This window comes from Sorghum bicolor, chromosome 7, assembly GCF_000003195.3.
Source record: "Sorghum bicolor cultivar BTx623 chromosome 7, Sorghum_bicolor_NCBIv3, whole genome shotgun sequence".
Classification (NCBI taxonomy): Eukaryota; Viridiplantae; Streptophyta; class Magnoliopsida; order Poales; family Poaceae; genus Sorghum; species Sorghum bicolor.
In genome coordinates this window covers 51,467,299-51,539,387 of record NC_012876.2, presented here as the reverse complement: position 1 = coordinate 51,539,387, position 72,089 = coordinate 51,467,299, and the positions used below count along the sequence as shown (strand labels likewise).

The 72,089-nt window shown below is 45.6% G+C and overlaps 1 protein-coding gene across 1 annotated transcript; it reads left to right on the top strand.

The window, feature by feature from the left end:
• LOC8070023 (ABC transporter A family member 2) lies at positions 38,497 to 45,129 on the top strand. The gene is made up of 16 exons (XM_002445410.2): positions 38,497 to 38,986; positions 40,744 to 40,975; positions 41,298 to 41,467; positions 41,544 to 41,729; positions 41,910 to 42,005; positions 42,091 to 42,291; positions 42,377 to 42,533; positions 42,614 to 42,840; positions 42,927 to 43,044; positions 43,131 to 43,207; positions 43,297 to 43,386; positions 43,482 to 43,625; positions 43,710 to 44,024; positions 44,116 to 44,196; positions 44,271 to 44,447; positions 44,645 to 45,129. The coding sequence occupies exons 1-16, from the start codon at positions 38,618 to 38,620 to the stop codon at positions 44,888 to 44,890; spliced, it is 2,886 nt and encodes a 961-aa protein (XP_002445455.1). The 5' UTR covers positions 38,497 to 38,617; the 3' UTR covers positions 44,891 to 45,129.

Sequence of the window (72,089 nt, the reverse complement as noted above, 5' to 3'; positions counted from 1 at the left end):
GAAAACCGTGCGATCAATGTCGTTTTGATCTAACGGCCCAAATTCACTTTAAAGGACTATATAATTAAGTCCTCTCCACCCCTGGGGGAGAGAAGAGAAGAGAAGAAATCATTATTCAGAGGTAGCCATCAAAGTTAGGGTTTAGACTTCTCTCCCATAGAGAATTAGAATTAGCTACTCCCTAATCCTTCAAGTTTAAAGGATTGATTAGATAGGAATTAGAGAAGTAGAGCGCTACGCTCTGGATTCGGATCTTCGGTAATAAAGATTGGTATTATTTCATATCTTTCTCTAATACTTTGTTCTAATTGCATTATGTCTCTATTTATTATGCTCTTAGTTTGCTCTAGTTCTATATTTGATATAGTTATGATTGATAATGAGTTTATGTATAAGTTTGCAAAGCGCTTAGCTCTTGACACGTGGGAGTTAAGTGGTAGATCACATGTGGGCGTGGTGCTTAGATGTTATTTACCTGCAAATGTATCCTATTGGCCGGGTTGTGCGGTAGTTCGCGATAGTGACAGCTTTGTTGATTCTTATATAGTACACCCTCCGTTGATAGGACTGGCAAAATTTGTATTGCGGAGTAAGTCTTGTGATGCTCTGATTTACTTTAGCAATGTTCCTTATACATGAATGAAGAGTCTTTTATGCTATATATGATCTTGTAGATAACTAGAGTAGATTGTGACTTAGTAGATAGTAGATAACTTAGAATCCATTCTCTAGCTAATCCGACGTCACCTTACATATATGAGGAGTAGTCTATTTTCTAATCGCTGTGTTATTTACCCATGAACTTATAATTCATTATCATTATCTTTATGGTTTACCCCCTGCCAAAGTAAGTGACTGTGTGACGAGTTTCTCATTAGTAATCATGTTCTTGTAAGTTTATCTCTAGTCTATGCCTTGATAGGTTTATCCTTATCTTCATTTAATCCTTTTTCTCCTAAGCAAAATTATAAATACCTGGAATACTTACCTGGTGAAATGCTACAATGAGGTGTTTTATCTTTGCCCTTGCGGATAGAATAGATTATTTTCTAGAGAGCCTCCATATTTATAAATACCTTTGTACACTCTGGCACTATGCTGGGGATGACAACCTAGTATACAAGTGGTGTTAGTCAGTGTCAACAACGCCCTTGTCCGGGAGGCCCAAGAGCGGAGTACCGTCACCGACCGATACTAGTGGGAGTTGGTCCGGGTCGAGACCCTGCTGACTTAGTGGGATCTTGCGTTGGACGACATGAGGAGAGACCTCACCGAGGCCTGGGAACATACCTCCTAGTGGCACAGCTAGGCGGAGACCCACGCGAAAGAAAAAAAAGGTAATGGTTGTGGCCTTACCTTTGTTGCCCGTATGTGGGTTAGAGCTTTGCTTCTTACGCTTCTCTTTTTCGCAGATTTGGAGGGGAAAATGTCTGAGGCAGCTTCGACGACCGAGGCCCTGCGAAAGGCCCTGGATGCCGAGGCCACCGAGCATTTTGCACTACGAGCTGTCGTGGCCTCGGTTTGTGATGGGCTCGGGGTCCAGGTGGGTCAGCCAGGGAGCTCCCTCTGTGAGCGCATCAGGGCTCCGTACTCCTGGGTGGGTGAGAGGCTAAGGGATGCTCTCCACACCAGGGTGAAGAGGGCCTTAGCGGTGGTGAGCTCTCACTACCTCAGCATCGACCTGCCGGTGGTTAGCGAAGGCCACATCATCGGCGATGATGAGGACGAGGCCCGAGAGGAGGTCTAGAAGCTTGCCGATGTCGTGGAGGTCCCTAGAGATGCCTTGGCTAGATTCTTCGATGCAGAAGTCGCGCTCCCCCTTAATCTGTTAGAGCCTAAAAGGATTGGGCCGTTGAGCTCCTGTAATAGCTTAGTTTATTTTCATACACTTTGGTTGCCAGTGAGGCCTTCTTGATACGTATGCGTGTATTTATAAGTGTTTTTTCTAAGTCTTGCATTTTCTTTTCTCCTTAGAATCGTTCTAGCCTTGGCAACACGAGGCAAGTTCTGATCTTTGGTCGGAGCATTCCAAGCCCAAGTCCTTTCCCTTTTCCTTAGTGTTTTAGACCCTCTGTGGGACTTGCCTAAAAACCAAACAAGATCATCCCCCTGGTGCTAAGGGGGTGAGTAGAAAAGGTTTTAGCCCATGAGCGTGGACAATTTCTAGCTCGTCCGACCTTAAGTTCAGTGGGACGACTTGCAATTTTTAGTTTTTTAGGAACAGGTAGGATAGCTTGGGTCGGAAGGCTCTAACTTAAGAAAAATTTTGCGATGGAATGGGGAGGGGGTTCCCCTCATGTAGCCCCCGAGGGAGGCTCGGGCTCTGCTCAAGCTGAGCTGAGGCTCACTCTTGAGGCAAAAAAAGAAATCTCATTTTGTATAGAGTTTATTCCTTTATTGCTTTCTTAAGGCAAGGAACAAGTGCAAAGCTCTTTTTACAAAACTAAGGGTAGAAGCGACGTAGCTGCTCTATGTTCCAGGCATTGGCATAGACTTCTCCCTCTTCATTGGCGAGCTTGTAAGTGCTAGGTCGGAGCACTTCGGTGATGACGAAGGGTCCTTCCTAGGGAGGAGTGAGCTTGTGCTGGCCCCTGTTGCTTTGTTAGAGCCTCAGCACCAAGTCGCCGACCCTGAAGCATAGGCTTCGGACTCGTCGAGCGTGGTAGCATTAGAGAGCTTGTTGGTACTTAGCCGAGTGCAGAAGGGCCACGTCTTTAGCCTCATCCAACTGGTCTAGGGCATCTTCCTAGAAGGTTTTGTAGCTATTCTCATCGTATGCTTGTATCCTTGGAGATCCATACTCTAGGTCTCTTGGGAGGATGGCCTCGGAGCCATAGACCATGAAGAACGGAGTGTACCCCGTGGCTCGGCTCCGGGAGGTCCTCAGACTCCACACAACGACAGGGAGCTCCTTGAGCCACTTCTTTTCGAACTTATTCAACCGGTTGAAGATCCTAGGCTTCAGCCCTTGGAGGATCATGCCATTGTGTTGAGTCACTGCTGCCCCGTCCACCCATATGTGGTGTCTGTCATAGAAGTCTAGAAACTTTCTCCCACTGAATTGCGTGCCGTTATCCGTGATAATGGAGTTAGGCACCCCAAATCGATGGATAATATCTGTGAAGAACAGCACGGCTTATTCAGACTTTATTGTGGTGATGGGGTGGACTTTGATCCACTTAGACAATTTGTAGATAGCAACTAGTAAGTGGGTGAAGCCCCTCGGCGCCTTCTGCAGAGGACCGACGAGGTCGAGGCCCCAGACAGCGAAGGGCTAGGTGATGGGGATTATCTGTAGAGCCTGAGCCAGGAGATGGGTCTGCCATGCGTTGAACTGGCAACCCTCACACGTCCGGACAATTTCTGTGGTGTCTGCCATGACGGTTGGCCAGTAGAAACCCTATCGAAAGACATTTCCTTCCAGCGTCCGAGGCGCTGTGTGATAGCCACAAGCCCCCAAGTGAATCTTCCAAAGGAGATCCGTGCCCTCCTTGTGGGTGATGCACCACATGAGGACGCCCGAGGCGCTGCGTTTGTACATCTCACCGTTGATAAGGACAAAAGTCTTGGCGCGGCAAGCCAGCCGCCGTGCCTTGGCTAGATCCGAGGGGAGGGTCCCATAGACAAGGTGTTGTAGGTACGAGAAGCGCTGGTTCGGTAAGTCATCGGGCACAGTCCCTCCTCCTCAATGTCCATAGCCTCAGGCTCGGGAGTCATAGAGGCTTTAGAGCCAGAGGCGGAGTCAGTAAGGGAGTGACCCGTACCAATGTTTTCTTTGTAGTCGACAGAGGGCTTGTAGAGGTCACTAGCAAAGATGTCTGAGGGGACAAGGCCCACTTGGATTCCATCTTTGCAAGTGCGTTGGTGGCCTCATTGTATTTTCTCTTCACATGGTTGAGCTCGAGTCGTCGAACTTTTCTTCCAGGCGTTGGACTGCCTTGCAGTATGCCTCCATCTTGGGGTCGTGGCAACTCGACTCTTTCATAACCTGGTTAATGACGAGTCTTGAGTCACCACGAACGTCGAGTCGTTTGATTAGAGCTCGACCGTGAGGCCATTGACAAGAGCTACGTATTCCGCCACGTTGCTCAAGGCTAGGAAGTGGAGTCGGATGGCGTATCGCATCCTTACCCCGAGGGGCAAGATGAAGATAAGGCCTGCGCTAGCGCCAGTCTTCATCAGATACCCGTCAAAGTAAAAGTTCCAGCACTCTAACTAGATCTAGGGTGGAGGGGGCTGAGTTCCTATCCACTTAGCCATGAAATTGGCCAAGATTTGAGACTTTATGTCCTTCCAAGGCTCATAGGTGATCCCATCACCCATGAGCTCCACAGCCTATTTTGCAATTCTTCCATTGGCCTCTCGGTTTTGGATCACCTCTCCCAAAGGGAAAGATGAGACCATAGAGACCGGGTGAGACTCGGAGTAATGGTGAAGCTTGTGTCAGGCTAGGACTACTGCATAGAGCAGCTTTTGGATTTGCGGGTACTGGGTCTTAGTGTCGGAGAGTACCTCGCTAACAAAGTACACTAGCCTCTAGACCGGTAGGGCATGCCCTTCTTCCTTTCTCTCGACCATGATAGCCGCGCTGGCCACCTGGTCGGTGGTTGCAACGTAAAGAAGCAATGGCTCCTCCTCGGCAGGGGATACTAGGATGGGGGGGTTGGTGAGCAAAGCCTTGAGCTTGTCAAGCGCCTCTTGGGCCTGAGGGGTACAGGAGAAGTGCTTAGATTTTTTAAGTAGCCTGTACAGAGGTAGACCCTTCTCTCTGAGGCGAGAGATTAATCGGCTGAGGGACGCAAGGCACCCCATGACCCTCTGTACCCACTTTAGGTTGCGGATTGGGCCCATGTTTGTGATGGCCGAGACCTTTTCAGGGTTGGCCTCAATCCCTCGCTCGGAGATGATGAAACTGAGGAGCATGCCTTTGGGAACTCTGAAAACACATTTCTCAGGGTTCAGCTTGATTCCCTTGGCCTTAAGGCATTGGAATGCTCCGTCTAGGTTGGCTACAAGGTTGCTAGCTTTCCTAGACTTGACTACGATGTTATTTATGTATGCCTATATGGTTCTACCTATGAGGTCCCTAAAGACCTAGAGCATACATCGCTGGTATGTAGCCCCCACGTTTTTAAGTCCGAACAGCATGGTTACGTAGCAAAACATTCCGAAGGGAGTTATGAAAGAGGTCGCGAGATTCTTTTATCTTAATTTGGTGATAGCCGGAGTATGCATCAAGAAATGACAAGGTCTCACATCCCGCAGTAGAGTCAACTATTTGATCAATACGAGGTAATGGAAAAGGGTTCTTAGGACATGCTTTATTCAAACTAGTATAGTCTACACACATCCTCCATTTTCCTTTTTTTTTCTTGACTAGTACAGGGTTAGCTAACCACTCAGGATGGAATACCTCCTTGATAAACCCAGCCACCAGCAGCTTCTGGATCGCCTGCTCGATGGCCCAGTGCTTCTCCTCATCGAATCGGTGCAGGCGTTGCTTCACGGGCTTGGAGCCAGCTCGGATGACCGAGTGCTCGGCGACTTCCCTCAGTATGCCCAGCATGTCCGAGGGACTCCAAGCAATGACGCTCAGCCGATACACATAGGGACAGGGGCTCGCACTATCCCAAAACGGTTCAGCCCCTCTAGCGCCCTTTCGGGTAACCGCTAACAAGCTAAAAAAGGTCTTCATACTGAGCTAAAGTCAGAGCCATTATAGCCCTTATGGTTGCACTGTTATCCCGGTTATCACTTACAGACAAATCATCAAGTTGCTAAAAGTCATTTTTATCATTTATTACTCAATACTAATCTAGTCACAGGATCATGGTCACATAATATAAAATCCAAATGCTATACTTGCCTTGATCCAATTGCTTCTGCTAATCCTATTGATCCTGCTGGTCCTGTTGGTCGTCAAGGAACTGATCATGATCACTAAAGTACTACTCTTGACTAAACTCGATCATCGATCATCAACACACAATAATTGGAGACAACATACACGAAGCAAACAAGGCTACAATTAGAACAGTACATCAATCAATAAAAAATAAAAAGGTTTGAAAACTAATCTACACATCACTAAGAGGAGTGGCAAAACTGTAAATAACTGCATCTTCTTCCTGTAGAGTTCTTCCGGAACATGGCCTTGCACCCATGGAGCAGCTGCTGCTACATCCTGTAGGAGGGAAGAGGTTCGTGTAACAAAATTCACCAGACTATTTTTTTTAAACCCACGCAGCAGTAAACCAATTTTATCTGAGCACCTCGATTCATGTGCCTAACAAAGGAAAATTCATCACGGCAGCTGCAGCAGGTTCCGCTTCGTTCCACACGCGCAGCGACAATTCCAGTTGACGAGCACTGAAGATTGATTTCCTGACACCAGCAGCTGGCGCCTAGGAAGTCGGCGCCTAGGAAGAGACTTCTCGGCTTGACGCACGGCAGCAGGCTACGCAGCCACACCAGCCCGCTGCATAGAGATTAGATGGGAAACATCTGCATTCGATGACAATTTGGAAAGCGATTCCGTCTTCAACTCTGCGCTCTGCCTTGGACTCGATTGAATTGAGAGTCGCGGATTGGACATCACGGATCAAATCGCCGAGCGCAGAAAATTGACTTCGGCGGCTGCGCATGAAGAGAGATAAAACCCTATAAGAATTATTTCTATGCACGTTGGCCATTAAAAAGAGTTACTTTATTATTTTCAAAATTAAGTAATTTTATAGATAAAATAATTTCAGAAAAATTCAGAATTATTATTTAATCCACGAAAAATATTTCGAAAGCTCCGAAAATTCGAGAAAAATTCTCAGAGACATTATGGAACATGAGAAACCTAAATAAAGTATTTGGAGCTCATGATAAGATTGTTTGGAGCATCTAAAAATTAGATTGTGCTCACATAAAAAAATTATCGGGAAGTTTATAGAGATTGCTTGATGGACGAGAAACTGAAAGGAATGACTTAGGATTGAATGAAAAGATTCTAAGAGACTCTGAACGAAATCTTGAGCTGAGAGACAGAATTTGATGGTAGAAAAAGATAAATGTGTGCCGAAGAAGGAAGATCGACCTAATAAACGCATTTTTAAATTCTTTTCTCACTATCAACACACAACGAGAAACAAGCAAACATTGCATCAAATCTTATGCACCAGCATGTATACATAACAATGTTGCTAAACCCTATGATAAATTTTAATTTGATAAAAATTATTATTTTTTTTTATATTTTCATGAGCACAAAAATTCATAGTTAAATCATTTTAGCTCTAATTCCCAAAAATCAATTTTCAGGGTGTTACATTGCCACATTGCTATACTATCTTGGTTGTCCCTACTTTTAAGATATGCTCAGTTTGCTGAACAATAATTATGCTCTTTCATCACTGTTTGAGTAAATCTCTATAATGCTTTCATGTTACCTTTGTTTGCTATAGTAGCCTTAAGGTTTGGAGTATTTTCATACACCTTTTGAATTAGGCATGGTGCTTAGTTTAAACTGTTTTCTTGAGTCATAATTAGACGAGGTGTTTAGTTTGATTCTTGAACTAAGAGGTGTGTTGATTTTTACTTTCAAAGGCTTTTTGAACTAATCATGGTGCTTAGGTTAAAATATCTTCCTAAATCAAATTAGACGTGGTGTCTAGGTTGATTTTTGAACTAATAATATATTATGGTAGACATTGGATATTTTGTAGACTAACCCTCTAAGAAATTTTCAAAATTAATTTGGGTGAGTCATGAGATAAATTTGAATTAGAGATGAGACAAGGACATGCTGAACTTTGATAACTTTATAGAAGAAGACACAACTCATTCATCATGAATAAAAGAACTGTGAGTATTAATGATTCATTCACTTTACCTTCTACTATAAGTTACTTTACCTCAAGCCATGCCTGTATAAAACATGATCTATGCTAAAACAATATTAATATTATCTTTTTATTAGAGAAAAATAAAATACTAGACAAGCAACCTATGTTAAAAACTTGTATACTCCTTCGGGTATGTGTTATCCACTAATATGTTGCAGGCATAATAATGACTGGAGTGAAAAGAGTCAACAGATTAAAGAAGCAAAAGATGACAAAAGAATGAGTACAACAGAGGAGAAAAGATGTCTATGAACAACTCAAGATGCAAGAGGAAGGACCACCAGTCATTTACCCTTCATCAGTTAGTGCCATCATGCTCTAATAATAAAGGTAATATTTTAAGGTAAGTGGTCACTCTCTTCTCTTGATCTTGGTGTGCACATAAGTGAAGACACAAACATATTAGACTTACAACTTAAATTGATTAACTCAATATGCTTTGCTCTTTAAAATTATTCATGGCAGCATTCTCTTAATCTCAGTCTAAACCAAACAAGTTAAAACATTATATTCAATCTTGGGAAGATGATAGTCATACTTATTTTGAAAATTTATATAGAGATAGACAATCCTTCCATTGGTTAAGCAATTTCATTCTTTTCTGTCATATGAACTTAAATGCAACATTAAATGCTTAATCTTTTGATCTTACCATTCATAAATAAATAAATCATGTAACACAACTTTGTCTTGTTTAATGTGCCTAAGGATGAAGAAATATAAATAAAGAAATAGATTTGGTTTTGTTGGAGTTTTTCCACCAGCAGAACCCATGCACTTGATCTCTACCTTAGTTTTTCAAACAGGACAACACATCAAGTAAAGTTTATTAATTCTACAAGTGAAAGTTCTGCACACTGAGCAAGATGCTGCCAGCTATTATTAAAGCTCTACTTCAACCTGCTGACCAAATCAAAGAACAAAAGTGACATTACCATCACCAGAGGTATGCAATCATCAAGACCTCCATCTCTCAAGATGAAGAGATACACAAGAGTGGAAGAAGAAGACCTGTCGGTAAACTTTAAATTTTACATCATTGCCATAAGATTAGAATGGTAGTTATCTCTTTAAATGCATTTGTAATTTATTTAGTAGCATAATTTTGTTTACACACTGAAAGATATAAAAACAACAAAAATATTTACTGCATTACTCATGGCATCACAAGCCCCATGTGGATAACCTATGGTATTTTATAAAGGAGCATCCAATGTGGTGGCATAAAATAAAAATGAAAAATATAGCATTTAAATTTCTGCATCATAAATAGAAAATTCAAAAAATAAGAGAAAATTGAAATCCTGTTTAAATTAGACAACATTAAAGCTAGCTCTTATAGGTAATCAATCACTTACTGGCTGACCGCTAACCCATTATTAAATTCAAGCCTTGAGTTTTGGTTTTCTTTTTGGAGTGTAATTATACAGGAACAATATTATGACAAGGAGAGAGTCTATTAGTGGCACCCACCTCGAGCGCTACCGGTTAGCTCACTCTGAAGATCATCAACACCAACTATTGCAAACATCTAGCTTGGGAGAGGAGCATTCCCTAGTTATTAGGTAACTATACCTAAGCGATTACCGAGTCTATTTTATATAGTCATAAAATACCAAAAATATGTTAGCACATGAAGGTTCACAATAGTATCATAGGAAAATATAAAAAAATACCAAAAATATATGGGCACATGAAGGTCCATGTCTTTAGAGTCTCCTAAGTCCAATAGAAATGAATAAAAAACCAAACAAAATACGTATCTATATATTAAGGTGTGATCATAGAGTGTGTCTACACTCAGTCTAGTTTAGAGTCAAATAAAAATTAGAGAATATTAAAATTTTGTCTTGGAGATGATGAATAGTTTCTCTGCAGTAATTCCTTTCAAGTGCCTAGTTTTCAACCATGAATTCTCCTGAGTTTTAGACATGATCACTTTAAGAGTTTACTCTGAACCTAAAATTTATGGAGGCATATGTTTAAGCTGAGTCTAAGTAATTGATATTATACATGAAAGTCTAAGCTGTTATTTATCTTATTCCTAGCATTACTAAGTTCTGGAGATTAATTTTCAAAAAACCCAAAATCTTACATGATGGGCTCTTGTATGATAAAGTTTAAATTTCTACCAAAGCCATACATGATATATTTAGAGTTAGGAAAACCTTTGCGCATTCATGCTGCTTGCTTTACATTGAGTTTAGTCAACCTTTGGAGTATACCTTATGAGAGTCTTGTTATGCTTTTGAAATTAAGGTCACTTACGCACTCCACCCACATATGCATTACTCCTACTCTAGGATTGTGGGGGTATAAACCCCTATACCCTTACGACTGGACTTGGGCCAGGAGGCTTGGCCCATTACGAGACGAGTTCAAAGCTTGATCCGACAACCTGGAGTTCCGCGCAAGGAAACAAGATGTGGAGATCAAGCAGGATTTCTGGTCGGTTAGAATAGGAATTGATATCGAATTATCCATGGCAATTGTAACCAACTAGGATTAGTTTCTAGATCTGTAACCCTGCCCTCCAGACTATATAAGGAGGGGCAAGGGACCCCCTAGGACAGATTATCTCTCAACACAATCCAATACAACCAGACGCAGGACGTAGGTATTACGCCAACTCGGCGGCCGAACCTGGATAAAAAGCTTGTCCGTGTCTTGCGTCACCATCGAGTTCGTAGTTTGCGCACCGTCTACCGATAAACTACTACCGTGGGTATACCCCAAGGTAGACTGCCGACTAGCTTTCGTCGACAGTGGCGCGCCAGGTAGGGGGTGTGCGTACAACTTTTCCGGCGAACAAGATGGTCACGATCCCAGCTTCCGCGACCGTGCCCGAAGGCCTCACGTTCACCGTCGGCCAGATCACGTGGACGACGTGCAGCGGCGGCTTCGCGGCCACGATTCCGAAAGAGATCCAGATCCGATCTGAGATCACGCCGTCTCCGACCACACGCACGACGGCACCAAGCGCCCGACCACCGTTCCCACTCTACAAGGGAAAGGAGATCGACTGCTCGGACCTCCTCCAAGCGCTCGATCGCGCTGACTCCAAGCTACTCGAAGTCTCCCAACTAATAGATGGAGTTCTGTGCCGGCCCGACCAAGCTGCTCGAGCGGATTTTTCGAAATCCCGCCGGCCAACTCGTGTCGCCACACACGAACGGCTGGGAACGTCCCTGACGATAACCTCAACCCCCTCAGGACGATCCGTCGAGCTCAAGAAGGAAGACTATCCTTGCGGCCTGAACAACTCGGCCTCTGTTTACTCACAGCATGCCCAATCCGTTTTCAGCAAGGCGGGTTGGTCGCCGACAAGGAACAATTGTCACCATGTCAACATGGTGACAATCCGAGAGCTACGGGACGGCCAGGTTTCCAGCACCAACTCAAGCACCGGCTCCATCCCCACCGAGGTTATAAACACCGAAGACGAGGGCTACGACCTGGATTTTCCTTCACACCCTCCGGGTTTCGACCGATTCCCGATATTTCCCCCCCGGCAAGGGGATATTGTGTTCAATGTCAGCGCCGACGAACCGGCCGTTGACGGAGAAACAGATGACCAGAGGCAACTCCGCGAACAGCGTAACGCCGATCGCGCCCGACGACGTGCGGACGAGCAACAACAGATGCCACCAAATAACCTCAACGATGCCTTTGACATGGTCGGGGACCAGCCAGTCTACAAAACGCCAAGCGCCAACGTGGCTGTCGCCATGGCTAACCTGGATCGGCTTCCTGACACCCCCGAATGCCAGGGAGTCCGGACCAGCATCCGAGCACACCTGATCGCCGCAATGGGACGACAGCCACTCTGCTCAAGAGAGTCCAGGACATCTCTTATACGGAAGCCGCCTCCGACCAGACCAATCGTAGCCAGGTCTCACCCAGCAGGCGTCACCGCAGCCGCTCCCCCGACAACCGTCGAGGGGACTCGCGGCGCGACGATGGTGGTCGGGACGCCGATGGCCGCCGCAAGCAGAACCGCGTACGCGGCCAAGAAGAAGATCAACACAGGGATCTCCGCCACAACATCCCTTCCAAAGATGCCCGGGACCGCATCAACAGGCGCGCCGCAGAGAGGGCAGTCCACGAAAACCTGCGCCGCATCGAGTACGACGCAACCCACGGTCCTCCGGGCCTAAGACAGTTCTCCTCACACCTCCGCCAGGTCGTGTGGCCCCGCAATTTCAAGCTCGAAAAACTTAAAAAATACGACGGCAAGGAAAATCCAGAGAACTGGATCACCCTCTATGAAATCGCCGTCCGATCAGCGGCAGGAGATGAGCACGTCATGGCTAACTACTTCCCCGTAGTCCTCGACCAGGCTGGTCATCAGTGGCTTCTCGGCTTGCCCGAGGACTCCTTCGACTCTTGGGAAGAGCTACGCCAGGCTTTCATCGACAACTTCATCGCCACATGCGAGCAGCCCGGAAACAAGTATGACCTTGAAAGGATAAGGGACAGGAAGAATGAACCTCTGCGCGATTACATCCGACGATTCTCGGATATGCGCCTCAAAATCCCGAAGATTTCTCATGACGAGGCCATCTCAGCCTTCATCAAGGGCTTGCGTTTCCACGAAGCGCTGAGGAACAAGCTGTTGCGTAAGCGCCCATCAACGGTAGCAGAGCTCCTCGCCACGGCCAAAAATTACACCGATGCCAATGACGCAGAAAAACTAATCCGAGACGATGCGAGAGGCCCCGACCAGCCTCCCCGGCGAGATGACGGTCGTGGTCGCTACGACAACAGAAATCACCGCCGCTCCGACAACCGCGATCACCGAGAGGGTTGGGATCGGCGGCGCGACAGCCGCGACGACTTCAGAGGCAAGCGCCCTCGCGACTACGACCACGAAGTAAATACGGTCAAACGTCCCAATGGGCGACGGGACTACCAAGAAGACTACAACAAAACGTTGAAGGGACCATGCCAGCTACACCCAAAGTCCAATCATACCATGGAAGAGTGCCGCGTCCTCAAAAGTATCTATACACGGCGGGCCGCCCAAGAGGACTCCGCCAAGAAAAATAACAAGCGCGACGGGCACGACCATGAAGATGAGGATGAGGACCAAGATAGGGACCCCCGACACCAATACGTCAGCCCCACTGACGTGGTCCACTCCATTTTCGGGGGCAAGGTCTCCACTGAGTCCAAGCGAGAAAGAAAGCTGTTAAAGAGAGCCTGCCTCAACATAGACAGCACGGACGGGCTGGTCGCAGATCCGAAATTTTCCACGTGGTCCCACAGGGAGATCTCGTTCAGCAGGAAGGACCAGTGGGCCGCTATCCTAGAGCCGGGTCGTTTCCCACTGATTCTTGACCCCTGCATCAACAGCATCAGATTCGAGCGCGTGCTCGTGGACGGGGGAAGCTCCATCGACATCCTCTTCCGCAACAGCCTGCCCGCCCTCAAGATATCACCGGCACAACTAAAACCTTACGACGCCCAATTCTGGGGGGTTTTGCCAGGTCAAAGTTCAGTGCCCCTCGGACAGATAACATTGCCTGTCCAATTCGGCACACCCGACCACTTCCGGACGGAGTTCATCAACTTCGTAGTCGCGGATTTCGACGGGACCTATCACGCCATACTGGGCCGCCCATCGCTGACAAAGTTCATGGCAGTCCCGCACTACTCATACCTGGTCCTTAAGATGCCCACGGAGAAGGGCGTCCTAACCGTCAGAGGCAACGTCTACACTGCGTACACCTGCGAAGAAGAAAGCTTCAAGATCACCGAGGCAATCGACCTCTCAATCCGCATGGCGGAAACAGCAAACCAAGCCGCACAGCTACCTCCCGACCAGCTCCGATTACCCGAACAGGCGACAGCCAGGAAGAACTCAAAATCCAAGGAGTACAAAGAAGTGCAGCTGGTCGAAGGCAACCCCGAGAAGACAGCCCTCATCGGGGCCAACCTGGGTCCAAAATAGGAAGACGCGCTCGTCAGGTTTCTAAGGGACAACGTGAGCGTTTTCGCATGGAAACCCGCAGACATGCCCGGTGTTCCACGAAACCTGATCGAGCACTCCTTAAATGTCTCGAAGACCGCAAGACCAATCAAGCAAAAACTGCGACGGTTCGCTCGTGACAAAAAGGAGGCTATTAGGGCAGAAATAACACGGCTTCTAGCAGCCGGATTCATAAAAGAAGTGTATCACCCCGATTGGCTCGCCAATCCGGTTCTTGTACGCAAAAAGAATAATGAATGGAGAATGTGCGTTGATTACACTGATCTTAACAAACACTGTCCTAAAGATCCTTTTGGTCTCCCTCGCATCGACGAGGTGGTCGACTCAACGGCCGGATGCGAACTCCTCTCCTTTCTAGACTGCTACTCTGGTTATCACCAGATCTCGCTAAAGGAAGAAGATCAGATCAAAACATCCTTCATCACACCCTTCGGCGCATACTGCTACACGACCATGTCTTTCGGACTCAAAAACGCCGGGGCCACTTATCAAAGGGCCATCCAGCAATGCCTCCACGACGAGATTCGCGATGACCTCGTCGAGGCCTATGTGGACGACGTGGTCGTAAAAACAAGGGACGCGAGCACCCTAATCGACAACTTAGACCGAACCTTCAAGGCACTCAATAGGTACAAGTGGAAGCTCAACCCCAAGAAATGCATTTTCGGCGTTCCTTCCGGTCTACTACTCGGCAACGTCGTCAGTCGCGACGGCATACGACCAAACCCTTCAAAAGTCAAAGCCGTACTCGGCATGCGACCACCGAAGAACGTCAAGGACATTCAGAAGCTAACCGGATGCATGGCCGCCCTCAGTCGTTTCATCTCAAGGCTGGGAGAAAAAGGCCTCCCTTTCTTCAAACTATTGAAAGCGTCAGAAAAATTTTCTTGGACAGAGGAAGCCGACGCTGCGTTCACTCAGCTTAAGACCTTCCTCACTTCACCACCTGTCCTCACAGCGCCTCAACCCAATGAAGACCTACTTCTTTACATTGCTGCAACCGACAGGGTTGTTTCCACGGCAATAGTGGTCGAGCGAGATGAACCAGGTCACGCCTACAAGGTCCAGAGACCCGTTTACTTCATAAGTGAAGTCCTAAATGAGTCCAAGGCCAGGTATCCACAAATACAGAAGCTCATATACGCCATTCTGATAACGTCAAGAAAGCTGAAGCACTACTTCGACGGCCATCGAGTCCTGGTGACAACCAGTTTCCCTCTCGGGGACATCCTGCGCAATAAAGACGCCAATGGCAGAATCGTGAAATGGGCGATGGAATTGTGCCCATTTTCGCTGGAGTTCCAGAGCCGAACTACAGTCAAGTCTCAGGCCCTGGTCGATTTCATTGCTGAATGGACGGATCTCAATGAGCCTCCCATTCCCGATGTCTCAGACCACTGGTCAATGTTCTTTGATGGGTCCTTGAACATCAACGGTGCCGGCGCTGGGGTACTGTTCGTATCACCCAACAAGGACAAACTGTGTTACGTCCTTCGGATCCTTTTTCCGGCGTCAAACAACGTCGCCGAATACGAAGCATGCTTGCATGGCATAAGACTAGCCGTTGAATTGGGGGTCAAGCGCCTCTATGTCTATGGCGACTCCGCTTTGGTCATTAACCAGCTCAACAAGGAGTGGGACGCAACCCACGAGAAGATGGATCTCTACTGCAAAGAAATTCGCAAATGGGAAACCAACTTCTATGGCATAGAATACATCCACGTGGTCCGGGATAAGAACCAAGCAGCAGATGCGTTGTCAAAGTTAGGCTCATCTCGGGCCCAAATCCCGCGGGGTATTTTCATCCAGGACATCCATGAGCCGAGCGTAGGCTCCTCCCTGGTCGACAAGCAACCCACCGAGGCAATGCTCATAGACGACGCCACTCCGACAACCGGTGGGCGTGACTGGCGTACCCCGTTCATCAAATACATATCAGACGGGACAGGTTTTCAGGACAAAACAGAGAACGAGCGCCTCATCCGACGATCAAAGAACTACATACTGGTCGACGGAAAACTCATGCGGAAAAACGCAAGCTCCGAAGTACTGCTCAAGTGCATACCCCAAGATGATGGTATCAAGCTCTTAGAGGACATACATGCTGGATCCTGCGGCAATCACGCCGCATCTAGAACGTTGGTCGGAAAGGCTTTCCGAGCAGGCTTTTATTGGCCAACCGCGGTCGGCGACGCAGAAAAACTGGTTCGACATTGCGAAGGATGTCAGTTTTTCGCTAAGAGGACCCATGTACCTGCCCATGAAATTCAAACAATCCCGTCGTCTTGGCCCTTTGCTTGCTGGGGGCTTGACATGATCGGACCATTTAAACCAGCCCCGGGCAATTTCAAGTTTGTTTTCGTGTTAATCGACAAGTTCTCCAAGTGGATTGAATACATGCCAATGGTCAAGGCAACCTCCGAGAAGGCTGTCGAGTTCCTCAATCAAATCATACACAGATTCGGCATCCCGAACAGCATAATCACCGATCTGGGCACTCAGTTTACTAGCACTACTTTTTGGGACTTCTGCGATGACAGAGGCATAGTCATAAAATACGTATCAGTGGCACATCCACGTGCCAACGGTCAAGTTGAACGTGCTAACGGAATGATCGTTGACGCCCTAAAGAAAAGGTTGTACACCGAAAACGACAGAGCACCCGGTCGATGGATGAAAGAATTGCCGGCGGTGGTCTGGGGCCTCCGAACTCAGACCAGTCGAAACACAGGGGTGTCTCCCTACTTCATGGTGTATGGTGCAGAGGCGGTCCTGCCGTCCGACATACACTTCGGATCTCCTAGAATCGAACACTTCGACCAGGCGACCGCCGACAACGCCAGAGAACTCGAAATCAATTGCATGGAGGAAAAGCGTTTAGATTCTTGCCTCCGAACAGCAAAATATCTCGCGGCAGTCAGGCGATACTACAACAGGAACGTCAAAGACCGTTCCTTTGTGGTCGGCGATCTGGTACTTCGATGGAAAACAAGCCAGGAGGGAATGCACAAGCTATCCACTCCCTGGGAAGGACCTTTCGTGGTGACCGAGGTCACACGACCCACGTCCTACAGATTGGCATACCCAGACGGAACACGAGTGCCTAACTCTTGGCACATCGACAAACTGCGACGTTTCTATCCATAAAGTTTTGATAACTTTCCTTTGTAAGTATCTTATAATTTTTGATAATGAAATTCTCTATTTTTTGCCTATACCTTGTCACACACAGCACTCGGCAAAACTCCTGCAATGGATGCTCCTAGCGACTACCGAGACGAATACGGTGACACGTCACTCAGATATTCTTACAGCGCTCAAAACAACAGTCATGACAAAAAACAAACTTTATTACAAACATTACACATAAAGTTTACAATAAATACCCCGACGGGCAGACACTAGTCTATTTCTACAGACTACTTTATTGGCCTAGCTGCTCGGGCTGATCACCCGCCTGGCCCTGCTGCCCGGACGAAGGGGTCGGGGCCACCGGCGCCTGGCTGGTCGAGACCGCAGGCGTCGACCGCCCATCTCCCGCAACGGACGCGCCCGACAACTCCCTGGCCGACCTATCTGAACTCGGCTGGTCTGGAGGAGTGGCCGTTCCGCACAGATTGATGTCGCCGATCACCGTCGACGACAAGTCCAGCAGACTACCCCGAAGTTCGTCCGCTTCCTGAGGGCCGACTTCCTTCGGGTACCCCTTCTCCAGCCTGCTCAAGTCGACCAGGGGGTAGTGGGCGCGCACCATGCTGAGGACGTGCGCGCCGGCAAACTCCCCAGCGTCCTTCACAAACTGCTGGAGCCAGTCCCACGCCCATTGCGCCTTCTCGACCGGGGTCAACTGCGGCGCGCGGGGCTGGCTCTCCGGGAGCTCGGGACTGATCAGGTCTAGGACCGGGGACACTCCTTTCCAGATCCTGCAACAGTTGACCTTCCAGGAGTCCCGGTCCTTGATCAGATCATCCAGGTGCTTCTTGGCGTTCACCTTGAGCACTGCAAACGAATCCAGGTGTTATTTTCGGCATACTAAACAAACAAAGAGGCAACAAGCAGCAGCTAACAAGGCGGCACCCATTACCAGATAATTCCCGGTCCTTTCGGCCCAATTCCTCTCCTGCTCGCCGTCCGGACTCCAGCGCACCGGCGAGCTGTTGGCTGAGCTGCTCCTTCTCTTGTCGGAGGCGCGCCACCTCCTCCTCCAAGTCTGTGTGAACCATAAACTGGTCAGTAAAGCAAACTACACAAGTACGCAAAGCTGCTCGGAGCGTGTGACTAACCTTCTCGCTGCCGGTACTGGTCGCCCAAGCGACGAGTGAGGTCGAGACGACGCTCCTCCTGGACACTCATCTCGGCCACCTTCTCCCCGACCTCCGAACACAGCCGGTCTACCTCCACGGCAAGGGCCTTGTTCTCGGCCATGACGCCTTCTATCTGGTCAAATCACCGTTTCCGGTACTTTGCCGTTTTCATTGCGCCCTACAAAGCGAGCATATAACGACCATGCAAGACAAGGCATAGAATGTACAGCAGTATAAAAAGTCGCTTACCTTGACTTCATCGACGAGGCGTTTGGCCGCGCGCTCCACCCTGGCGGCCTCTTCGGTCTCGGCGAGCTCCTCATGCCCGATAAAGTGATCCCCGCGTTGGCGCCACACATACACGTGTTGGCGGCCATCACGGGGACGACCCTCAATCTCTTCCACCTCATCATCGGAGGCCGCCCGGGTTTCCTCCTCCTGTGCTGCGTCACCCCCGGTGGTGGTCCCAGGTATTACTGGTCCTCGGACCAGACCTGGGGAGCCCGCAGCCGAAGAGGCTCCTGCTCGGGGCGGCGTGGGGACTTCACTCCCCCCGGCAGGAGGAGCGGTCGGAGATCTTCCCTCCTCTGAGGAGCCAGTTGGGGGAGCCTCTCCAGCCCTGGTCGGGCTGCCTGCCGTAGTCGGTGCCGCGGTCGGGAGCCCCTCGGTGCTCCCAGGCGCGACTGCAGCTGTTGGCTGCTCTGTGGTCTGGGGGGCCGTATCCTCAGCAGCGTGGACTGGCTCGCCCGTCCCCTGGCTGGCAGCCTGGCCGGGGTCGACATCCGACGCCGCACTACAGGAACAAAAGTGTAATTTCAAAAAAAAAATTCAAAGAGGAGTCCAAAATACGTAAGTCGAACACTTATAGGTCTGATCGACGGTGGGTGGCGGTGAACTTCCTCCTCGCCCGGCCGGTCGGCACCTGCGCCCCCATCTCGACAACTTGCGGTGCATGGGCGTCGCTGGCCACTCGATCAGTAGCGGCCGGCGCAATATCTGGGCGGCCCCGGGGCCGTCGGACCAACGACGGCGCAGCCTCCTCATCGTCGTCGTCGTCGTCAACGATCCGCACGAGCCGACGACGCTTCGGTGCTTGGCTGCTCTCCGCCGGTAGATCTGCCGGCAGCTTCGGTGTCGGCAAAGGATCTGCCGGCAATGGCCTCTTCCCCGCTACCCTCTCCTCGGAGGTCGGGACAGGGCGGGCTTGGTCCTCTTCACTGCTGGTGTAATGAGTACACCGAGCAGCGTCCTCCTCTGGCGGGTCTTCTCCCGCAGGATTTTCCATCCCCGGTGCCAGTGATACATACACTGTGCACCGGTCGACATCGCCGATCTGCAAAAGCAACAGAGATGAGTCAGCTGCCGACGATATACGAATGCTAAAACAAAATAATCTGCTACATACCTTTGGTGCTGGTCGTCCTAACTTGAAGGCTTGCACCCGGTCACTGCCACGGATGAAGCCTCCGTCCGCGAAGTTAAACAGCTCGTTCAACAGCTGTTGTACCTCCGCTTTCTCCAAGATCTCTGGCCGCATCCTGGTCGGGTCCACGCTTCCGGCATACTCGTACACCGAGTGCACCCTCTTCTGGCAGGGCATCACCCGACGACAAATGAAGTTGCCGACCACGCCAAGCCCGTCCAGGCGCGACCAGTCGATCAGCTTCATGAGATCCACCACTGGACCGTCGAACTCCGGGCGGTCGGTCCAGCTCATCCTCTTCTCAGGAATGTATCCCACGTCGCAGAATGTGGAGCTGCCCGGTTCCTCCCTGATGTAGAACCACTTCCTGTACCATTCGGTCAAGGAAGTGTTCCATGGACAGTGCAGGTAGCGATTCTTCATTCCATCACGAAGGTTGAGGTATACTCCACCTGCAACCTTGGAGCCTCCAACTGCCCCCTTTTTCCTCAAGCAGAAAAGATACCGAAAAAGATCGAAGTGCGGCTCTATGCCAACATAGGCTTCGCACAGGTGGATAAAAGTGGAAATGAGGAGAATTGAGTTCGGGTGCAGATTGCAAATCCCGATCTCATAGTATAAAAGAAGACCTTGAAGAAAAGGATGAACAGGAACACCAAAGCCCCTCTTAATGAAATCTTCAAATACGACGATCTCACCGGCGCGAGGGTCGGGGTAGCTCTCCCCCTCCGGTGCCCTCCAGCCGCCGAGCTCCGGGCTGTGCAGAAGCCCCATATCGACGAGGTCACCAAGAGATTTCGTGGTGCTGCGAGACTTCTTCCACTCCCTGGCCATCAGTTCGGCCCTCTTCCTGGAGTCGCTCTTCGCCATTAGAGGTGCGAATGTGGGCTTGAGTTAGGAAGATGCAGGCGATTGAGGGAGATGAGAGCGGAAGCTTTGAAGGCAATGGCAGGGTAAGCAGTACAGGTGGAACTATCAGGCTCTTATAGCCCGCAACTCCACCTCTCCCACTTCCCGTATTCTCGGGAAGTGGGCAGGCCATGCGGCGTTTCGGTTTACAATGATTATAGACAATTAATGCGGCGGATTTTTCGTACCAATTGATGGTTTCCTTTTCTCAAACCATGCAAAGGGCGGCTGCACAGTTGCCAGGCGCAACTTTTCATGCATCCATCTGACACCCCGTCAGGAGGCCTCGTCACGTCAACTTTAACTGGAAAGATCTTTTCAAAAAACAAGAAGACACATACGCCAGAGAGTCAACAATCCGAGAACTGCGCCGACCACCGAGCATTCGACGCTCGGGGACTGGTCGCCCAGTCTATCAACTCGGAACTTCAAGGACTGCACCGACCACCGAGCACTCGACGCTCGGGGACTGGTCGCCCAGTCTATCAGCTCGGAACTTCAAGGACTGCACCGACCACCGAGCACTCGACGCTCGGGGACTGGTCGCCCAGTCTATCAGCTAGAAACTTTAAAGAACTGCACCGACCACCGAGCACTCGATGCTCGGGGACTGGTCGTACAGTACAGCAACTCAGAATTCTAAAAAGCACTTGGTGCTTGGTGACTGGTCGATTAGTCTATTCAATTGCATACGAGCATGATATGCTCGGGGACTGGTAGATTCAATTTTTTAGACCTTGCTACAAGGCTCATACTTCGCCTTCCAGCAAGCTCGGGGACTACATCGGTACGATGCATTTGGCGATGCATCTCAGTTTCAGAATTTCTTTGAGGACTTTTCTTTTGACCCTGGCACCACGTGCCTACGTCACCTACTACCAGGCTCGGGGACTAAGTGGGCACACTTCACCTTGCGGTGAATATGCTTGCTTTTTGAAAGACTATACTTTTCAGAAAAGTAAAGTGGGCACACTTCACCAGGAAAGAAATCTTTTTTAATTAAGAGCACCATGCATTCTTCGAACAACCTGCTTCTTCGATGTCAATGTTGATCAACTATCCTTTGAGTTGGTCAAAATACCGTTGCAACTGTTCGGGCAACTTTCCTGAAGACGTCAAGCCTCACTGATCGGAGAAGCTCAAGACGGCGTGTAACATCATAATACATGGTGCTCGGGGACTAGCTGTGGGGGTATAAACCCCTATACCCTTACGACTGGACTTGGGCCAGGAGGCTTGGCCCATTACGAGACGAGTTCAAAGCTTGATCCGACAACCTGGAGTTCCGCGCAAGGAAACAAGATGTGGAGATCAAGCAGGATTTCTGGTCGGTTAGAATAGGAATTGATATCGAATTATCCATGGCAATTGTAACCGACTAGGATTAGTTTCTAGATCTGTAACCCTGCCCTCCAGACTATATAAGGAGGGGCAAGGGACCCCCTAGGACAGATTATCTCTCAACACAATCCAATACAACCAGACGCAGGACGTAGGTATTACGCTAACTCGGCGGCCGAACCTGGATAAAAAGCTTGTCCGTGTCTTGCGTCACCATCGAGTTCGTAGTTTGCGCACCGTCTACCGATAAACTACTACCGTGGGTATACCCCAAGGTAGACTGCCGACTAGCTTTCGTCGACAAGGATGTAAGCACAGTCATTTTCACCTTCATCTAGATCCACCTTAAAAAAATGTTTTCTCCTACACTAGGAGTAAACACCCAAAAATATACCCTATAGGACAGCCCCCACTTAATTGCTCTAAGTTCTTATCATTATCTCTCCAATTATTTGTATTCAAAGGATGCATGTGGCTATGCAAAAGTATTAAAAAAAGAAGAAAAAGAAAAAAAGGGGGAGTAAAAGATGGACAAGTGTCCCAACAATTAAAACAATGGGTACATCGATACCCGTCTCCCACAGTAATGAAAAAAAAGAAAGAGAAAGAGAGAATAAAGATAGCCCATGTTTTTCTGTGAAAAGTTCTAAGGAGGGAGTAATTTTCAAAGAGCAAAAGTAGAAATAGGATTAGCCACTAAATACTATATATGCACCTATCCACCATATTTCATACACATACACATCTTGATTTGATTGGATGCCTCGATTCTCTATGGATCCATTGTTTGACTTTAGAATATAAGAATTGCAAGTATGCTCATCCTTGTTATTGCCACTCCTATAAGCTCTACTATATATATCCTTAGTTGTAGGAAGGCATAACCTCATTAATGCCTCAGTGAGATCCATAAATACTACATAATAAGAGACTTGAGGGTGTCATACAATTAAGCTCTGAGTTTTATTTCAAAAACTTGCTAAACTCCATAATATTGGTACTATGAAGAATTTGAGACATAGTGCTTGACTTGATTGTTCTATCTTTCGATTACTCAAGACTTATGCAAAAGTTGTAAAACTCCATGGTTAAAGGTAAAATGGGTAAGTTTGAAAGTTAGACCAGAGGACAATTTATGTTTAGAAGCAAGTGTACTTAAAAGAAATGAAAGCATTCTAGCAACTCCTGATCCAAGTTTATTAATTAGATCTAGGCTGTTTGCCAAGGGACTGGCAAAAGGTAAGCTTGGGGGAATTATTGACGGTCGAACTAATGAAAACACATTAGTCTAGGGTTTAATCTGACAATTTCCACAAGTTTTGCATATTCTATATTTTCCAGGGTTTATTTCACAGAGAGCTGAAAAGAGGGATTCTAGTGCATATTTACCACGAAACTCATCCGCGACCGGAAACATTACAAGAAGACTCGGGAAGGGTCTAGAAGACACCCGAAGGAACGAGAGCCGCGGAGGAGGAAAGGTGGGGCCAGCTGGACCCATCCTGGGGCCGGTCAGCGCCCTAGTTTGCCTGATGGTCGCGCCTTCTGGAGTCTTCCTCCCACGCCTCCTTGGAAGCCAAGCAAAGTATCCCTCCGTCGACTTTAAGTCGGTTTGATCCGACGGTGCACACAAGATGAAGACGCGGATCACTAACGTGGCGGTTCCTTGCCCCCTACTCCACCTCAGCCTATATAATGACGCCCAAGGCTCCCCCAAGAGGCATTCTACACCTCGGTGCTTCATATTCTCTACATAATTAGGGTTAGGGTCTCTCTAATTGATCTAGTTCTAGTTCATCTAGATGTAGCGATTAGGAGAGACTAGTTCTTCTAGATCTGGTCTTGTTTAGAGATTAGAGAGATTAAGTAGAGGAGTAGAGATTCTGGAGGAGTTCCGGCCTGTTGGTGCTTCTTTATGGCTGTATTCGTCTGGATTCAGTTCCCTCGCTCAGAGCTACGTTCTGAGGTACTTTTGTACTTACCCTTCTGATTTAAGTAAGCAACTTATTCTTATTCATTCTTTGGTTCACAACTCATATTGAGTGCTTTGATCTTGGTCATTACTTGGTTGAAGTAGTATTTCGTAGTGTAGGCGTGGTGCCTGTGCTAGGTCTACTTGTGGATATCCCCTGATCAGCCGGACAGTGGTAGTTCGCGTAGGTGACTTTATAGCTGCGTTGATTCCTCTGTAGTCCATGTCCCATTGATAGGACTCATAGGCTTATAGTTATCTGGTAGGAGATTACTCTGATTGTTCTCCTATTCGGGTTACTTGCCCGATAAGACGATATTATACAAAGTTTACCGGAGTCGGAACCTGAGTGCATTAGCTATTTCCTTTTTCTTGATATGATCTAGCCTAATTGTAGGGTTAAGTCTTTATACTTTGTCATCATCACAACTGTTCCCTGTGGATACGATATTTAAAACCTCCGGATAAAATGTGACACTGGTATGATATCTGTGCGCTTGTGGATAATCCTACTTAAACTTATTTAAATGGAGTGCAGTTAATTTATACCAACAGTGCTACAGTGTCGAAATCCAAAAATTTTTGCGAACTGAACAAGGCCTTAATCCAAATTCAACGATGCTATGCTTTTAGTGGTAGACGATGCTCTCGTCGATATATGTGTCCATGATAACTTCAAGAATCTTGAGATCTATCAACTTAGTCATGGACGAAGCTAGCGGTGGGGCTAGGGGGGGCTCTAGCCCCCCTACCGTTGCTGATTCATTGGAGCTTCTAGTGTTTTTACTTCTAATTTTAGACACAAATTTATAAGGTAGGGTGGGCTGAGACCTTTATTTTTAGATATATTTTGTGAATTAATATAAGACTACTTCAAGCTAATATATTTTTTTCTATTGTGAGGGGTAATAGTAAAGTTAAGTCGATGTAGCAATTTTGTTCACCTACAATTTTTTCTAGCTTCGTCCCTGTGGGGGTATAAACCCCTATACCCTTACGGCTAGACTTGGGCCAGGAGACTTGGCCCATTACGAGACAAGCTCAAAGCTTGATCCGACAGCTTGGAGTTTCGCGCAAGGGAACAAGCCGTGAAGATCAAGCAGGATTCTAGTCGGTTAGAATAGGAATTGATATCGAACTATCTATGGCAATTGTAACCGACTAGGATTAGTTTCCAGATCTGTAACCTTGCCCTCCGGACTATATAAGGAGGGGCAAGGGACCCCCCTAGGACACGATTATTCCCTCAACACAAATCAATACAATCAGACGCAGGACGTAGGTATTACGCCAACTCGGCGGCCGAACCTGGATAAAAAGCTCGCTCGTGTCTTGCGTCACCATCGAGTCCGTAGTTTGCGCACCGTCTACCGATAAACTACTACCGTGGGTATACCCCAAGGTAGACTGCCGACCAGCTTTCGTCGACAGTGGCACGCCAGGTAGGGGGTGTGCGTACAACTTCTCCGACGAACAAGATGGTCATAGTTCCAGCTTCCGCGGTCGTACGTGAAGGCCTCACGTTCACCGTCGGCCAGATCACGTGAACGACGCGCGGCGGTGCTCTCACGACCACGGTTTCGGAAGAAACCCAGATCCAATCTGGGATGACGTCGCCTCCGACCACTCGGATGACGGCACCGAGCGCCCGACCACCACTCCCACGCTACAAGGGGAAGGAGGTCGACTGCTCGGACCTTCTCCAAGCACTTGATCGCGCTGATTCCAAGCTACTCGAAGCTTCCCAACTAGTAGATGGGATCTCGCGGCAGCCTGGTCAAGCCGCTCTAACGGATTTTTTCAAATCCCACCGGCCAACTCGTGTCGTTACACACAAACGGCTGAGAACGTCTATGACAATAACCTCAACTCCCTCAGTACGATTCGTCAAGCGTGAGGCTAACCCGGAGGAGGATTACCCATGCGGTCTGAACAACTCGGCCTCCCTCTACTCACGGCACGTCCAATCCCTTTTCAACAAGGCGGGTTGGCTGCCAAAACGGAACGGTCGACTAGCTCGTCATTACGTCAACATGGTGACGATCCGAGAGCTACGGGACGGCCAGGCCTCCAGCACAAACTCGAGCACTGGTTCCGTCCCCACCGAGGTCATAAACTCCGACGACGAGGACTACGACCTGGATTTGCCTTCACATCCTCCGGGCTTCTCTCGTTTCCCGGTCTTCCCACCACGGCGAGGAGACATCGTTTTCAACGTCAGTGCCGACGAGCCGGTCGTCGATGGAGAAACAGACGAGCAGAGGCAGCTCCGCGAGCAACGTAACGCCGATCGCGCCCGACGACGCGCGGACGAGGAACGTCAAATCCCGCCGCATAATCTCAGCGACGCTTTCGACATGGTCGGGGATCAGCCAGTTTACAAAACGCCAAGTGCCAACGTGGCTGTGGCCATGGCCAATTTAGATCGGCTCCCTGACACTCCCGATTGCCAGGGCATCCGAACCAGCGTTCGAGCACATCTGATCGCCGCAATGGGACAGACAGCCACTCTGCTCAAAAGAGTCCAAGCCGTCTCCTATACGGAGGCCACCTCCGACCAGACTCACCGCAGCCGGACCTCACCGCACCGTTCCACCGACGGTCATCGAAAAAATTCACGGCGTGACGACGGCGGTCGGGATGCTGGCGGTCGCCGCGAGCAGAACCATGGGCGTGGTCAGGAAGTAAACCAGCACAGGGATCTTCGATACAACATCCCACCCAAAGACGCCCGAGACCGCATCAACAGGCGCGCCAGGGAGAGAGCAGTCCACGAAAACCTGCGTCGTATCGAATATGATGCAACTCACGGCCCCCCGGGCCTGAGGCAGTTCTCCTCACATCTCTGCCAGGTCGTGTGGCCCCGCAATTTCAAGCTCGAGAAACTCAAAAAGTACGACGGCAAGGAAAATCTGAAAAACGGGATCACTCTTTACGAGATCGCCGTCCGATCAGCAGCAAGAGATGAGCACGTCATGGCCAACTACTTCCCAGTAGTCCTCGACCAGGCTGGTCACCAGTGGCTTCTTGGCCTGCCCGAGGACTCCTTTGACTCTTGGGAAGAGCTGCGTCAGGCCTTCATCGATAATTTTATGGCCACATGCGAGCAGCCTGGAAACAAATACGACCTCGAAAGGATAAGGGACAGGAAAAACGAGCCTCTGCGCGATTACATCCGGCGATTCTCAGATATGCGCCTTAAGATCCCGAAGATTTCTCACGACGAGGCCATATCTGCTTTCATCAAGGGGCTGCGCTTCCATGAAGCACTAAGGAACAAGCTGTTGCGTAAAAGGCCAACAACGATGGCCGAGCTCCTCGCCACGGCTAAAAATTACGCCGACGCCGACGACGCAGAAAAACTCATCCGGGACGATGCGAGAGGTCCCGACCAGCCTCCCCGGCGAGATGATAGTCGCGGTCGTTTCGACAACAGCAACCACCGACGTCCCGACAATCGTGACCACAGAGAGGGTTGGGATAGGCGGCGCGACAACCGCGATGATTTCAGAGGAAAGCGCCCCCGCGACCATGACCACGAAGTAAATACGGTCAAACGCCCCAACGGACGGCGGGACTACCAAGAAGACTACAACAAAACGTTGAAGGGACCGTGCCAACTACATCCAAAGTCCAACCATACCATGGAAGAGTGCCGCGTCCTCAAAAACATTTACACACGACGGGCCGCCCAAGACGACTCTGCCAAGAAGAATGGGAAGCAAGACGGACGCGACCACGAAGACGAGGACGAGGACCAAGATAGGGACCCACGACACCAGTATGTCAGTCCCACCGACGTGGTCCACTCCATCTTCGGGGGCAAGGTCTCCATCGAATCTAAGCGAGAAAGAAAGCTCCTAAAAAGAGCCTGCCTCCACATAGACAGCTCGGACGACCTGATCGCAGACCCGAAATTCCCCCCGTGGTCACACAGAGAGATCTCCTTCAGCAGGAAGGATCAGTGGGCCGCTATCCCAGAGCCAGGCCATTTCCCTCTAATCTTGGACCCATGCATCAATAGCATCAGATTCGAGCGGGTACTCGTGGACGGAGGAAGCTCCATTGACATCCTTTTCCGTAACAGCCTGCCCGCTCTCAAGCTATCTCCGGCACAGCTAAAACCCTACGACACTTAGTTCTGGGGAGTCCTGCCCGGCCAGAGTTCAGTGCCCCTCGGACAAATAACGTTGCCTGTCCAATTCGGCACATCCGACCACTTCCGAACAGAGTTCGTCAACTTTGTGGTCGCTGACTTTGATGGGACTTACCATGCTATACTGGGCCGACCGTCGCTAACAAAGTTCATGGTAGTCCCACATTACTCATACCTGGTCCTTAAAATGCCCACGGAGAAAGGCGTCCTAACCGTCAGGGGCAATGTCTACACTGCATACACTTGCGAGGAGGAGAGCTTCAAGATCACCGAAGCAATCGATCTCTCAATCCGCATGGCAGAGACAGTAACCCAGGCTGCACAGCTACCTCCCGACCAGCTTCGACTACCCGAGCAGGAGACCGCCAGGAAGAACTCAAAGTCCAAGGAGCATAAGGAAGTACAGCTGGTCGAAGGCAGTCCCGAGAAGACGGCCCTCATCGGGGCCAACCTAGACCCTAAATAGGAAGACGCGCTCGTCAGGTTTCTAAGGGACAACGTAAGCTTTTTCACATGGAAACCTGCTGACATGCCCGGCGTCCCACGAAACCTGATCGAGCACTCCTTAAATGTCTCGAAGACCGCAAGACCCATCAAGCAAAAGCTACGACGGTTCGCTCGTGACAAAAAGGAGGCTATTAGGACAGAAATAACACGGCTTCTAGCAGCCGGATTCATAAAAGAAGTGTACCATCCCGATTGGCTTGCCAATCCGATTCTTGTACGCAAAAAGAATAAAGAATGGAGAATGTGCGTTGATTACACTGATCTCAATAAACACTATCCTAAATATCCTTTTGGTCTCCCTCGCATCGACAAGGTGGTCGATTCAACGGCCGGATGCGAACTCCTTTCTTTTCTAGATTGCTACTCTCGTTATCACCAGATCTCGCTAAAGGAAGACGATTAGATCAAAACATCTTTCATCACTCCTTTCGGCGCATATTGCTATACGACCATGTCCTTCGGACTCAAAAACGCCGGGGCAACCTACCAAAGGGCCATCCAGCAATGCCTCCACGACGAGATTCGTGACGACCTCGTCGAGGCTTATGTAGACGACGTCGTCGTCAAAACAAGGGACGCCAGCACCCTAATCGACAACTTAGACCGAACCTTCAAAGCACTAAACAAGTATAAGTGGAAACTCAATCCCAAAAAGTGCATCTTTGGGGTCCCCTCCGGTCTACTACTCAGCAACGTCGTCAGTCGGGACGGCATACGGCCAAACCCTTCAAAAGTAAAAGCAGTACTTGACATGCGACCACCTAAGAATGTCAAGGATATTCAGAAGCTCACCGGATGTATGGCCGCTCTCAGCCGCTTCATCTCAAGACTAGGAGAAAAAGGCCTCACCTTCTTCAAACTCCTGAAGGCGTCAGAAAAATTCTCCTGGACAGAAGAGGCTGACGCTGCGTTCACCCAGCTTAAGACCTTTCTCACTTCACCACCTGTCCTTACAGCGCCTCAGCCCAATAAAGACCTACTACTTTACATTGCTGCAACTGACAGGGTTGTTTCGACGGCAATAGTGGTCGAGCGAGACGAGCCAGGCAACGTCTACAAGGTCCAGAGACCCGTTTACTTCATAAGCGAAGTCCTAAACGAGTCTAAGGCCAGATATCTGCAAATACAGAAGCTCATATACGCCATCCTAATAACATCAAGAAAGCTAAAGCACTATTTCAACGGCCATCGAGTCTTGGTAACCACCAGTTTCCCTCTTGGGGATATCCTGCGCAATAAAGACGCCAACGGCAGAATTGTAAAATGGGCAATGGAATTATGCCCATTCTCCTTGGAGTTCCAGAGCCGCACCACAGTCAAGTCTCAGGCCCTGGTCGATTTCATCGCAGAATGGACGGATCTCAACGAGCCTCCTGTTCCCGACGTCTCCGACCACTGGTCGATGTTCTTCGACGGGTCCTTAAACATCAACGGCGCCGGCGCTGGGGTACTTTTCGTGTCGCCCAACAAGGACAAACTGTGTTACGTCCTTAGGATCCTTTTTCCGGCATCAAACAACGTCGCCGAGTACGAAGCATGCCTTCACGGCATACGATTAGCCGTTGAGTTGGGAGTCAAACACCTTTATGTCTATGGCGACTCCGCTTTAGTTATCAACCAGCTCAACAAGGAATGGGACGCAACCCATGAGAAGATGGATCTCTACTGCAAAGAAATTCGCAAATGGGAAACCAACTTCTATGGCATAGAGTACATCCACGTGGTCCGGGATAAGAACCAGGCAGCAGATGCGTTGTCAAAATTAGGGTCATCTCGAGCCCAGATCCCGCGAGGTGTTTTCGTCCAGGACATCCATGAGCCAAGTGTGGGCAAAGATCCGCCCGAAAAGCAACCTATTGAGGCAATGCTCATAGACGACGTTACTCCAACAACCAGTAACCGCGATTGGCGCACCCCATTCATCCGGTATATATCGGACGGGACAGGCTTTCAAGATAAAACAGAGAACGAGCGCCTCATTCGACGATCAAAGAATTACATACTGGTGGACGGCAAACTTATGCGAAAAAATGCAAGTTCTGAAGTGCTGCTCAAATGCATATCCCAAGATGATGGCATCAAGCTCCTAGACGACATACATGCTAGATCCTGCGGCAATCATGCTGCCTCGAGAACGCTGGTCGGGAAAGCCTTCCGAGCAGGTTTTTATTGGCCAACCGCGGTCAACGACGCAGAAAAACTGGTCCGGCACTGTGAGGGATGTCAGTTCTTCGCTAAACGGACCCACGTGCCTGCTCATGAGATTCAAACTATACCGTCGTCCTGGCCTTTCGCTTGCTGGGGGCTCGACATGATCGGGCCATTTAAACCGGCCCCTGGTAACTTCAAGTTCATCTTCGTATTAATCGACAAGTTTTCAAAGTGGATTGAATACATGCCACTGGTCAAGGCAACCTCCGAGAAGGCCGTGGAGTTCCTCAATCAAATCATACACAGATTCGGGATCCCAAACAGTATAATCACCGACCTGGGTACTCAGTTCACTGGCACCACATTTTGGGACTTCTGCGATGACAAAGGCATAGTCATAAAATACGTGTCAGTAGCTCACTCACGGGCAAATGGCCAAGTTGAACGTGCAAATGGAATGATCATCGACGCCCTAAAGAAAAGGTTGTACACCGAGAATGACAGAGCACCTGGTCGATGGATGAAAGAGTTACCGGCCGTGGTCTGGGGCCTCCGAACACAGGCTAGTCGGAACACCGGGGTGTCACCCTACTTCATGGTTTACGGCACCGAGGCAGTACTGCCATCTGACATAACCTTCGGATCTCCAAGGATTGAAAACTTCGACCAGTCAACAGCCGACAACACCAGGGAACTCGAAATCAACTGCATGGAAGAAAAGCGTCTAAATTCGTGCCTTCGAACAGCAAAGTATCTTGCGGCAATCAGACGATACCACAACAGGAACGTTAAGGACCGTTCCTTCGTGGTCGGCGATCTGGTACTCAGGTGGAAAACAAGCCAGGAAGGAATGCACAAGCTATCCACTCCCTGGGAAGGACCCTTTGTGGTCGCCGAGGTCACACGACCCACATCCTACAGATTGGCATATCCAGACGGAACACGCGTGCCTAACTCTTGGCACATAGACAAACTGCGCCGATTTTATCCATAAGTTCTAGTAACTTTTGCTTGTAAGTCTCTTATAGTTGGCAATAATAAAAGTTTTTTCTTTTTGGCTATACTTTGTTTACACGCAGAGCTTTCGGCAAAGAGCAACAATGTCCTCTGAGACGGAAATGAATCAAACACAGTGACACGTGACTCAGATAACTTCACAGCGCTCAAAATAACAGTCATGACAAAAGCAAACTTTATTACAAACTTTACATACAAAGTTTACAATAAATACCCTGACGGGCAGTCACTAGTCTACTCCTACAGACTACTCTACTGGCCTACTGCTCGGGCTGATCACCCGCTTGGCCTTGCTGCCCGGACGAAGGGGTCGGGGCCACCGGCGCCTGGCTGGTCGAGACCGCAGGCGTCGACCGCCCATCTCCGGCAATGGACGCCCCCGATAACTCCCTGGCCGACCTGTCTGAACCCGGCTGGTCGCGGGGAGTGGCCGTCCCGCACAGATTGATGTCGCCGATCACCGTCGACGACAAGTCTAGCAGTCCAGCCCTAAGCTCGTCCGCCTCCTGCGGGCCGACTTCTTTGGGGTACCCCTTCTCCAGCCTGGACAAGTCGACCAGGGGGTAGTGGGCGCGCACCATGCTGAGGATATGCGCGCCAGCAAACTCCCCGGCGTCCTTCACGAACTGCTGGAGCCAGTCCCACGCCCGTTGCGCCTTTTCCACTGGCGTCAGTCTTAGCGCGCGGGGCTGGCTCTCCGGAAGCTCGGGGCTGATCAAGTCCAGGACCGGGGATACTCCTTTCCAGATCCTACAACAATTAACCTTCCAGGAGTCCCGATCGTTGACCAGCTCGTCCAGGTGCTTCTTGGTGTTCGCTTTGAGCACTGATAATCAAGCAAGATGTTAGCTTCAACATATCGAAACGGGCGATAAGCGGCAAACAACGGGAGCGGCGCGTATTACCAGACAGCTCCCGGTCCCTCCGGTCCAGCTCCTCTCCTGCTCGGCGCCCGGCCTCCAGCACCCCGGCAAGCTCTTGGCTGAGCTGTTCTTTCTCTTGTCGGAGGCGAGCAACCTCTTCCTCCAAGCCTACAATAACACATTCCTGGTGAGCAGATCTAATCACACAGCTATATGCAGCTGTTCGGAGAATGCAACTGACCTGTCCTTTGCCGATACTGATCGGCTAGGCGCCGAGTAAGCTCGAGACGGCGCTCCTCCTGAGCACTCATCTCGGCCACCTTCTCACCAACTTCGGACCGCAGCCGGTCCACCTCCGAGGATAAGGCCTTATTCTCGGCCACTATGCCCTCGATCTGGTCGAAGCACCGTTTTCGGTACTTCGCCGTTTTCATCGCGCCCTGCAAGGAAACACATATGTTGAGCACAGGAGCGCTACATATACCTGCTGAACAATGCACAGACCACCTACCTTGACTTCATCCACGAGACGCTTGGCCGCGCGCTCTACCCTGTCGGCCTCCTCCGTCTCCGCGAGCTCTTCGTGCCCGATAAAGTGGTCCCCGCGTTGGCGCCACATGTACACATGCTGGCGGCCATCACGGGGGCGACCTTCTATCTCCTCCACCTCGTCGTCGGAGGCCGCCTGGGTTTCCTCGTTCGCCGCACCGCCACCAGTCGTGGTCGCAGGCATCACCGGCCCCTGGACCAGGCCCGGGGAGCCTGCGGACGAAGAGGCCCCCGCCCGATGTGGCGTTGGGACTCCCCTCTCTTCGGCAGGGGGAGGGGTCGGGGCTCTGTCTTCCCCTTCCGCGACGCTACTCGTAGGAGCGGTCCTTGCTGCCTCCCCATCCCTCAGCGGAGTGCTCGCCGCGACACTCGCCGGGGCAGACTCTCCCTCGGCGCCTGTAGCAGCAGCCGTCGCCGCAGGCTGATCTGTGGTCTGCGGCGTGGCGTCCTCAGCGGCACAAGCAGGCTCGGCCACCCTCTGGTCGGCGGCGTGGTCGGGGTTGACGTCCGACGCCGCGCTAAAGAACAAAGCAGCATTTTCAAAAAAAAAAACAAAAACAATCGCCAAAGTACGTAAGTTGAACACTCACAGGTCTGATCGACGATGGGCCGCGGTGAACCTCCTCCTAGCCCTGCCGGTCGGCACCTGCGCCCCCGTTTCCATAACATGCGGCGCAGGAGGGTCGCTGGCCACCCGATCAGTAGTGGTCGGTGCACTATCCGGGCGGCTACGAGGCCTTCGGACCAGAGACGGTGCGGCCTCCTCCTCCTCCTCCTCGTCGTCGTCGCTGATCCGGACGAGCCGACGACGCTTTGACGCTTGGTTGCTCTCTGCCGGCAGCGTCGGCGCAGGCGAAGGATCTGCTGCTAACGGCCTTTTCCCTGCCACTCTCTCCTCGGTGGTCGGGGCCGGACGGGCTTGCTCCTCTTCACTGCTGGTGTACCGATCACACCGAGCAGCGTCCTCCACCGGCGGATCCTCCCTTGCGAGATTCTCCATCCCAGGCGCCAGTGACACATACACTGTGCACCGGTCAACATCTCCGATCTACAAAAGTAACAAAGACAAGTCAGTAGCTGACAATAATAACTGCTAAGGAGAAATAACTGGTAAGATACCTTAGGTGCTGGTCGCCCCAACTTGAAGGCTTGCACCCGATCACTGCCACAGATGAAGCCCCCGTCCGCGAAGTTGAACAGCTCATTCAACAGCTGCTGCACCTCTGCCTTCTCCAAGACCTCAGACCGCATCCTGGTTGGGTCCAGGCTCCCGGCATACTCGTATGCCGAATGCACCCTCTTCTGGCAGGGCATCACCCGACGACATACAAAGTTGCCGACCACGCCTAGCCCGTCCAAGCGCGACCAGTCGATCAGCTTCATCAGGTCCGCCACTTGGCCGTCGAACTCTGGGCGGTCGGTCCAGCTTATCCTCTTCTCGGGTATGTACCCCACGTCACAGAACGTGGAGCTGCCCGGTTCTTCCCTGATGTAGAACCACTTCTTGTACCATTGGGTTAGGGAAGTGTTCCATGGGCAGTGCAGATAACGGTTCTTCATCCCGTCGCGAAGGTTGAGGTATACTCCACCTGCAACCTTGGAGCCTCCAACCGCTCCGTTTTTTCTTAAACAAAAAAGATAGCGAAAGAGATCGAAGTGCGGCTCTATGCCAACATAGGCCTCGCACAGATGGATAAAAGTGGAAATGAGAAGAATTGAGTTCGGGTGCAGATTGGAAATCCCGATCTCATAATACAAAAGAAGACCTTGAAGAAAAGGATGAACAGGCACCCCAAAACCCCTCTTAAGGAAATCCTCGAACACTACGATCTCACCGGCGCGGGGGTCGGGGTAGCTTTCCCCCTCAGGCGCTCTCCAGCCGCCGAGCTCCGGGCTGTGCAGCAGTCCCATATCGACGAGGTCACCGAGGGACTTTGCGGTGCTGCGGGATTTCTTCCATTCCTTGGCCATCAGCTCGGCCCTCTTCTTGGAGTCGCTCTTCGCCATTGGAGATGCGGGAGCGATTTCAAGCTAGGAGGGTGCAGGTCGTTGAAGAAGGCGAGAGCGGAAAGCTTGAAGGCAATGGCAGGGTAAGCAATGCGGGGTTAATGTTAGGATTTTATAAATCGCAACTCCACCCCTCCCACTTCCCGCATTCTGGGGAAGTGGGCGGGCCATACGGCGGACGCGGCGCTTCGGTTTTCAATGATTGTCAACAATTAATGCGGCGGAGTTTTCATACAAATTGATGGTTTCCTTTTCTCAAACCGTGCAAAGGGCGGCTGTACAGTTGCCAGGCGCAACTTTTCATGCTGCCATCTGACATCCCGTCAGGAGGTCTCGTCACGTCAACCTTTATGTGGTAAAATTTTTCAAGACAAGCAGACAGAACATCGTAGAGTGTCAACAATCCAAGGACTGAACCGACCACCGAGCACTTGATGCTCGGGGACTGGTCGTCCAGTCTATCAACTCGGAACTTCAAGGAACGCACCGACCACCGAGCACTTGATGCTCGGGGACTGGTCGTTAAATTTGTTGGGACTGCACCGACCACCGAGCGCTTGATGCTCGGGGACTGGTCGCCTAGTCTATTAGTTCGGGAATCAGCAGGCTGTATCGATCTCCGAGCATTGTACGCTCGGGGACTGGTCGACCAGCTCACCAATTTGAGAGTTTGGGGACTGCACCGACCACCGAGCACTATACGCTCGGGGACTGGTCGACCAGCCCACCAATTTGAGAATTCGGGGACTGTACCGACCACCGAGCGTTATAAGCTCGGGGACTGGTCGATTTGTCTATTCAATTGCAGATGAGCATGATATGATTGGGGACTGGTAAATTCAATTTTTTAGACCTTGCTACAAGGCTCATACTTCGCCTTCCAGTAAGCTCGGGGACTACATCGGTACGATGCATCTGGCGATGCATCTCAGTTTTAGAATTTCTATGATTTTCTTTTTAGACCCTGGCACCACGCGCCTACGTCACCTACTACCAGGCTCGGGGACTAAGTGGGCACACTTCACCTTGCGGTGAATATGCTTGCTTTTCTAAAGACTATACTTTTCAGAAAAGTAAAGTGGGCACACTTCACGAGGAATGAAATATTTTTTCTCAAGAGCACCATGCATTCTTCGAACAATTGGCTTCTTCGATGTCAATGTTGATCAAATATGTTTAGATTTGGTCAAAATACCGTCGTGACTGTCTGGGTGAATTTCATGCTGATTGAAGATGTCAAAATTTCATTGGTCGAAGAAGCTCAAGATGGCGTGTTACTTCACAATACATGGTGCTCTGGGACTAGCTGTGGGGGTATAAACCCCTATACCCTTACGGCTAGACTTGGGCGAGGAGACTTGGCCCATTACGAGACAAGCTCAAAGCTTAATCCGACAGCTTGGAGTTTCGCGCAAGGAAACAAGCCATGAAGATCAAGCAGGATTCTAGTCGGTTAGAATAGAAATTGATATCGAACTATCTATGGCAATTGTAACCGACTAGGATTAGTTTCCAGATCTGTAACCTTGCCCTCCAGACTATATAAGGAGGGGCAAGGGACCCCCCTAGGACACGATTATTCTCTCAACACAAATCAATACAATCAGACGCAGGACGTAGGTATTACGCCAACTCGGCGGCCGAACGTGGATAAAAAGCTCGCTCGTGTCTTGCGTCACCATCGAGTCCGTACTTTGCGCACCGTCTACCGATAAACTACTACCGTGGATATACACCAAGGTAGACTGTCGACCAGCTTTCGTCGACAGTCCCTAAACTTAGTCGTTTAAAGGTGCTCATAGGAGTAGGGTTTATGTATATATGTTTATAGGGGGTGAGTGTATACGTGTCATGGACATCTATGTTGTATACTATATAATTCTTGTAGATGTGAGTGTGTACGGATTGTATAGTATATATGTTTTTTAAAAAGACACATCATCCGTCAGCCTACGTAGTACATCACGTAAAAAAAAGTGTAATCCCTGAAATACTGCCAACCAAATTTATTTCAGTCATTAAATTTAATCTGTTTGCTATTACTCCACTCACCCGAACTAATGATACTATACTACAGTAGATTACATACGCTGGCAAAAGTGCGATAAACGAGTAGAGTACTCCAATGCTGTAGTATTAGCCTGACCGGTTGAGCTGGCTGTTGCTGCCAGCCGGCAACACAACACTAGCCCAAACACCTCAGTGATCACATCACATTTTTCTGGCGTTCTGCAGCTATGGTCTTGTTTAATTGCAAAAAATTTTATAAAATGAACAGTGTAGCATTTTTATTTATAATTGACAAATATTATTTAATTATGAACTAATTATAATCAAAAAATTCATCTCTCAAATTACAAGCAAACTGTCTAATTATTTTTTAACTTATATTTAATGCTCCATACATGTGCTGAAATATTTGATGTGATAGAAAATCTAAAAAATTTTGCAAATTTTTGTGAAAACTAAACAGGGCCTATCCATCAGCATTCAGCAGCAAACAGTCCGAGCGGAGCCGTATATTATGCAGTAGTCAGACCTGTTTAGATTGGAGATGAAAAAATTTTAGGTGTCACGTCGAATGTGTCGGAAGGATGTTTTTAGAAACTAATAAAAAAACAAATTACATAGCTCATCTGGAAACTACAAGACAAATCTATTAAGCATAATTAATCTATCATTAGCACATACGGGTTACTGTAGCGCTTAAAGCTAATCATGTACTAACTAGGATTAAAATATTCGTCTCGCGATTTTCAACAAAACTGTGTAATTAGTTTATTTTTTTATCTACATTTAATGTTTAATGCATGTGTTCAAAGATTCGATGGGATGGATGAAAAATTTTTAGGTCGGAAACTAAACAGGGCCTCACTATGTATAAATACACAAAATAATTCTCATTTTTAAAGAAGTCAATTAATCTAAACTTTAATTAAAATTATATAAAAATAATAACATTCATGATATAAAAAATAACACTAAATTTGTTATAAAATATATTTTATAATAAATTTATTTGGAGATATTATTACTATTATTATTATAAACTTAAATAAATGTAAGGTAGTTAGACTGACACGTATATTCTATAATTATTATGAACGGAGGTACATGTACTGGTAGTATTATCATTAGTATTAAATAAAAATGGAGGAAGAGCTGCTCTCCGCATCAGCGGAGCCGTAGTACGTACTAGTATAATTATTAAAAGTTAAAAAAAAGAAGAAAAAGAGGAGAGAGGAGGAGCTGCTCTGTGAATCAGCGGAGTGCTGCTCATCAGCCGCAAGATGCCACAACGATGTGCTGCAGTGCAGGCAAACAGGTGGGCCCCACTAGAACCCGCGTCTTCCTCCTGTCCGTCGCTTGGCCGTTTTCAAACGCCCCCCTTATAAATACCCAAACCTCAGACGACTCCACCCCGGACCGGAAGCTCCAAGACCGAGGACAGGGAGAGAGCTAGCCAAGGCAAGAAGAAACTCCCCCGTGGTCCGCGCGCCGGGCCTCTGATCCGGTCCGTTCCGGGCCCGATCGATGGAGCTCCGGAGCGGCGGCGCGCTGGCGTGGCAGCAGTACCGCGCGCTGCTCCGCAAGAACGCCACGCTCACCTGGCGCAACCGCCGCTCGGCGGCGCTCCAGCTCTTCTCCTCGCTCGTCTTCATCTTCCTCATCTTCTGCATCGACCGCGCCGTCCGCTCCAGGTTCTCCAGCACCACCGCCTACCGCAACGTGCCGGACCCGGAGCCGCTCGTCGCGCCGCCCATCCCACCCTGCGAGGACAAGTTCTTCATCAAGTCCCCCTGCTACGACTTCCTCTGGAGCGACGGCGGGAGCAACCGCATCAGGGGCATCGTCGACGCCATCAGGAAGAACAACCCCGGACGACCCATACCGCCCGAAAAGGTCCCGATTCCTTCCGACCCTCTCCCGGACCCTCAGTTGTCGCTCTGGATTCGGCGAGTACATTCTTGTGGGGAATTTGTTGGTGTGCGATTTTCGCCTGCGGATTTGCGGAATTGGGTTGACTTGTCTGGATGGCGACGAATGCCGTGCTCGCACGTTTCGCGTGAGGATTTTGGATTTTCTTTCCCATTTTCTTTTTTTTAGAGGAGGAATCCGGATTCCGGGTGGGGAATGCTTAGATTTCAGTTCAGAAGTGAAACTTTTTTTTTGTCCAAGAGAAAGAAAACCGCAGGATCTTTGACACACGGAATTTTGCTGAGTTTAGGATTGGTTGTTGGGAACGGTGGAAGCTATGCATTTTGTTTACTTGCAAAATATTTTGCAAAATGTGAATATTACCAATTTCGTTTGTATTTGACAAATATTGTCCAATCATGGACTAACTAGGCTCAAAAGATTCGTCTCGTCAATTCCGACCAAACTGTGTAATTAGTTTTTATTTTCGTCTATATTGAATACTTCATGCATATATCTAAAGATTCAATGTGACGGGGAATGACAAATTTTGCAAAATTTGTTGGGAACTAAACAAGGCTAGCATGCGCCTATTGGTTTTGGAATTAAAAAAAATAGTTCAACTTAACTGTACTAAATTCTTGTCCAATGTCACACGGAATTTTGGAGCTTAGTGGCTTGGACGTAGCTTCATGGTTAACTTGAATCGTCATAAGGCTTGATGCTCACGATTTTAGTATCTGACTTGGTTCCATCTTACTTTTTGATGCAAGCCGTGGGCACTCCCGTCAGAATTTAGGGGGTAGTGTTGCTTATTATGTGAGCTGGGAAACTCCCAGGTCTGCAAGGAACAGCTAATTCGGTTAATGTTGTTTCATGTCACTTTCATGCTCTGGTGTGTCCTCAGGCTTTTCCTTGGAAACAAAGATGGTGAGGATGCATCCGAGGGTGTTAACTTCTAGGGAAGAGTGTGGGGCTCTCGTAAATTAATTGATGGTATCAATAAATTGGTCCTAGGTTTCTGTAAATTGAGTAGTATAGTACTATTTGAGCGCTCAAAACTTATAGATCAGGAGCTTGAAAGGCATACAGAAAAAAGCTGCTCAGACTGGAGTCCACGCATTCATGAGTCCATTATGTAGTCATCTGAATAAGTTTACTTAAATCCAGCTGCTGACTTTTTTGTCTTTTTTTTATGCTAATCAGGTAAAAAATATCGCATTTAAGGCAAATATAGTTTGCCTTCTCATGATTCATTATCAGTTTGTTATTTGACATAAGCTTGAATTTGATGGTAAACTGAAAATTACAGTACACCCTCTGAGTCTACATGTAAATGTTTTGACATTTGCTTGTACTTCCCTAAAGTTGCTCATATGTTCCACCCGCTGCAGCTGCGGCTGCGGCTGCAGTTTCACACCTATTGAGCAGCACATGCTGTGCAGCCACAGGCGCAGAGGCTGTAAAGCTCGGCCGGTCAGGATGAAAATTTCTAGGAACTTTTATCTCTATTCCTGCTTTAGTTCCATTTCTAAATAAGTTACCCATCTTTCTCTATAAATGAAGGGCAACAAAGTCTTTGAGCCACTTTGTTAATACTCATGTGCTAGTCCAAAACAACTTATATTTCTGAGTTTAGGGATTATGTGCACTAGCCAAAACTTAATCAAGTTTTGCATCTGCAGCCCAGAAGTGACAATCATTCAACATGTCATCTGATTGGTTCTCAGTGATTCTTTCAGGTTTTAGGTTTTAGGACTCCAGATGATGTTGATGCTTGGTTGTTTCAAAACCCAATGCGCTGCCCTGGTGCTTTGCATTTTCAAGATATAAATCCCACTCAGATAAAGTATGGTATCCAGACAAACTCTACTCCGGTAGCACGGAGAGGAACATATGAAGACCCGACCTTCAAGTTCCAGATACCACTCCAAGTTGCAGCTGAGAGGGAAATGGCAAGGCTGCTTATTGGAGGTATTAATTCTTCCATGATTCTTTAAGGAAATTGTTGCTTATATGTATTCTCATCCTCAGAAACAATAATTCCTGCTAGTTTGTACTTTTTAAATACTATTTTTTTGTCCAGATTTTTTTTCAGACTATTTACTGTAAGCCTAAGCACATTTTTCATTAAGAGGGAGAGAAGAAAATTTAAAAGTTTTACAACCCCTCTTTACTGAAGGTGGAGTCCACAAATGTTTCTTTAGTGTGTGGTGCATAATTAAATGTTAGTTTTGTGTTTGGTTCTGATAGTTAATTGTTCATTGGGAATAAATGTTTTTTATGAATGTAACAGACCCAAATTTTAGCTGGACTGTCGGATTTAAGGAATTCGCTCACCCAGCCACAGAGACCTTCTCTACCATTGCTCAAGCAGGGCCAACTTTCTTTCTTGCCATTGCAATGTTTGGATTTGTTTTCCAAATCAGTGCCTTGGTGTCAGAGAAAGAACTAAAGCTTCGTCAGGTTCAAACTTCACTCACTGCTGTCTGCCAGCATATCTTTATGCTCAAAGTGAGCCAAAATTTTGATATATTTGCAGGCTATGTCTACCATGGGGCTCTATGAATCGGCATACTGGTTATCATGGTTTACCTGGGAGGCCCTTCTGACAACAATTTCAGCACTTTTTACCGTTCTCTTTGGGATGATGTTCCAGTTTGATTTCTTCCTTCATAATAATTTTGGAATCCTATTCCTCCTGTTCTTCCTGTTCCAGCTGAACATGGTAAGTTCAAAATATTGATCGATTTATTTGTTTTGGTTCTACCTGCTTGTAGTGCTCGATTTTGTTAACAACACATTTCATGGATGAACTTTGTATATTTTCTAATCTTATCATAGTTTGTGAACCATATGTTTCTTTTAAACATCCCCTTTACATAGACATCCATCATGTTTCCTGCAGCTTAGTTTTGCCTTCATGATATCAACGTTCGTAGCAAAGGCAGCATCAGCTACTACTGTTGGATTTGCAATATTCATTATTGGGTTCTTGACTCAGGTAATATTTTGTAAATCATCATCTTATGTATCCAGTATTTTATTTTTTCCCAGAAAATATGATAATCTTTGTTCTTCCTGTGCAGCTTGTTACCACCTTTGGGTTCCCTTATTCGGCTGACTACAAAAAGTTGTACCGGACATTGTGGTCTTTATTTCCTCCTGATTTATTTGCCAAAGCCCTCAACATTCTAGGCAAGGCAACAGCCACTCCTGAGGATAAAGGTATTAGCTGGAATCAGCGTGGGGAGTGCCCATCTTTTGAGACTGACTGCGTCATTACTATCGTACGTGCAAAACTTTGCTTATTAGATTTTATATGTCTTTAGTCACTAGATTTCAATCACTTATTGTTTGCAAAATATCTTACAGGATGATATCTATAAGTGGCTCATTTCCACATTTTTCTTGTGGTTTGTCCTGGCTATATACTTTGACAACATACTTCCAAATGTAAATGGCGTCCGGAAGTCAGTTTTCTACTTTCTTATGCCTTCATACTGGACGGGTAAAGGAGGCAAGATGGAAGGTCAGATATTGAAGTATTCGATAGCTACTCACATTGTTTATGCTGTCGTATCTTACACTGCCCATTAATCTTTGTTCCAGAGGGAGGCCTCTTTAGCTTTTTTGGTTCAAGCCGTCCTGCTGATGATGCTACCCCTACTGACGAAGATGTTCTCGCGGAGCAAAACCTAGTAAAGGAACAAGCTGCAAACAATGCGGTAGATCCTGGTGTTGCAGTTCAAATACATGGTCTACGGAAGACATATCCAGGAACTTTCAGCATTGGTTGTTGCAAATGCTCGAAATCTAAGCCATTTCATTCGGTTAAAGTAAGTTATCAATTAGTTTTTGACATTAAATACATGCAAGTATGCTTGTCATGATCTGATTATTCATTACCTAAAACTTTATTCAGGGCTTATGGGTGAACCTTGAGAAGGACCAGCTATTTTGTCTTCTTGGGCCTAATGGAGCTGGCAAAACAACTACAATCAGTTGTCTGACTGGAATCACACCAATTACAGGTGGTGATGGTAAGTATCTTTCATTGAATAAGCATTCAGGTTTCTTTGTCTCAAAACAACTGCCATGCTAATAATACATACCAAACATCTCACAGCATTCATTTATGGCCACTCTGTTCGAAGCACTGTGGGAATGTCAAACATCCGTAGGATGATCGGAGTCTGCCCACAGGTGGTACTTTAGACATTTTGATATTATTGATGCCAGTGGTGATATATTTGGAAAAAAAACATAAATATGTGTGTTCTGTTACTTTACAGTTTGATATCCTGTGGGATGCATTAACAGCTAAAGAGCACATGGAATTGTTTGCCAGCATCAAGGGATTGCCACCAGCAGCAATCACATCAGTATGTTAATAATATTTTGACTTGTTCTGTCTGAAACTCATATGCTCTTGCATTTTTTATATTTCTATCTATATATGGTTGATCACCTGACACAGGTAGCAGAGGAGTCATTAGCCAAAGTGAAGCTCAGCCAAGTAACTAATGCTAGAGCAGGCAGCTACAGTGGAGGAATGAAGCGCCGGCTAAGTGTCGCGATCGCACTGATTGGTGACCCAAAATTGGTTTTTCTTGATGAACCGGTGAGGAAACAGAAAATTTTCCATTGGTTTGTTCCTTAGACTCCCCTGTGCACATGTCAACCTAACTAAGTATATGCTATGTAGACTACTGGCATGGATCCAATAACAAGGAGGCATGTCTGGGACATCATAGAGGAGGCCAAGAAAGGAAGAGCTATTGTCTTGACCACTCATTCCATGGAGGAGGCTGATATTCTTGGTGACCGGATAGCTATAATGGCAAAGGGGAAACTGCGGTGCATTGGGACATCAATAAGGCTGAAGTCAAAATTTGGAACAGGATACATTGCTAACGTTAATTTCTCTGGAAATGGCCACATGCAGAGCCCCAACATCAACAGCATCACTGAGGCTCTGGCTAATCCGAACATAGAAGCTGTCAAATGGTTTTTCAAGGAAGTACGTGTTTCATGACTAAATAAGACATCTTAAGATTTTTTTCTCTTACCAACATGATATATAAATGCCTTTCTCTTTTGTGTTTAAACAGCGGCTTGATATTAATCCAAAAGAGGAGAGCAAGACATTCTTGACATTTGTCATCCCTCATCACAAAGAATCGCTTCTGACGGTAATACCTTGGCACGAGAGCTCTAATGTACTTCATGTTTTAAAGTAAACGATATATTAATACTTCCATAACAGAGATTCTTTGGAGAGCTGCAAGACAGGGAAGGGGAGTTTGGAATATCAGACATTCAACTTGGTCTGACGACACTTGAAGAGGTGTTCCTGAACATTGCAAAGCAGGCAGAGCTGGAGAGCTCTACTGCTGAAGGTACCTTGGTGACTCTCAACCTGACATCAGGAGCAACAATTCAGGTATGTACTCAATAAACCTAACAACACCACCACACTTCTAATCATAAATGGAGGAAAACATCTGAGATGCAGAAATACCTCCCATCAAGTAGGCTAGTTTGCTTATCTGGTTGTTTAGCAAATTAAAGAAAAAAATGCTAGGGATACATTTAGAAGACTGTGTTCTGTTCTTTGATTGTGTCTCTTTGACAATTCAGATTCCCAAGGGGGCTCGTTTTGTTGGTATTCCTGGAACTGAGACAGAAGAGCATCCAAGAGGCCTCATGGTTGAGGTTTACTGGGATCAGGATGAAAATGGATCGCTCTGCATTTCTGGGCACTCTGACGAGATGCCTGTGCCAGTCCATGCTGAGCCGAGGAGGCCTCCGTCACTTTCTCGTAGGGCCTCAATGGGCCGTGGAGGTCCAGTTGGGTATGTGATTGACCTGAACCAGGCCCCATGAAAAAAAGATGAGTCCAGGCGCAACGTTTAGATTGGTTTACATGTAGAGTATCTAGTACATATAGGAATCATCTATTCATGTCTTTGTTTGTATTAGAAGTGTAACTCTATATGCAGTAGTAATTGGTAAAGACGTGCTTTGCGTAAGATCCTATAGTGTAACACTTAGTTTTTCTGTTATTTGGCAAACAAAGGCTTGTTAAAAAATACAATAGAATTACACGGTCACTACTCCCTCCATTGCACTCTAGCTTTTTTAGATATATAGTTTTTATTATGCAATCTAAATATATATTGGGTCTGTTTGATTCCCCTTGCTAAATTTTAGTTAGCTTGCATCCCTTGAATAATATTTGACGCCCTAGCCAATCTAACTCCAAATCCTGCAAATGGTCAAATTCTCACCCGTAACCAAAGAAAAAAATAGCGGCGCTATAGCTGCTGGACCGGGTTGCCGCTAAGCTATTTATATTTTTTCCGCTATCACAACTTTCACCGTTATTACGCGTTATAGCGTCGCTAAGTTGCATTTGCTATGACAACTTTCTCCGCTATTACGCGCTATAGCGCCGCTATGACAAATTTTCTCAGTGTGACTCTCAAAACTCCATCTTAGACTAGTTAATCATTTATTATTGCAACTAATTTAGTACTTTAAACAATTAAGCTTTTATGAACCATGTTGTAATGCCATATTGGTATTTAATAAAGTTACCTAGACTTATGAAAACATATTTTTATTCATTGAAATTCATATTTATTATATTTTTTTTTCATCAATTACTCATGTTTTTATATATATTTTATAAAAACGCTATCTGTCATAGCGCCGCTATAGCACCGCTATAGTTGTATAGCTGCTAAAAAAATGTTGCTATTTTCAATAGCCCGCTATTTTAAACTTTGCCCATAACCCTAAAGCTCGGAGCCAAATCATAAAACATTATACTTCAGTACTCGCATACCGGAGATCGTAAATATTCACCAAATACTCATTCGAAAACCTTTAAACCCAAGCATGCAGTAGTAAATCTCATCCCACAATAATAATATAACAACATCTCCAAAAGTCTTTCTAAAAGTTATTCTAAGTTATTATTTGAAAAGTTATTTGAGTAAAAGTCATTTTCTATATCTTTGTAACATGAAACAATTTTTCTAATATCTTATGGTCACTATAGTGACTTAGTGAGCCATCATCGCTCTCTATCTTTGGCTAGTCAGAAATCCAGAATACATGATATATGTCTATATGAGATCCAATTAAAAAAGTTGTTATTCCTATAAATTAAGAAAGATATAAAGAGTCACTTGAAGTTGCTCTAGTTGTCTAGGGTAACGGTAAGTATCAATAATAACACGTAAAATATCATTGAGAGAATACAAATTGGTGATCCAAACTATTACGCTCTTACACAGTATTTCAAAAATCATATAATCAAGTAGTAACTGTTGAGTTCTGAGCTCTGTATATTGTAGCACCCGGTTTTAAGAACAAAACCAGATACACACCATATGTGAGCCCCAAGAAGTCAAATCTCACATATAGCCACAAATAAAGGGTAACATCAGTAGTCAATGCTTATATATAACGAACTTAGTATAAAAGATATAACCTTAGACAGCAAATAGCGGAAAGACACTCCGAACTTCAGGCGAAAGCTCCAATCCACAGGGACAACTGACTGGTTGAGCACAAGCCTAAACTCTTCTCCAAACTAGCAATCTGGTACCCATCCGAGATTTTTATCCAAATAAAATATAAAGGCAAGCGTAAGTACATCTCGTACTCAGCAAGAATAACATAGGGTTCATGAGGCTCAAGGGCTAGACACTGGTTGAACTGCATGTAGCTTTTAGTTGTCACAATTTTAGCATATGAGTAGCATCAAGTTGTCAAGTCCTATAGTAAACTCATGATCAAGTAAAGTGAATAAAGAATAGCATAAACAACATATTAACAATAATAAGATTAATGATTTGCCATTAGTGATTATTTATTCTGTATTGGTCCAAGACCGCTCGTGACCGTGAGCACGGCTGATATATTAGTTTTACACTCTGCAGAGGTTGTACACTTTCACTGTGAGTCGTGATTTACCCTTTCGCCCGAGGTAGCTAATCTCTTAACCCCCTTTCTAGGGAGGCCGGCAGGGTTCACTATGAAGCCTTTCAAAGGTTCGTCTAACAAGTTAGGGCCGCTTGGTTTCATTAGTCAGTCCATGTGATTCACCCGCAGGAATCCACGGTCTGTTATTCCCCATTTGCGCCACACGGGTAACCTCTAACAAGCTAGAAAAGATCCTCATACTGACCTAAAGCCAGAGCCATGTAGCCCTCACAGTTGTACTGTATGTCCCGGATGGTCATATACAGATAAGTCCTTATGGAGAGAAACTAGAGCACCATAAGATAGCCCAATGCTCCGGCCCTCTTTAACAAAGTTGCTAAAAAGTCCTCTTTTAATGTTTATTGCATATTCCATTAATCAAATTACAAGATCATGGTTTAGTGGAGCACTAGCATAAGCTACCCAATGCAAAACCATAGGTGACAAGTGAAAGGTCCTTGTTTGGTTTTGGTAATTGAGTGACAACTTAGGTGGACTAATAGTGTTTATGTGAGATACACAGGAGATTGGTCCACAGGTGAATGTGTGATAATAGAGGAGCTCATTGCATATGATACATGACATGGAGTCATGTGACCAAGGTGGAGAAGATCAAGATGAGGCTTGGCTCGATGGATTGGTTGCAAGTGTGAAGGGCAAGTCGGAGGCTTTGTAGCGAGGGACCGCGTGTGACGGTGAAGCTTGAGCAAGACTTGACGCCGATGGACCGACGCAACGGTGAAGAGCAAGTGATGTCAAGATCGATGAACCAATATGGTCACGTGAGGATATGAAGTGGATCATATCATTTGTGATTAATTGGTGCATGTGTTGCATCAATATCGAAGGAGATGGAACGGAATGCGCAAGGCAAAGGTATAACTTATAGGACATTTCATTTCACCGGTCTAAGTTGAGTAGAGAAGTGCTTAATCGGATTTAGGATAGATAACCGTACTATAAAGAGGAGAAATCTTTAATTGCAATGGTTATCTAGTGCCACTAAGCGTGAGTCTCATTTGCATTTACCTAGCGCTTAGTGACGTGGTGAGCTGCATGAGAAAGCCTAAAAATATTTGTGAAAAGCTAATTTAAATGTCCAATTTATTTTGGAATATTTTTGGTAAAATTAGCTACTTGAAAAGGTGCTGAAAATTCATAGAAGGTGAACTGCTGAAGAACTACAAGCTGCTGAAACGAGTTGGAAGCAGTCGGAATCAGTTAAAAGCATTGCACAGTTTTAACAGCAAGCAAGTAAAGGCTTTTGCAAGAAGCTGGAAGCAGTTGCGACCAGTTGGAACTAGTTAAAATCAGTACACAGCTCAACAGCAAGGAAGTGAAGGAAATTGCAAGAAGTTGGAAGCAGTCACAACCAGTCGCAACCAATTAAATCTAGTGTGCATCCCAACAGCAGGCAGGTGAAAGAGAGCTGAAAGCAGTTGCAGCTAGTTGGAACCAGTTGAAAGAGTTTACACCTGTTGTGCGCTGTCTGTCTCGTGCGTGAGAAGGAAAAGGCAGAGACCATGCTTGCATACGTTGGATGTGGTGGAGCTCTTGCCATAATAAATGAGAGAGAGAATGAGAAAGGTGATTTGCATGACTGCATGCAAATGTGAACACGTTTTGAGAAAAGGAGACAGCCATTGACCTATGCTAATTATAGCATGGGGTCCACTCAAGTATAAGGATGTACTTAATTATTTTGAGGTGCTGCTCGTCCATTCAAAATGGAGAATGGCAGGCTGCATGCGCGTGGACTGCTGGAGGTTGCAGCTCTTTGCCACTTGCTCATTTATTTGATGGGGCCCAGTGCTGAGAGAATGCAGAGGGTCACTCAGTGCCTGTGTTGCTGCCCGTTGTGGCAAACAACATTATTGTTGCCCGCTGGAGAGCTGGCTGGCCAAGTTAATTTAAGCTGAGCGCTCCCTTTTCTTTCTCCAACTCTCGGGAACACAGCAGAGAGGCTCTCCCATTATTTTTCAACAGAGAGCAAGCAAGTTGAGAGTTCCTCCTCTCCTCTCTCTCTCTCTCATGGATTTGAGCTGAAATTTTTAGAGAGATTTAGAACCCTTTGTGGGTGTGGATGAGAGGTTGAAGATCCACCATTTCCCTTTCTCTTCCTCTGATGCTTGGTGCTATTTCGAGTGAGGGAGTGAGAGGATTTGCATTTGGTGGCACTAGGAAATCTTTGTGATTGGGGATTTCTTGTTACTGTTGGTGATTGCCATCACCTAGACGGTTTGGTGGATTGTGACTCCGTTTGAAGCATGCGAGAAGATTGTGCTGTGCTCCGGAGGAGGATTTGTGAGGGGTACGGTGCTCACCCCGCGGGGATCGCGAAGAGCAACTCTATTGGATTGTGCATGTCATTGAGTTACCTCACTTGTGGGTAGGTTCTTGCGGTGTCCTAGTGAGGAAGAGGTTCGTGTAACACCTCTTAGCCGCCGAACCACCAAGTGTTGGTCGACACAACGGGGACGTAGCTTGGTGGCAACCAAGTGAACCTCGGAAGAAAATCATCGTGTCATCATTGTTCTTCCCGTTGCTTTGCAAGTCCCTGTTGATATTTGGGAACGCAATAAGGAATTGATCCGCAAGCGCACGGATATCGGTGAGCACTTCACCCGGGAAATTATCCAGAGTATCGTATTTATTTTTTTACCACTAGGAGAAAGAGTGCATCTGACTAACCAGTCTATTACTACTAACCCTTTAGGCAACAAAGAATGTTCTCGATGTGAGTGATAAATAGAGAAGACTACAACCGTAATCTCCTTCTAACCTTGGTAAGGATGATCTACTGTTCTATTGGGGAGGCTAACAGAATCTAGACACCACAAAAGATGTTCAACCCGCACCTATAAACCCTATCCTTCCTGCTAACGAGATATGGTCTGCAAAGGTAACTTGGAATTGTCACGTTCCTCGCTACTACCACGGTCTAGCTAGTCAGGGAATATCTATGAGTACCCTAGCTTAAACACCACGTTTACGCTAGCAATGATTACTCTAAACTCTACGCGAAGAGATGAAAGTAAACTCATAAACCAAAAGAACAATAAAACAAGAACTTACTAGAATTTAGAAGTCAAAATACTGAAGAATCCTAGGAGCAAGCCTCGGGTTAGGAGAACTTGATCCCGCAGGTACAAGCTCGGAGTAGACACCGACAGGCCGGCCTTCCTTCGATCCACACCTCCACTCTATCTCTCTCAATCTAGTAGAAACTAGAAGATCTATTTCTACTTACATTGGTTGCTAAGCCTAAAAAGAAATTTTATTTAGAGAAGAGGTTTTCCTTCGAGGGCACCCCTCAACTCTATGATAACTTCTTGTCTCCTCCAGGGGCCAGGGGGTCTCCTTATATAGTCCTCCTCCTTTATGCATTTTTGGGTCAGTAGGCGATGTGGTACTACGTTATCCTTGATCCATTAGGTCGGTGGAACATCGTGTGCGAAGAGAGTTCTGAATGGCTTCCAGAGGGGGGCGGACGCCCAGGTCCTCAGGGCGGGCGCCCTGGGCCTGGCCCCTTTCGGCCTCTGCTTTCTTCCCGTGGCTTCTGGAGTCTTCTAGATGGTAGAAAATTACGCGGTGCGTTGATATCTCTATGTAATCCTGACATGTGGGCCTTTCTTCCTTATTTCCTGATAACCCCCTGCAGAAACAGATAAACAACAAAACTTGTGGAATTCTGTCAGATCAAACCCTAATTCTAGGTGTTGGTTGCATATTGGTCCTTTCTCTTGTTTATTTGATAATTAAAATTGATACTTAAGAACTGTCAACAAATACCCCCATACTTAGGCTTTTACTCGTCCTCGAGAAAAGGATGGTTAAGAATAATATCTGGGGTAAAACATTTTAAAACATTCTTTATATTTGCAGGGTGTTAAAATCCACTGTGTACATGGAAGTATATGGTTAAGACTATATGGTTAAGAGTAAAGATCCTTTCTTCTCAATCCTGTCACTTGGAGTTTTTGTATATTTTCGAAAAGAAGTTTAGCATACCTTTATCCTCATAGGTTCTCTCAGATCACTCATTATCTTTTATATATCTCACTGAGGCTGTTTTAATTTGCAAAAATTCTCAAGCATACTTACTTTGCATTTATTGCCTGATCAAAACGGGATCCGAGGAGGGGAATGTCATACTCTTAGATCAAAGACTTTGGAAATTAAAATCTTTGTCAACTCTTGCTGGCATATTGCTTATTAGAGGGACCATGGGCTATCATTTTCTTCTTTTTTTTAAGTGGATACCGAGGTATCCCTAATTCTACTGCCGGACACTTGTCCATTTTTTCTGCGAGGTTATCGAGCACTTGCTCCTTTTTATTTCCTCGAAATATCTATATTTTTGCATAGCCCATGCCTCTAATGCAATAATACTTCGGAAGAGTTGAATCTTCCTGAATAATGTCTTGATCTTAGGAGCATGATAAATCTCTCAACAAGGGTCTAACTCATTTTGAACAAACTCAATACAGAGTAGATAGCTTTTATAATCATAATTAATATTTTTAGTTTTATCAGGCATATAAAACACTGAGGATGGTAGCTAGAATTTTGAAGATTTTTGAAATAAATTCTCCAAGAAACAATGATATCAAGAATAAGAAACTCATACTCTACCATCTCACATTCCATATTGGCTTAAGTAACACAGGGTTTTAAAATGATTTTTCAATAATTGCAAGTTTCAGGAAATATCACAAAGTGAGATTAATCATGATTAGAAACATTTTAAGCTTTATCATGTCGGAAACATTATTCTGCATAATCTAAGATATATATGAGTATGTGTAAAGTAAAGTGCAGAGTGTGTACCTGAATCGTGGAGTGGTATAGTCGAAGTGTGTTTGGCATGTCGAGGGATCTCCCCCATACTTGTTTTCTGCTTTCTTGCACAAAAATAAAGTAGAGACACACAAGACATAATAATAATAATAATAACACTCTTTATTAATCTTGAGGCATTTATTACAAAAGACTAGTAGCAAACTGACGACAATAGTAACAAACTGATGATAATAGTAAACCTAAACCGAATTTAAAGATAAATGACTAAGATGCATTGCCTCAAGGTCTAATCTAGATAACTTAGCGGCGCTCTAATTCCTTAATCTTCTTATTGGCACTAGCAAGGTCATGCCTAAGGCCTAGTATAACGGTGTTGTGGTTAGAGAGCTGCCTAGTGAGGGAATTAATCGAGGACTGGAGGTCTATGACAACTCTGTCTAGCCTGCGAACGTCCTCATCAATATCTACTATAGTCTTGCGACGCTTGGGAGGTGTCTCAAAAGCATTGAGAGAGTGCTTTAGGGCTGCCTTTCGAGGGATGAAACGGACTTTGGCTACTCTAATCCCTTCAAAGTAAGGCCTTTCCTCCTCCGTAGTGTAACGAATGCTGCTGATCTCGCCGCTCCGGTTGGTCTTGACTCCAACGACCCTCTCATTGGGTCCAGGTGGAAGGATCCTTGTGCCGGTTGGCACCTTGATGGTGGTCTTCGTCTTGGATGATGATCCCTTGAGGAGTAGGGGTTGTGGTGGTGCGGTGAGAACTGGTTGAGCATGATAGGATTGAGCAGAGCTGCGTTGGCGTAATGGCATGGCTTCTAGCTGTCGCTCTGTGTTGGCCGGGACGAGAGCACGGGCGTCAGGGTCTTCCACAGGCTCCATGTTGAGGTTGAAGGGGACGACTTCCCAATCATCGTGGAACTTCTCGGCCATTGGAGCAGCAAGGAACTAATCAAGCTCTAATTGAAGAAGAGAAGGCTTGGTGGCTTGGTGTTTGAAAACTGAGGTCAGGGGTCTGTTTATATAGGGGTCAAAAAGTGCCTCTAGGGGTTGTTCGGGTTGCTCCCGTCGATGTGCGTGCGAAACTTTCCATCTGAGGGATTATTCGGATTTCCATAAGTGCATTTTCCATAACAGAGAAAATCGGGACCGAGGGGGAACAGGAGCTGGGCGCCCGCCCTCTCTCTGGCCCCTCTGTGGGTCCACTTTCTCGAGCGCGTTTCTAGATGCAAAACTATTTAGGAAAATATATGTATGACCCGAAAACGTCAGACTAAAGTGTCGGGCTCTAATTCTCCATGGGAAGGTAAAAAATGGACTACGTCTATTTCTTCTAATTCTTTATTGGGCTCTAAAAATAATTTAAGGCGTTGACCATTTACCTTGAATAACGTACCTTCGTCATTTTGAAGTGTGATAGCTCCGTGGGATGATGAATTAATTACCTTGAATGGTCCTTCCCATTTGCTCTGGAGTTTTCCATGCCCGAAAAGCTTCACCCTAGAATTAAAAAGTAATACCTTATCTCCGGGTGTGAACTCCTTCTTGATTCTCTTGTCATGCCACCTTTTGACTCTTTCTTTGTAGATCTTTGAATTGTGATATGCTTTCTCTCGCCATTCTTCCAATTCTGATAGTTGCATTCTTCTATGATCTCCAGCAACATCTCGGTCCATATTCCATCTCTTTATGGCCCAGTGTGCTTTGAACTCTAATTCAACAGGTAGATGGCAAGTCTTCCCGTACACCAATTGGTATGGAGACATTCCAATTGGGGTCTTATATGCTGTCCGGTATGCCCAGAGTGCATCGGGTAACTTGTCTTTCCACGCCGTTCCCATTTCATTTACTATCTTCTGAAGAATATTCTTGATTTGTTTGTTGGAAGTCTCTGCTTGGCCACTTGTCTGAGGATGATAGGGGGTAGCGACGTTGTGACGGATTCCATGTTTTGATAGATATTGCTTGAAGCGTTTGTTGATGAAGTGTGCTCCTCCATCACTTATCACTACTCTGGGGACTCCAAATCTTGGAAATATAATTTCTTCAAACATCCTCTTTGAACTGATGTTGTCAGCATGCTTGCAAGGTAATGCCTCTACCCACTTGAAGACATAGTCAACTGCCACCAAGATGTACTCACACTTCTTTGATGGAGGAAATGGACCCATATAGTCTATTCCCCAGACATCAAAGAGCTCAATCTGAAGGTTGTTGGTGAGTGGCATTGCATCCCTTGTATTTATGTTTCCGTGCCTTTGACATGGCCCACATCTTCTGATATATTGCTTCGTGTCTTCATACATTGTAGGCCAGTAGAATCCACACTGCCAGATCTTTGAATGTGTACGGAATGCTCCATAGTGATCTCCATATGGTGATGAATGACATCTGTCGATGATCTTCCATCCTTCCTCAGTGGTCACACATCTCCTGAGTAAGCCATCAGAGCATACTCGGAAGAGGTATGGCTCATCCCATATATGTGAACGACTTTCTTGAATAAGCTTCTTCTTGTTTGCTCCTGGTGGTACATACCCTAAAACATAAAATTAACAATATCTGCATACCAGGGGTCAGACCTGTTAATCCCGTAGAGCATGTCGTCCCGGAGTGAATCATTGATGGGGGTTTCCTGTGGACTCTTAAAATACATTCTAGACAAGTGATCTGCAACAGAATTTTCTACTCCCTTTTTATCTTTTATTTCTAAGTCAAATTCTTGGAGTAATAAGATCCATCTAATCAGGCGAGGTTTAGCATATTTTTTAGTGAGCAAATATTTTAGTGCAGCATGATCAGTGTAAACAATTATTTTAGCTCCAACTAAATAAGATCTAAATTTATCAATGGCAAAGACAACAGCCAGAAGCTCTTTTTCAGTGGTTGCATAGTTAAGTTGAGCTCCTGTCAAAGTTTTACTGGCATAAGCAATTGCATGATGCTTCTTATTTTTAGTTTGTCCCAATACTGCCCCCACAGCATAATCACTAGCATCACACATAATTTCAAAAGGCAACGACCAATCAGGGGGTTGAATGATTGGTGCAGAGATGAGTGCTTTCTTTAATAAATTAAAAGATGTTAGACATGCATCATCAAATTCGAAAGGAGTATCCTTGGCTAGCAAAACAGTAAGTGGTCTAGCAATAAATGAAAAATCTTTTATGAATCTACGATAAAAACCAGCATGGCCAAGAAAGCTTCGAATTCCTTTTATGTTCACAGGTGGAGGTAGTTGTTCAATTACTTCAATTTTAGCTTTGTCTACCTCAATACCTCTTTCAGACACTAGGTGTCCCAGCACTATTCCTTCCCTAACCATAAAATGACATTTTTCCCAATTAGGGACTAAGTGCTTTTCTTCACATCTTTGCAAAACCTTGTCTAAGTTTTCAAGACAACTATCAAAAGTTTTTCCATAAACAGAGAAATCATCCATGAAAACTTCCATAATCTCTTCAATCATATCAGAAAATATAGACATCATGCATCTTTGAAAAGAAGCTGGTGCATTACATAACCCAAAAGACATTCTACGGTAAGCATAAGTTCCATATGGGCATGTAAAAGTGGTTTTGCTTTGATCATCGGGATGGATCGGGATTTGGTGATACCCTGAATATCCATCTAAGAAACAGAAGAACGAATGGTTCGCTAATCGCTCTAGCATCTCATCTATAAAAGGTAAAGGAAAGTGATCCTTTCTCATGGCTTTGTTTAGTTTTCTATAGTCTATGCACATCCGCCATCCTGTGACGGTGCGTTGCGGAATTAGCTCGTTCTTTTCATTCATAATAACAGTCATGCCTCCCTTTTTAGGCACAACTTGAACTGGGCTTACCCACTCACTATGCGGCACATGATATATAATCTCTACATGCAGCAACTTTATAACTTCCTTTTTAACTACCTCTCTCATAGTATTGTTAAGTCTACGTTGGGGTTCTCGAGAAGGTGAAACAGAAGGATCTGTTGGAATACAATGGGTACAAATCATAGGACTGATTCCTGTAAGATCTTGGAGTGAGTAGCCAAAAACTGAGTGATGTTTCTCAAGAATGGTCATTAATCGTAGAGTTTGCTCCTGAGTGAGTTTATCACTAATGATCACAGGAAACTCTGGATTATTGTTTAGGAAAGCATAGGTAAGACCGGGCGGTAAAGTTTTAAGCTCTATGGGGGGTCTAGGTATTTCTGCAAACTCATCTAAGGGTTCAGGTTCAGAAGGTTCGGCTTCTTCTTCTATGAAGAAAGGAGTTTCTTCTTCTAAGTCTGATTCTTCTAAAAGCCTAAGAGATGCAGCCTTTACCTCCTCCATAGGATCAGGCAAAAGATATGACTCGGCCTTATTGTTTAAGGAGTGTGAAATTGTTATTGGGAATTTAAAGGTTTTTCCAAAAGAAATGTGTAGCTTTCTAGTATGACCTTCGTAAAGGAGTCTTCTAAAAGGTTGTCCTATCAACAGGTCGAAGTCCCATGTATCAAAGATATAGAAGTTCAAATGAACCATGGAGCCTTCTACCGTAAGAGGTAGGACATTAATAATTCCAAGACTGGGGACTAATCGTCCCGAAGATTCCTTTATGACCTTTGTTGTGGGGGTTAAGACAAGATTTTTAAATAGTTTAAGTGCAAAAGATTCAAACATGATGTTGATCCCCACAACAGGATTATAGAGAGCATTAAATCGATCAGAATTATAAGCACAACGTATAGTTATAGAGGGTGTGTCCAAACGGATCACATCAGAGGAAAGCTCCGATTCCTCCAACCACTCGCTACTCATGACTGAGATAAGCTCTCTCAATTGATATTCACTTGGCAAATAAATGCTAAACTGGCTGTTTTGGGGTTTGTCAATAGAATGGTAGTTTGAAATGTTTCCAAAATCGGCAAAAAGATCGGATTTTATATCCAGCATGAAGTCCGGTGGTGGAATTTCTTCCTTTTGTGGCTCAGAACTTGGGATAGCTAAAGTAGATGAAGAATTTGGCAGAGTGTCTACTTCGGCTTCGTAGGGTTCATCATGAAGGGTATTATCCATCTCAGCTTCTAGGATTCTATCTAGGATCACTCTAGCTTCATCAGTAGGGATGCGAAAGAAAGAACCTCTAGACATTGTGTGTAGCATTTGTTTGTGATTTTTCTGAAGACCTCGAAAAAAGTGAAATAAAAGAACAGGGTCTTCAAGATTAAGGTTTGGACCAGATTCTAAAAGATCAGAAAAACGTTTCCAGGATTTTCCCAAAGTTTCATTATCTTTTTGTTTAAAAGATAGGACTTCGAGTCTAAGGTCGCCGATACGGTCGAGGGAATAAAAATCTAGACAAAAGTTGGCTCGTAAAACTCCCCATTCACCTCGTTGTTGACTTACCTTCTGACTGTACCATTGTCTAGCTTCTCCCCTTAAGGAAAAAGGAAAAAGCTTCCAACGTAAAGTTTTATCAGAAATGCCTTCAATGCGAAGACAATCACATGTTTGCTCAAAATCTATAATATGAAGGTAAGGGTTTTCGTCTTCCTTTCCCGAAAAAGATAGGTTTTGAATCATGGCAATCAACCTAGAACTTAACTTATACTGGGATGTTTGGATAGGCTGTGATGACTCCCATGGTAAATGGTCAGTTACTGAAGGGATTGCAGACTCATGGATCGATTTAGAATTTTGGTTTTCCATAAGGTAAGAGTAAAGAAAATAAATACAGAATACAAAAGATAAGAAAAGATAAAAGTATAGATACAAGCTAGTAGTAAGACTCAAGGTTATCTCAGCAAACTGTCTTTCTCCCCGGCAACGGCGCCAGAAATGCTTGTTGATATTTGGGAACGCAATAAGGAATTGATCCGCAAGCGCACGGATATCGGTGAGCACTTCACCCGGGAAATTATCCAGAGTATCGTATTTATTTTTTTACCACTAGGAGAAAGAGTGCATCTGACTAACCGGTCTATTATACTAACCCTTTAGGCAACAAAGAATGTTCTCGATGTGAGTGATAAATAGAGAAGACTACAACCGTAATCTCCTTCTAACCTTGGTAAGGATGATCTACTGTTCTATTGGGGAGGCTAATGGAATCTAGACACCACAAAGGATGTTCAACCCGCACCTATAAACCCTATCCTTCCTGCTAACGAGATATGGTCTGCAAAGGTAACTTGGAATTGTCACGTTCCTCGCTACTACCACGGTCTAGCTAGTCAGGGAATATCTATGAGTACCCTAGCTTAAACACCACGTTTACGCTAGCAATGATTACTCTAAACTCTACGCGAAGAGATGAAAGTAAACTCATAAACCAAAAGAACAATAAAACAAGAACTTACTAGAATTTAGAAGTCAAAATACTGAAGAATCCTAGGAGCAAGCCTCGGGTTAGGAGAACATGATCCCGCAGGTACAAGCTCGGAGTAGACACCGACAGGCCGGCCTTCCTTCGATCCACACCTCCACTCTATCTCTCTCAATCTAGTAGAAACTAGAAGATCTATTTCTACTTACATTGGTTGCTAATCCTAAAAAGAAATTTTATTTAGAGAAGAGGTTTTCCTTCGAGGGCACCCCTCAACTCTATGATAACTTCTTGTCTCCTCCAGGGGCCAGGGGGTCTCCTTATATAGTCCTCCTCCTCTATGCATTTTTGGGTCGGTAGGCGATGTGGTACTACGTTATCCTTGATCCATTAGGTCGGTGGAACATCGTGTGCGAAGAGAGTCCTGAATGGCTTCCAGAGGGGGGCGGGCGCCCAGGTCCTCAGGGCGGGCGCCCTGGGCTTAGCCCCTTTCGGCCTCTGCTTTCTTCCCGTGGCTTCTGGAGTGTTCTAGATGGTAGAAAATTGTGCGGTGCGTTGATATCTCTATGTAATCCCGACATGTGGGCCTTTCTTCCTTATTTCCTGATAACCCCCTACAGAAACAGATAAACAACAAAACTTGTGGAATTCTGTCAGATCAAACCCTAATTCTAGGTGTTGGTTACATATTGGTCCTTTCTCTTGTTTATTTGATAATTAAAATTGATACTTAAGAACCGTCAACTGTCCCTAACCCAAGATTGTATTTACTTCATATACTTGCGCTTGTGTAGTTGCTCTTGTAATTAGTTAGCTTGTGTAGCTTGCTAGTTACCTTCTTGCTTGTGTAGCTAGAAGTAGTTCCTCTTGCGTGACTAATTTGGTTTGTGTAACCTTGTTAGTCACATTGCTTAGTTTGTGTAGCTAAGTAATTTGTGCTCTCTAATTTGGCATTGGTTGCCTTGTTATTGAGCATTGCTAGTGAGCTTAGGGGCTTTGTGCTTTTGCTTACTAGTTGTGTAGGAGCTCCCCGTTTTATAAAGTACTAGTGGCATAGGTTTGTGTGACCTTGCTTCTAGAATTAATTAGGTGAGCCCTTGCTAAGGTAGCACCTTGTTTGCTTGTTTAGGATCTTTTACAAGGTGCTAAAGAACTTAGATAGAGGGGTGAAGTCTTGGCTAGACCGTTAGTTTTATTTCCGCACTTATTTTGGTTAGCCGGTGCGTTAAGTTTTAGAAAGGACTATTCACCCCCTCTCTAGTCCGTCATCTCGACCCTACAAGTGGTATCAAAGCTAGGTCTCTTATTTGTGGTATTTACCGACCCGAGAGGATGGCGGCTTATGGGCTAGATGTTGAGTGTCCACACATTTTTGATGGCACACACTTTGCACGGTGGAGAAATTGGATGCAATGCAATTTTAAGTTTCTTTCTCCTCAAATGTGGTGGATTGTAGATGTGGGCTTTTCTTGTGCAATTGATAAAAAGGTTGCAACTCAAGCGCAAAAGAAATGCCTACATCTCGATTGCCAAGCTACTAACATCTTCTATTCATCCATGAAAGATAATATATTTGGTGAGATCATGGATATGAAGTCCGCCCATGAGATTTGGGTATTTCTTAATGAGAAATATGGGGCGGTATCCAAAGAAGATGATGTGCCAAAGGTGGACGCAAATGAGGATGTTGAGCATGACCACAACATGGTGGTTGTGGAGGATTGCTCCACCTCATGGTCAAGTGATGGTGATGATGATGCTACCACAAGATCACTTGACAAGGACAATGATGATGCCACAAGTGATGCAACCGAAGATGCTACTCCATGCACACTTGATGGTGAAGATGATGGTTATGAGAGTGATGCTTCCACAAGCTCATCTACTACATCACCACATTGCTTCATGTCACATGGTGACACTAAGGTATCTATTGGTGATGTGATTATTGATTGTGATGGTCCAAATTTTGAGCTCGTATGCAAACTCTCAAAAGCTTTAAGAAATGAGTTAGCAAAAACAAATAAATTGAAAAATGAAAACTCATTTCTAAAGACCGCATGTGAACAACAAAAACATCTACTTTATGTTACTACTTGTTCACATGAGGAGCTAAAATTGGCTCTTGAAGAACTTAGTGTTGCTCATGATAACTTGGTACAAGATCATGCTTTACTCACTAAAAGGCTTCCTAATGAAGAAACTAAAACGAGTGAGAGCTCATCATTTGGGTCAAATGATCAATCATATGATATTACTAACCCTTGTGATGTAGGCAAGAAGCATGTATCCACCTCTTGTGATGATTTATTATTTATGCCATGTTCTTCACATACAAATGCTTGTTCTACTTCTATGTCTTGTGAGATTAACCTTTTGAAGGAGAACAATGAGCTCAAAAATGAAGTGAAGAATTTGAGCAACAAGTTAGAGAGGTGCTACCACTCAAAAGTCACCTTCGAGCATATATTGAAGACTCAAAGAAATTATGATGACAAATGTGGCCTTGGCTTCAACAAGAAGATGACAAAGGGTGAAAGAAAGCAAGAAAAGAGGATGAAGAAGCTACTTCAAAAGAAGCTTTCTCACACCATGTGCTATCGGTGCCATGAAGCGGGACACCTTGCCAATGGTTGCCCAAACATTGAGAAGCTCAAGAAGATGAAGGAAGAAGAGAGGCTAAAGCATGTCAAGTGCTTCAAGTGCCGCACTTGGGGTCACCTCACCTCAATGTGCCCAACCAAACAATTGGTGAAGCAACAAGTAAAGCCTCAACCAAAGCCACAAGTTGAGCAAGAGAAGCCCCAAGCTCAAGTCAAGTTCAACCATCATGGTGATAACTTGAAGAAGAAGAAGAAGAAAACAAGAAGGGGTGGAAGAGCAAGGCATCCAATGCAAATCCAAGATGCCAAGATGATGAGCAAGGATGATGGACACTTTGCCTCGAGGTGTCCTACCAAGCTTGAGAAAAAGGCTCAAGCAACTCTCAAGAGGCAAGGCAATGAGAAGCAACACATGAGCAAGGAAGAAAAGGCTCAATCCAAAAGAAGTTGCTACTTATGTCGGAAAAGGGGACACATGGCTCATTCATTTCCCCTAGGTAATACTTCTAAGCCAATTTCAATTGATGATAAAAATGTGCTTAGAAAGGATGGTGATGGTACCTCTATGGTTGCTATTGCAAAATATCCCACAACTCATACTAAGGCATTGCCTAAGTATGTTGCTCCTAACTTCAGAGGACCCAAATTAGTTTGGGTACCATCAAAAAGTGATTGAATGTATGTAGGTACCATTGGTATTGGAGTCTTGATTAAATTGATCTTATATTATTCATCATATGATTGAGTCAATTATTGAAGCTCAGTGCATATCGTATCCAAATGCCAAGTCAAATAAGTGAAGTCCAAGTGCTATAACATACAAGTGCAAATATTTAAGTTGTGGTGATTTATTGGATTATTTGATGGCTTGTAAATACATGAGTTGAAGCTTGCAAAAAAAATTAGATGATCATGAGCTAACCAAGGTATATATTTGTTGATCACATTCATTTGGGTGCATATGAGTTGATTGAATTGGATATACATATATGCAATGATGCTTGCTATAAGATGATTGAATGGATTAAATGATTAGTAATCAAGTTTGAATTGATTTGAGTTGGATAAGTTCATAAGATGAATTTTAGTAAGTGTATTGAATTGATATATGTCTTGTGAAAGTATTCAAACAAGTCTTTTTTAAGTTTGATTCAAGTTGAAGAAGTATAGCTCAATTGCTTGAAATCTGTCCAATATTGAAAATCTGAGCTAGCTGAGATCAAGTCTGAGTTCGAGTGATCAAATCTTATTGGAATGGCTTGAAATTTGGAATGCATGCTGTACACTTATCACAGAAGATGCTGTAGAAATTTCATGAGAATTAGATAAGGGATACGTCAGTTTTAGAGTGGATCTTATCAGCAATAGTACAACAGTTTTCAGCATGTAGCAGTGGTGGAAGAATTAAAATCTGGTAGCAATCTAGAAGTCAAATGAAGCTCAAATTTTTACAGCTGCTAGATAACTCAGTGAAGCACATATCCACCAAATTTCGTGGTATTTGGATCTGTACATTGAGAGATATAGGTTATTATTTAGAAGGTACAGAATCTGCCAGAAAAGTGACAATTATTGGATTGATCTAGAGTCACTTCAATTGAAAGGTCCTCAAGTTGGAAACATGTTTACAAGTGTTTGAGGCACCTAAGTTTGGTTTTGAATTAATCTATAAGCATGAGAAATATTGAGTACAAGGCTATTTGATTGTGGAATGTACTTGGTGTACACATTTAGTACTCAAATTGAAGATCAAGATCAAACTCAAGAAGAATATGAAGTTTAAGTTCTAGTGACTATTGGAAATCATTTGGTAGAAAGAAAAGGACTTAAAGAAGGATTCATGGTTACTCATCACATTAAGTCCATCACTTGAATCAATCAAATCAAAGCAATTCAAGTGAGTGTCAAGAATGGTTCTTTAGAGAGAGGTCACTTCTCCCTATGTGAAGGGCTTGCCGCCCGAGGAGTGGGTTAACCAAGTGTGGTACTTGGAAGGCTAACATGGAAGTGGTGATCTAAAGGACATTTGAGAAGCTTAGTTGAAACAATCAAAAGGATTGATCAAAGAGCAAGCAACACCCAAAAGAGAGCTAGTCATGATATTTCAAGTGATATTCATTGCAGATATCTCATGCAAGCAAAGATTAAGAAAAGATGAAGCAAGCCAACCACAACAAAAGATAGTGCACTTGATCATAAGTGGTTCTTAATTCATATGGGTGAAGATTTGATCTATCAATTGGTATCTATGTTTGGTCTTCACCAAGCTTATAAATTGGACTTCACATTGCTATTGGAGAAATGAATTGGAATCTATGTAACTATCCTCTTCTCCAACATAGCGAAGGTATCATTGTAATGTGCATGATCATTTCATCCCTTACTAGTATTCAGTTAGTGCATATAGTACATGCTTATTAGGATCATGCATTACAAATGAAATGTTTTAAATTCATAAGCCTACCACTATTGCTTGAATGATTAATTGATCTAGTGGTATGTATATGAGTTTGTTCATGAGCTAGTGAACCCAAGTACTTGATCTATTTTGGATTGTTAACAAGTCACAAGTACAACATTGGCAAGATAACCCTTAATTAGAGGTGTGAAAAAGCTTGTCATTGGTTCAAACCGGACTTGGAAGCTTAAGCAAATCAATATAGTTCAAGTCAACAATTAGAAGCTCATGATATTTAGAGTACAAGAGCAAGACAACTATGCAAATGGATATCTAGACTCTAATATTTCTTCAAGTGATATCCAACAAATGATACTCATGATAATGATAGCAAATGTTCAAGATAGCAAACAAGTGGTTCCATACTAGAAGACCTTCAATTGGTAGAAGATTTCCATATGGTATCGGACAAGATCTTTCAATGATATCACATCTCTACATGTGGTATCTATCATACATGAAGGTGGTTCAACAAGAAATCCCTCAACTTTAAGTGATCATCAAGCAAAGAAAGTTCCCTCACCAACAAGATTGATAAGTGAATGACCCATGCTATGACATAGGGGGACGCGCCCCATCAAAAGATATCAAGGTCAAAGATCCTATGTGGTATCTCAAGAGCAATACAAATGATGCCATTCCAACACATATGGTTATGTCCATCAAAAATGCAAAGATTCAGCCTCAACCATCTACCCCACGTGCAATCCTTTGTCACAATGAGTTGCACACTTTTTCAATTAGTATCAAGTGACTTTAATTGATATCACATACCTTTTATGGAAATTGATGACAAAGGGGGAGAGATTTGTACAAAAGATATGAAATATGGGAATTTGGTGGTTTGGACATGGACATGGACACGGACAAAGAGGGAGCAACATTGAAGAAAAAGATGGATCAAAATTCTTGAACATGAGAAGCACACAAGTAGGGGGAGCAAGCTCATGAACCTTGTTTGTTTGCATTTGATATGTGCATATTCATGTGCTTGCTTGCATTGCATAAGTTTTTAAATTCAATATGCATGCTTGTGTGGTGTATACTTGTTATAGAACTTGATTGATGATATGATTACTAGCATGCATAGGTTGGTAGCTAGACTTGTGTTTATCAAGCAAAGACTAGACCCTTGCTTATAATGTTGATCTCACGGAGTTTCTAGTGTTTTTGTTGTCTAGCTGCTCATGGTGCTAAGGATGGTGTACATTGTCTACTTCAAATGATATAAAAAATGGTATCGAGCTACAAAGGTTTATTCTATACACCTTAGCACTAAGTCAGGTTTTATGGTGCTTATCCAAATCTTGACATTGAGCTTAAATGTTGGATAAGTAGCAAAAAATCCAAAATCAAGTTAGCAATTTACACTTGTGTGAAGTGCTAGCTAGAAAAAGCTTTAATTTCCATATCTTTGTAGAGTTGTCATCATTTACCAAAAAGGGGGAGATTGAAAGGTCCTTGTTTGGTTTTGGTAATTGAGTGACAACTTAGGTGGACTAATAGTGTTTATGTGAGATACACAGGAGATTAGTCCACAGGTGAATGTGTGATAATAGAGGAGCTCATTGCATATGATACATGACATGGAGTCATGTGACCAAGGTGGAGAAGATCAAGATGAAGCTTGGCTCGATGGATTGGTTGCAAGTGTGAAGAGCAAGTCGGAGGCTTTGTAGCGAGGGACCGCGTGTGACGGTGAAGCTTGAGCAAGACTTGACGCTGATGGACCGACGCAACGGTGAAGAGCAAGTGATGTCAAGATCGATGAACCAATATGGTCACGTGAGGTTATGAAGTGGATCATATCATTTTTGATTAATTGGTGCATGTGTTGCATCAATATCGAAGGAGATGGAATGGAATGCGCAAGGCAAAGGTATAACTTATAGGGAATTTCATTTCACCGGTCTAAGTTGAGTAGAGAAGTGCTTTACCGGATTTTAGGATAGATAACCGTACTATACAGAGGGGAAATTTTTAATTGCAATGGTTATCTAGTGCCACTAAGTGTGAGTCTCATTTGCATTTACCTAGCGCTTAGTGACGTGGTGAGCTGCATGAGAAAGCCTAAAAATATTTGTGAAAAGCTAATTTAAATGTCCAATTTATTTTGGAATATTTTTGGTAAAATTAGCTACTTGAAAAGGTGCTGAAAATTCATAGAAGGTGAACTGCTGAAGAACTACAAGCTGCTGAAACGAGTTGGAAGCAGTCGGAATCAGTTAAAAGCAGTACACAGTTTTAATAGCAAGCAAGTAAAGGCTTTTGCAAGAAGCTGGAAGCAGTTGCGACCAGTTGGAACTAGTTAAAATCAGTGCACTGCTCAACAACAAGGAAGTGAAGGAAATTGCAAGATGCTGGAAGCAGTCACAACCAGTCGCAACCAGTTAAATCTAGTGTGCATCCCAACAGCAGGCAGGTGAAAGAGAGCTGAAAGCAGTTGCAGCTAGTTGGAACCAGTTGAAAGAGTTTACAGCTGTTGTGCGCTGTCTGTCTCGTGCGTGAGAAGGAAAAGGCAGGGACCATGCTTGCATACCTTGGATGTGGTGGAGCTCTTGCCATAATAAATGAGAGAGAGAATGAGAAAGGTGATTTGTATGGCTGCATGCAAATGTGAACACGCTTTGAGAAAAGGAGGCAGCCATTGACCTATGCTAATTATAGCATGGGGTCCACTCAAGTACAAGGATGTACTTAATTATTTTGAGGTGTTGCTCGTCCATTCAAAATGGAGAATGGCAGGCGTGCATGCGCGTGGACTGCTGGAGGTTGCAGCTCTTTGCCACTTGCTCATTTATTTGATGGAGCCCAGTGCTGAGAGAATGCAGAGGGTCACTCAGTGCCTGTGCTGCTGCCCATTGTGGCAAACGGTATTATTGTTGCCCGTTGGAGAGCTGGCTGGCCAAGTTAATTTAAGCTGAGCGCTCCCTTTTCTTTCTCCAACTCTCGAGAACACAGGCTCTCCCATTATTTTTCAACAGAGAGCAAGCAAGTCGAGAGTTCCTTCTCTCCTCTCTCTCTCTCTCATGGATTCGAGCTGAAATTTCTTAGAGAGATTTAGAACCCTTTGTGGGTGTGGATGAGAGGTTGAAGATCCACCATTTCCCTTTCTCTTCCTCTGATGCTTGGTGTTATTTCGAGTGAGGGACTGAGAGCCTAGTGTGTGCATTCGGGATTTGCATTTGGTAGCACTAGGAAATCTTTGTGATTGGGGATTTCTTGTTACTCTTGGTGATTGCCATCACCTAGACGGTTTGGTGGATTGTGACTCCATTTGAAGCACGCGAGAAGATTGTGCGGTGCTCCGGAGGAGGATTTGTGAGGGGTACGGTGCTCACCCCGCGGGGATCGCGAAGAGCAACTCTATTGGATTGTGGATGTCATTGATTTGCCTCATTTGTGGGTAGGTTCTTGCGGTGTCCTAGTGAGGACGAGGTTCGTGTAACACCTCTTAGCCGCCGAACCACCAAGTGTTGGTCGACACAACGGAGACGTAGCTTGGTGGCAACCAAGTGAACCTCGGAAGAAAATCATCGTGTCAACATTGTTCTTCCCGTTGCTTTGCAAGTCCCTAACCCAAGCTTGTATTTACTTCATATACTTGCGCTTGTGTAGTTGCTCTTGTAATTAGTTAGCTTGGGTAGCTTGCTAGTTACCTTCTTGCTTGTGTAGCTAGAAGTAGTTCCTCTTGCGTGACTAATTTGGTTTGTGTAACCTTGTTAGTCACATTGCTTAGTTTGTGTAGCTAAGTAATTTGCGCTCTCTAATTTGGCATTGGTTGTCTTGTTATTGAGCATTGCTAGTGAGCTTAGGAGCTTTGTGCTTTTGCTTACTAGTTGTGTAGGAGCTCCCCGTTTTACAAAGTACTAGTGGCATAGGTTTGTGTGACCTTGCTTCTAGAATTAATTAGGTGAGCCCTTGCTAAGGTAGCATCTTGTTTGCTTGTTTAGGATCTTTTACAAAGTGCTAAAGAACTTAGATAGAGGGGTGAAATCTTGCCTAGACCGATAGTTTTATTTTCGCACTTATTTCGGTTAGCCGGCGCGTTAAGTTTTAGAAAGGACTATTCACCCCCCCTCTAGTCCGCCATCTCGACCCTACAATAAGGTATAAGATCAATACTAGGAAATCCTTAGCAAGAAGACACATGCAATATGAATTGTGTGATTAAAGTTGTTAGAAAACAAGAATGATCCCATGCTATACTTGCCTTGAAACTCAGATCCTTCTTTTAGTTCCAAACCTTCCACAAACTGCTTCTTGATCACCACGTAAAAGCTCACCAACTAAACTCAGTCATCACATCAACAGCAATCATCCAGAGGCAATCATACAAAGCAACAAACCTATAATTAGAACAATACACCAACAGTAGCAAATAAAGATAAAAAGTTTATAAAACAAATCTACATCGCACTACGATCACACAGACGTAAAGATCACGAAAATCGGAGCTATAACGAAGAAGATATGAATTTTCCAAGATTTTCTTTAGAAAAAAAATTAATTAAATAGAGTCACGAAAATAAAAAGTTGTAAACTTGTAAAACAGTGAGACTAACATGTAGATCTTGTGATTACGAATCTAAATCAATTTGAATGGATCAAATCGGAGTTAAAACCAATATTTTATGAGCAATATAAAACTAGTCCCAATTTTGTAAATACAGAAAACGTATTTTTAATCCAACCATCCGGATTTACGTTTTCAAAGTCAGAAAGCGTAACCAGAGAAAACGCTTTGGATCGCGGGTTATATATTTAAAAAGGGCAGGGTTTCTTTAGCAAAAACTACCCCGAAGGGTAAGTTCTAATCTGAGCCGTTGATCAAAATTTGGACGGTCCAGAACAGATCGGGGAGGGGGAGAGGAGAGTGGCCCGCCGGATTTGGGAGGGTCACGGCGGCGCCATGGCCGGACCTCGCCGGAGTTCGGCGTTTGGTCGATTCTAGCCACGATTCAAAGAACCAAAGGCTGGGAAAGCAAGAGGGGATCAAGAAGAACTCACCTACGGACTTTTCGCGATCGAAGGATGCTCAGAGGAGGCGGGCAGCGTGGGATGGCGGACGGATAGGCTCCTGCAAGGTTCGGCATCGCAAAGTGAGCATACAAAAGCGAAAAATAGGAGGGGGAAAGGTCTAGCGGCTTCGAGAGATCATAACGAAGCTCGGCGTTGAGCTTACGGGGACAGAGACTCGACAAAACAGAAGATCGATCTCGACGGCGATCTCGGCGGCTGCTGCGGCTTGGCTAGGGTAGAGAGTTGCGCTAAGATTGGGGGTAGGAAGGCATGGGGGTCGCGACTGTTATATAAAGAGCTCCCGACGTGCGCTTCAAGACAAGCGCGAGGAGTCTGGGGCGGATTTCCTCGGACAGAGTCCGGTTTCCCCACGGCCAGAGGTAGGGGACGCGGCTGACCAGGGGGTCCCACCTGGCGGTGACTTACGGTCGCGGGGCCCACTCGTCATTAGGAGAAGAGAGGGGAGGGCGCTGGCGCTGGCGTGGGAGCTAGCTAGGCCTGCACGCATTGGGCCGAGAAGGGAGCAGGCCAAAGGAAAGGGGGAGGGAAAGATCTGGGTCTTCGGGCCGAAAATAGAGAGGGAGAGTTCTTTTTTTATTCTTTTATTTCAAAGCCTATTTAAAAACCAATTTGAAAACCATTTTGAGACCAGTTTGAATTATTTTAAATTTTGATCAAATTCACACAATACAATAAAATATATGCACCATCATGCATGCACAATCATGTTGCTAGGCCCAAAAAATGTATAATTAATTATTTTTTCTCTATTTCCAAAAGAGCAAAATTTAGGGTGTTACATATATCATTTCTTCTCTGTTTAAAATTAGAACCATTGATTTTGGTACAGTGTAGTATTACTCCCCATGGAATTTTTCGAATACTAAATAAGATCTTTACTTCTGCGATAAAGTAACAAAATGCTGACGAGCCACTAAGTCAAGTTGAACTTTCACGTCGCCGGGTCAATGCGCCATGGTCGAGCTCACGCTCATGCCGATGTGACAGAGTTTGACGAGTTCCTACACCCCCACTTGGCTGTTCCGTCCAATGTCATCAAGCTCATGTGGACCGCGACGATTAGGGATGCGCACACGGCAAGCATCGTCTATGCGACGAGGATAGAGAGGAGAGAAACTGAGGCCTTGTTAAGTTCGTGGGAGAAAAGTTGTTAGTATAATATTGCATGTTTTATGGTATGTCCGAAGGGATGTTTAGATACTAATTAAAAAATACATGTGTACTGTCACAGTTGGGTTAATCATGGACTAATTATGCTTAGTTTCGTCTTGTGGTTTTTCATGCAAACTGTGTAATTAATTATTTTTTATCTATATTTAATGGTCCATACATGTGTTAAAATGTTCGAACGGACGAGGTGAAAAGTTTTTGAATGGGAACTGGCCTTGTTTAGTTCTATTTTTTTATTTGACAATTATTGTCCAATTATAGACTAACTAAGTTCAAAAGATTCATCTCGCAATTTACAGACAAATTGTGCAAGTCTATATTTAATGTGACACAAGATTCGATGTGACAGAGAATCTTGAAATTTTTTTAATTTTTTATGAACTAAACAAGGCCTAAACAGACCTGAGCAAAAGATGAGGATTGGGTGTTGCCCTAGGGTTGGGCTGAGGGGACTTTCGAAAAACCTACCAGTGGATGTGTTCCACAAAACAGGGAGACTATTGATTTTCTTTTTCTTCTTCATGTGGGTATTGGTTATAAAATATCTAAACACAATTATTTTTTAGAGACGACAAGTTGGACGACTGGTTAGTTTTCTAAAAGTTAGAGAAGCTTTTCGTAAAATTTGCAAAGACAAGCGTTTTTTTAGGGAAACAGGATGGACTCTGCCCTTACTGGGATTTTATTAATAAGCGTTGAACCACCAATGCTGTCTTACGAGCAGGAGGCAGTAGGTTTTAATAAACCTAATACATAGTTCGTTGCGTGTTCAAGAGAAAAAACATACTGTTCAGAATTCTTCAAAGAACAAAATAATATGAATCTTGAGTTTTTTTTTTTTGAACAAACCAAGCCGGTAAAGCTTTATTCATCAAGAATTGTTACATCATTTGATAGGAGATCCACAATAAAGCTAGGGGATCATTGTCCCAAATACAACAATTTTTCGAAGACAATAACCCATGCAAGTTCATAAGCCACTTGGTTTGATTCCCTTCTACAGTGCTCTATAGAAATCTCCTGAAATCTTAACCAGATAACTTGACATTCATCATATATGGCCGCTCCTGTCCTCGTCATGTATGGTAATAGTGTTTCTTTGACAGCAATATAGCCAGATTGCTTTGGAATGTGTCGCACACATCATCTTCAGGTTTCAGCCCCTTAGAGATATGACCCATTTGTTTGGCGCTGGCTATTGAGTTTCGATACATCGACTGGGGACAAGTAATAGTTGGTATAGCATCATTGTGCTGGGCTCTATGGTTGTGCAAAAATGATGGGGGTTTTAATAAATTGAATACTAACTCTTTCCTCCAGGTCATTTTAAGATGGACATATTGGATCAGACACTGCTCTTAGTTATCGAGGGTTCGCTTAAGCTTATCAGCCAAATCTACTAGCCATTCAGCAATATTTTTTTCTCATAACAAATCAAAGATTTGAGTCTAAGGGATACCAGCAAAGATTTGAGTCTAAGTATCCTTGTGTTTGTATTGCATGTCTATACTCATTGGTACTTGCGAATGGAGTAGGCCGGAAATTTTTTCCTTAATCTAAAAAAATAGTTGCAAGACTGTCGGTGTTTTCCCCACGGGGGTCACACCAACGAGTAAATTAGTATGCGTGCTCCCTTTCCCAGATGGTGATGCAAGAAGACACTGGGATTTATCCTGGTTCAGGCAAGAGAAGGCCCTACGTCCAGCGGGGGAGGGAAGTCTGTATTATCTTGCACCTAAGTGCTTGTACAGGGGTGAATACAAGCGTGGTATGGAGTGTGTGAGTTCTACTGCGTATGGGTGTCGTGTCCGTTCTATTCCTGAGTCCCTCCTTTTATAGCTCCAAGGAGAGACCTAGGGTACATGCATAGGTGTCAGAGTAGGGGTCGATAGCAGCATGGAGCGCTGACCTACTCGAGGCTTCCGTACCGGCATGGCTTCGAGCCGTCCCGTCTTGATAGCCTGGTGATGATTACGCGTGCCCCTGCATTCTGCTCTGTGCGTCGTCTTGCGCTGGTTCAACGGTCGCACGCTTGTACGGTACGGCGGCAAATCCGGCGGGGTGGTTGTGGTGTTGTCAGTCGACACCCAACTCGTCCCTAGGAAGGAACCCTGTTCGGTCGAGGGTCGGACGCCGTGTAATGTGCTGATATCCGGAGCGCTGACCTTGAATGTCTCGAGGGGGTCGCGATTAGACGTTCCATCCTTGTTTCCTGCGTCCTGACACGCCCTGGGTCGTTTGGTGGGAAGGCTGCAAAAAGAACGATGGGACGGATGCCTGTTCCCTATCACGCCTCCCGTGACCTGTGTTAGGTGGGGAAGCGTCAGGCGCATTTAATGCCCCGGCTCGCGTGCGCGCGTCAGGCGGCGGGCGGCGTCCTTGCGCTCGACGTCTCTCGGTTCGTGTGAGCCTGTTTCCGTATTCGACGGTAGCTAGCGCTCGACCCCTGATCGATTCGCTCGACGCTATTTCCGTCTTCGAGGTTACGGCCGCCGCCGACAGCGCGCATGTATGACCAGAGCGTCGAATTGAGAGCCTCGACCTGCGTACGGGTAATCTCGTAATGCGCATCGGTGAGGGTACCCCTTACTGATACCCTCGACAGTAGCCCCCGAGCCTCCATTTGAGCGCTGGCACTCGAGTGGAGGCTTTGTTTTGCGGTCGAATTTCCGTGGGGGCGCGCGAGCGACCCCGCGGGGGTAGCCCCCGAGCCCTCGGAG

Excerpts from the sequence above, each read along its gene's own strand:
- LOC8070023 (XM_002445410.2), top strand. The coding sequence starts at position 38,618 with ATGGAGCTCCGGAGCGGCGGCGCGCTGGCGTGGCAGCAGTACCGCGCG. Across the intron at positions 42,006-42,090 it reads TTATTGGGTTCTTGACTCAG|CTTGTTACCACCTTTGGGTT; the intron begins GTAATATTTTGT and ends CTTCCTGTGCAG. Across the intron at positions 43,387-43,481 it reads CACCAGCAGCAATCACATCA|GTAGCAGAGGAGTCATTAGC; the intron begins GTATGTTAATAA and ends CACCTGACACAG.